This window comes from Hyperolius riggenbachi, chromosome 5 (genome assembly GCF_040937935.1).
Source record: "Hyperolius riggenbachi isolate aHypRig1 chromosome 5, aHypRig1.pri, whole genome shotgun sequence".
Taxonomy (NCBI): Eukaryota; Metazoa; Chordata; class Amphibia; order Anura; family Hyperoliidae; genus Hyperolius; species Hyperolius riggenbachi.
The window spans coordinates 384,366,152-384,438,240 of record NC_090650.1 but is presented as its reverse complement, the minus strand read 5'-3'; the positions used below and the strand labels follow the sequence as shown (position 1 = coordinate 384,438,240).

At 42.7% G+C, this 72,089-nt stretch overlaps 1 protein-coding gene and 2 long non-coding RNA genes across 3 annotated transcripts; 2 read left to right on the top strand and 1 right to left on the bottom strand.

The window, feature by feature from the left end:
* Positions 1-36,455: 36,455 nt before the first annotated feature.
* On the top strand, positions 36,456-40,125 carry GDF6 (growth differentiation factor 6). Its single transcript, XM_068238392.1, has 2 exons — positions 36,456-36,495; positions 38,754-40,125. Exons 1-2 carry the CDS (start codon positions 36,456-36,458, stop codon positions 39,626-39,628), a joined length of 915 nt encoding a protein of 304 aa, XP_068094493.1. The 3' UTR covers positions 39,629-40,125.
* Positions 40,126-46,812: 6,687 nt separating this feature from the next.
* Positions 46,813-61,377, bottom strand: LOC137517831 (uncharacterized). Its single transcript, XR_011020683.1, has 3 exons — positions 61,314-61,377; positions 60,066-60,346; positions 46,813-46,894 (listed from the first exon to the last, which is right to left on the bottom strand). It is a non-coding gene; the product is annotated as an uncharacterized lncRNA (long non-coding RNA).
* On the top strand, positions 61,369-69,223 carry LOC137517832 (uncharacterized). The gene is made up of 2 exons (XR_011020684.1): positions 61,369-61,435; positions 69,004-69,223. It is a non-coding gene; the product is annotated as an uncharacterized lncRNA (long non-coding RNA).
* The last annotated feature ends 2,866 nt before the right edge of the window (positions 69,224-72,089 follow it).

Genomic DNA, 72,089 nt, shown 5'->3' with positions numbered 1-72,089 from the left:
CCAGGTTAAGGGAGAGTGGAGTAGGCTATGTAAATACATTCCAGGCTGGTGCCTGATGTACTTCTCCCTCCTGCTCTTCTCCCTTCTGGCTGCTCCATGTTGAGCTGATATCGGAGTTCAGAAGCCATCAAGGCCCCATGGTGATCATCTTAACATTCCCCTATAACAAACAACGTTACTACCTGGTGAGGCTGGAGGTTCATAGGGTGAGAGGGGTGACATCATTAGTTTCCACACCGGGTGACACCAAACCTAGTGACACCTCTGGCCGAGATTGCAAAGAAGGGCAATTTGAGTTTCCTTTCAATTTTGATGTTATTAAACCATGTAAATTTACAATTACCTGGGATTTTCCAAGGCAAGCAGGAAGCTCAAATTCTTCTTTTTTTGCAATAATGGAAACGATACACTGGAGCTATCGTTAGGCCCTGTACACAGCTTCCGATTCTGATGGTCGTTTTTGTGGCCGAATGTGGCTTTTCTGCAGAGGTGAAAGGGGGATGGGAGACAGGAAGCTCATGTCACACCTGTGGACACTCATCATAGATCGCTGTGAATAGTGAATCAGCCATTATCGCTTTCTCAACTAAATCATATGCTTGACTTCTGTCACTACTAAGACAATAGAGGCTTCAGTGAGAGTGGCATGGCTCCATTCATTACACTCTGCTACTTGTGAACGCATTGCACAAAAGCCCTGCTGGCCTGGCCAGAGTTCCTGCACTCGGCACCTGCAAAGCCATTAAGCTGGCCATTGGGCTGTCATTACCGGTTACAAAAGGGGGTCAGTGAGACATTTACCGCTCTCATGCCAGATCAGAAACTGCCAAGCTCCTTGTGGCTCTCAACCTAAAGAATTTTAAATACTTTAGTTGCAAAAACGTAACTACCCAACTGTGGGCTGACTCGATAGATTGTTGTGAAGCTAAAAGTCCCAGAACATCTTCCTTTCACGCAGCAGGGGTGAAGAGGCGCCCAGATAGAATAAAAGTATGTTAAAAACCAATAAAATGTAAATAAATGAGGTGGCTTACCTCAATAACAACAGTCATATGCGACAAACAAGGTTTATTATGCACAGGCAGCTCATTTCGTGGGTGCAAGCCCGCTTCCTCAGGCCAATAAAAAGTGCCTAAGTAGTAGCTAATAGTATTGAGCGCCTCATTTATTTATATTTTATTGGTTTTTAACATAATTTTATTTTATCTAGGTGCCTTTTTACCCCTGCTGTGTGTTTTATAGAGATGGCCTGAACTGTTCGACGGTGAGCAGTATTCTGCGAACACCGGCTGTTTGCATTTGCGGCTAAAAGCAAACATTTGTCGTGTTCCATTCGTCCCTATACATCATCATTGAGCTAAACTTTGACCCCTTACCTCACAGTCAGCAGACACATGGCAGCCAATCATCTAGCACCCCTTCCTGGACCCCCCTATCAAAAAGCTGTTGTGGTGCCCATATTGGATTAATTATCTGCTGGCTGCTGACTGTAAGTGAGAGCAGGGACAGACTTGCTGCAGTTAGGTAGGGAAAGCATTAGTTAGGCCTGTGTTCTTGTTCCTCACTTGCTCTGAAAGCACCCCAAACAGCCCTATTGAGGGCTAGCACATCAGTCTCCTGTGTATTTTGTGTGTGTGGCACTCCACAGCCAACTGACACCCAGGGCTGTGTGCACACTACAGCTGTTGCTACATTAAGTTACAGCCATGGAACCACTGCAGTACATTATTATTTCACTGTATTCTGATAGTACTATTGCATTTCTCTGTTTGTGATACTCCACGGCACACCTGCTCTGGGTGCATAATGTGATTTCTGCCCTTTAGGGATTAAAACTTTGCGTCAACTCTGTAATTTTTGGTGAGACTTTTGGCATGAATCCCCCTCCGGCATGCCCCTGTCCAGGTTTTAGACCTCTTGAAACAACTTTTTCATCACTTTTGAGGCCAAAAACAATCTTTGTAGGTTTTAAAATTCATCTGCCCATTGAAGTCTATGGAGATGCGCCAGATTCGCCTGTTTGCGAACATTTTTCAGAAGTTCGTGTTCGCCGTTCGCAAACAGAAAATTCTATGTTTGCGACATCTCTAGTGTTTCATACCCCCACCCCTGTCGAGAGTGGAGGGGCTACCTCTGATTACTTATGGTTGATGCTATTGCGATACTCAGTTGGTTTGAGCGACTACATCCAGTCCTGCTGGGACACCCAGAGTGGAGTCGGGTTTATTGTCTCCACCTGCCCCTAGTGGTGGGTTACCCCCATTGCAGCCCACCTTTATGAGTAGATTTTTTCATGCTCAATACCGTATTTGAGCTACAAACGTGCTACACTATTTGGGCTCCCGTTGTCTCTGTTATTTTTTCTCTCGTGGGTGTCTGGACACCCCACTCCCCAAACAGACCATTTCAAGACAGGCGTCTGTTGCACAACAGCAGGCACGTTATATTGTGTATTGATTGTGTTTTATTCCTCTTCAGTAGTGCTAAGAATTCATCAAATATGCACATCTCTACTCAACAGGAAATGGAAAGGACTATGGGCAATCTAAGCCACAAACTGCTGACATGTTATGGGCCACTGATGAATTCACTTACCTGCTAGTTAATTGTTAGGCTTGAGCTTCATAGGCATGCTATTGCTAGATGCTTCTCTAGCAAGAATCTAGTGTTTGTTTGGCAGCCCTGATGCATTGACAAAAGATTCAGACTGCCAGATCACTTCATCTGAGTGCAAAGCCGAAGCCATTGTTCTCTTCTTCACCCCTCCCACTCCCTTCCCACTCCCACTCCCTTGTGCACCGTGCCATCACCCTACCAATCCCTCCATAGGAACAGAACACATTGCTAGCCTACAGGCTAGTGAAACATCTGCACAGCACTCCCAGTACCTGCCAGTATCCCAAGGCTTTGGATTTGCCAACGTCCACTGCACGCTTGTTGTGTTTTCTGTTCATCTCTATTCTGGAACCATATACAACCCTCGTAAAAAACATGTCACATGCAAATCACAAGGCCATTCCTTGCTTGCAACATCTGATGGTCCAACTGGTTTTACATCAGCAAAAGCATTGCTAGAGATGGAGAGGTTTTTCTGTTCCTATTGGGTAAAGCACCAGCAGCATTTTTGCTATTGTCTAACCCTCCATTGCTAGCAAGGACATTGCTGCTAATGTAACAGCATTCAATCTCTTCTATCATCTCACCAGTAGGAAATTATCTCCAAGGCGGTTGTCCGCTTGTAGCTTCTCTCTCCTCCACTTCTCGTCGTCACAAAAATTGTGCACCTCATTCCTTCAGAGGATCTTCCAACCCTAGTTCATGCCTTCAACACATCACGGCTGGACTATTTCCATTTCTCATGGGAAAGGGGGCATCCGCTACAGATTGGGACTCACAGTTCCTCTTTGAACTTGGACTTTGTCATTACTGGGGGGGGGGGGGGGGTAGGGAGGAGCTCACTGTGAGAGAGAGTTTAGAGGGAGGGAGAAAAGGCTGCAGGCTGCTTACAGTGTCACCTGCCCACGGATTACAGCTTGCAGCCAGATCTTTTCAAGTTTATACTGCATAAACCAAACTTTTTTGCAATCCTATACAATAAACCCCCTGTGTCCCTGCGTCCTCTCCTGTCCTTGTGTCTGTGCCTTTGTGCTACTGCGCATGTGTAGCACGCGGGCGACCATTGGGACAGGAGGGGGACGGGGCCAGGAGCCCGGCGTGTGCGTGTGCATGAGCGCTGACATGCGGCGGGAGGGGGGTTGTGAGCAGGGCCGGGCCGAGGCATAGGCTGGAGAGGCTCCAGCCTCAGGGCGCAGTGCAGGAGGGGGCGCACAATTCATTCAGTTGTCATTCCTAATTGTGTATGAAGCAGAAAGAAATAAGAAAAGGGGATACATGGCAGTGACTGCAAGCCAGATAACTAGATATTAAGGTGTTGGGGAGGTTGTGGGCCCTGTGGCTCTCTTAGTCTAATAGCAATCAGTGTGTGACGGCTGGGTTAGGAGGGATGGAGGGGCGCAGCAATCAGTGTGTGACGGCTGGGTTGGGAGGGATGGAGGGGCGCAGCAATCAGTGTGTGACAGCTGGGGTGGGAGGGATGGAGGGGCGCAGCAATCAGTGTGTGACGGCTGGGGTGGGAGGGATGGAGGGGCGCACTTTGGTGTCTCAGCCTTGGCTGCTGGAGGACCTTGTCCCGGTTCTGGTTGTGAGGGACGCCTAGAGCCCGATATTGTAACGGGCTTATGTTAGATACACACAATGCATTTTTTGGGTCGATTTTCCGTTCAAATGATTTTCGATTCGTTTTTCCACTTAATTTCCCACTTCATTCTCTTATCTTTTCTTATCAATTTCCATTCACTTCTATGAGAAATCAAGCCATAAAATGATTGAGAGTAATGTCGGACATGGCGAAAATTATCTATCGAACGCAAAAGCGTATCATGTGTAACTAGCATAAGGCCTACTAGTATCACTATAAATGCACATTTTTTTTTAGTAATTGTACGTGTATAGTGTATCGTAGTATACACATGTTTTCTTAGAAAATGTACATGAACTAGGCCTTTATGCACTTTGAGTCCTATGGGAGAAAAGCGCTATAGAAATGTTATTGTATTGTATTGTATTATGCAGGACATGGCAGCCTGATTTTGGAAACAATAAGGCTAGGTTCACACTAGGATACTTTGCTGTGTACCTTGTAAAAACAACACAATGGATGATAAAGTTGCATCACTCTCAAGCCATTATCCTCAGACTGAACAGCCACCCCTGCTCGGACACACATGCTCATCTCAGCCCAATAGCTTGTACTGCAATAAACACTCAGCCAAGGCAGCTATTACTATTTATGAGCACATCAGAAAACTGTGAATGGTCAGATTGTGGGTGGCGCAGTGACTTAGCATTTCATTGCTTCCAACACTGGAGGCCTAGCTTTGAATCTTGGCCAGAGCACTATCCACATATGTTTCTGTGATCTCACCATGTTTGCCGAGGTTTCCTCTAGGCAATCCAATTTCCTCCCATGTCATGTAAACATATTGCTCAGTGAAGACCATGCACACATTTTTGTCACTCAAAATGATGGTTTGTTATAGTTTTTGGTCACAGTTTATTTTACAAACATATATATTCACTTTAATCTGTAATTCACTTAAAGATGACACATTTTGAGGGTACTTGCCCTCTTCCTCAGGTCATTGTAAGTATATGTAGGTATACTATGCAGTCCAGTGGCGTAGCTAAGGAGCGGTGGGCCCCGATGCAAGTTTTACAATGGGGCCCCCCAAGCACTCTATACATAACAATTGATACGGAGCACCAAAACCTGCCAATGGCAACTACAGTGTCAGAGGTGCAAGAAGGGGATGGGGAACAGTGTGCTAATGATTACTATTATTCAAAGTATCTATAGAAGTGATTATTATGAGCACAGGACCAAAAGAGAGCTAATACTGAAGTTGAGGGAGGGCCATCCTGGGCCCCTCTGGCCCAAGGGCCCCGATGCGGTCGCTACCTCTGCAACCCCTATTGCTACGCCCCTGCTATGCACAGCTAGGAGCACATATTAAGTATTAGGCATTCTTAGCCGTGCTTGTGATACCTCCAGACACTTGCATTTACCTGAGGAAGCAGAAGCGTATCGGCGAAATGCATTGTCTTAAGTGTTTCAGTAAGCTACCTCTTTTTTTCTTTTAATTTAATTAGCTAGATGTGCCCCTGACTGAAGGGAGATCTAGTCAGTGGACTGCAGAGAGCAGGGTGAGTTACCTCTCATTTACACTCTCATCAGGACTCTGAATAGGGAAGGAGGAAGGAAGGCGTTCAGGGCAGAGAGTGAGCTGCCTTTAAATCATCAGGCGCCTTTAGGCACATGCCTACATTGCCTTATGGTACATCCGGCCCTGTCTACATACATGTATGTCATTATACAGGGGCCAGGAAAATCAATTTCTAGAAAATATTCCCCTGAGCAGGATGAGCTCTGCATTTACAAATATTGTACATAAACGTAAGAATATTTACTGAAAATAGTATTTAGAATATTTACTGAAAATAGTATTTAGAATATATTGGCAGCTTTTCCATCTGCTTAGATTCTAAGTGAATATTTTCAAGTCTCCAATTTCTATCCTATAAACCATGCAGTAATATTTGATTGCATGTGAGCTCTATTTGCTTTGATTTTATGTATAGTCGTTATTTCATCACAATGACATCATAAGCATTTATGTAAAGCTGAGAAACTCTGCAATCACTTTGTCACTTGGACGTTTGTCAAAATATATTCGTGTTTAAAATATAGCAGAATAGCTATCTTTCATGACTCTGATTTCTGCACAGATGTATAAAAACCTCAGATCCCCTGAACATTATTTTGCCACATTTTAAAGGAAAAACACTTTAATTTAAATAATTGTTTTAAACCTTTGTTTTTATTTTTATTTTTTTTTACAATTTAATTAAAAAAATATCATTGTTTCAATTTACAGACAGCTATCAATTTACAAAAAGGTGTATTAAGCTCAAATTGTACTTTTTGATAAACTCGCAACAATAATCCTTTTGGAGTACATACTGTCTAGGACCTCCCATCGTCTTGCATAAGTAACTTGCAGCAGAGTGCAGTAGTCCTTTGGATTAGTGGACTGATTCTCAGTGATTTGCAGCAACAACTCTGCATCACATAACTTAATCCTAAAATAATTCAAATTGTTTCTATTTTGCTAGTATTCTAACAGTTTGCTGTATTTTCACTGAAACTTGTAGTTCCATGATTTAACAGAAGTTAATGGTTTTGCTGTTTTTGTTTTAAAGTGTATTTTACATGCATATAGATGGGCTAAATGTTTTCCATCTGGACTGAGTTAAAGAAAATTAGACTTGTCCTAACAATGACTAAACAAGCTCAGCTCGCCAGCAGCAGTGCGGCCGGGCTGAGCTATAGGGAGGCAGCAGCCAGTGAGCCACAGAGGGACACACACAACTGCTCTCTAATATGTGCAGCCCGGCTGCAGACTCACTCTCATTTTACTTTTCTGCTTTGAAAGATTAATGTTTTCATTTCTCAGATTTTTTTTCTGTCTCTCTTTCTCCCCTTGGGAGTCTTTTAATAGATATTGATTTTATGTGGTTAAATATATTTATATAAAATTCCCAGTCAAGTGTGTTTGTTTATTAGAGTTTCCTGTGGCAAAAATAGGTCAAAGCTATAAAACTGTGGATTTTGTTTTTTTATAATTTCCCATAGAAAGTTGAAGCTCGGCTTGCTTGTTCTATAGACCTGTGTTGTATACATGCAAATTGTATGAGCCCTTAGGGAGCCAATATTTCAATCATAAACCCAACCTAGTAAATGCTAAAACAGCCCTTAATAATATTGTTAACCTTTTTTTTTTCTTTTGAAACTAATTAATGGGTGAATGTTTCCTTTTATGTACGGATCATCTTTTTGTTTGTACAACTTAATATAACTTATAAATATTATAAAATGTATATATAATATATATGAAATCCAGAACTAGATTAGTAAACAGTATTATTAAACTCACCATATTAATCACAAATAAAAAAATAAACACGCAAAAAATAAATTGAAGAAGAACAGAAAAAAAGTTGCAAAATGGAAAAAATTAAAAAAATGATGGCAAGAGAAGGAAAACAGCAGCACAAATTGAAGTCATATTAGAAATGAAGCAATAATTATGATTAAAAACAAACAAAAACAACAGCTTAAAATAACCATAACACCACAAACGGAAATAATATTAGAAATTAAGCAATAAATAGGATAAAACAAACAGCTAAAAATAACCACACCATCACAAATGGAAGTAATATATCAGAAAATATTAATAAATAAGCAATACATTGTGTTAAATAGCGACAACACTAGTAGTGCCGATATTATTATGAGTCTTATTATTGTGTGTTGTTGTTGCTGTTGCTACCATAGTGGATGATCACATTTAAAGAGACACTGAAGCGAAAAAAAATATATGATATAATGAATTGGTTGTGTACTATGAATAATTACTAGAAGATTAGCAGCATAGAAAATATTCTCATATTTTTATTTTAAGGTATATGGTGTTTTTTTTCTAACATTGCATCATTCTATAATATGTGCAGATTACACAACACTCAGCATTCAAAATGATTCTTTCAGAGCAGTCTGTGAAGTAATAACCTCTCCTCTAGCAGAGAAAAAGACATTTGTTTACTTACAGTTGAGATAATAAAAGTCAGATAACAGCCCTCTCCATGACTTTGAAAGTCGTAGAGCTTAATGGCTTTTTTGCATAGAGATAACAACTGGAGTTTCTTAGCTCTTCCTGTACTGGAAACAATTAGACTGATGTATCTGATCTTAATGATTTATTTCTTAGCTGCACTACACATACAAATCATAATATCATATATTTTTTTTCGCTTCAGTGTCTCTTTAATTGGAACTGTCACAACAGGCACATTTTTACTTTGGTTTACTCTATTTTTTTTTTAAAGAAATACATCTTTGTGCATGATCATCATATAGTTAGGTAAGAGAAGCCAACTACATGACAAATCATCTTATATTAATAATACTTCTCAATATAGACAAATAATGGTGGAAATAATGATATTCATTTTACAATAATTTTAAGTGGCAGAGGTGTTGTGGGGGGGAAGGGGTGTCTGAGTTATAAATTGTACTAAATATTAATAGTAACAATAATAGCTAGCACTTCATGATGACTTCACAAGGCTCAACATGAATGCCACTTGCCTTGCTATGAGAGTAAAAGTCATAGAATAATAACAGTTTCACAGAGGGATTGGTGAGCTTTGTATGAATAGTGCCTTTCAACTGTCCTCTGATATAAAAATCATAATTAATAATAATGAACAAATGGGAAAAAGGGATTTAAGCTAACAGGAAGTGCATGGGATTGGTCTGATTCCAAGATGCATATTATTTGTATTAAATCTACATGCAAGCTGGAATTGCTAACATCTCAGTGGCCATCATCAGTGGTTAGCTTTTATGGAAATATCAGTCTTGGGTGACCTGATCCTTTAAGCCAAAGCAATAACCCCGGACTGCATTTTCACCTTTTACTGACACTTAGCAATGTCAACATGTGTGAACGTAATCCCTGATTGCCATGACACATCCAGAGCACATAAAATGAGGCTTTCCTATTCACAGCACTGTGGACAGACAGCTGCTGCTGCTGGATTGTGATAAAAGCAGGGACAGCACACACTTCTCCCGGGGGAGGGGTGGGGGCCTTCTAGTAAAAAACGTTTACAGCCCGCAGTATACAAATACGTTGATCCTACCTATAGCCATTGCTTTTCAGCAGTGAGAGAGTCCACATTGGGGATTATTAGCACACGTCTTTAACCAGCCTGCAGTGAATACAGTAAACTCTGAACTCCCCATTCATCTTGAAAGAATGCAGCTGGGTCTACAGGACGTCAGCTGAGATTAATGAATGAGCAGAGGACCTGCGGTCTGACCACTCTTGTAGCAGCAGCAAGCAGCACTACCCTCCGGCAACCAGGAGGTTAAGCAAAGCTTGTACGCCCTTGTCTGCAACAAATGTCACTGCTGAATGGAAGTGATTTCTGGTGAGACACAAAGAGCTGCTGAAGTACCTTCCACAGGCAGCACACTGTGATTGTATAGGCTGGAGATAGTCTATAGGAGCCTGGATTCCTCTAGGAGATGGAGCACTTCTGATTTACCTCAAGGAAGAGGCAGGGTCAGTTCATACACTGGTCTCTGGGGACTTACTAAAGTTACATTATTATTATTATTATTATATCTCTGAAAAGGCAAAGTTGAATCATCCAGCACTCATGGAAGACTTTAAATAGCTATTCATTTCATTACAGTATCATTAGCATCACTATTTATTATTACTGTATATTCTGGCGTATAAGACTACTTTGTAACTCTTGAAAATCTTCTGAAAAGTCAGGGGTCGTCTGATACGCTGGGTGTCATTAATGCCGGGTGATACGCCCTATCCTGGTACCGCCTCTCAGATCTCGCTGCTGAGGACTGTAGTGAAGCAGAGCAGGCACACATGTGTGAGATTGAAGAGGCAGAGAAGGAGGTAAATAGGATACAAGGGTGGGCCAGAAGGGTGAAAGAGACGTGTTTTATGGGCACAGCGCGATCTATTCTTCCATATCGCTCTGATAAACAGGTAGACAAGGAGAGTTGACCAATCCACTTAGGGAGAGTTGACCATGACCAATCCAACCAGTCAATCAATCAATCAATCAATCGCCTATAACGGTTATATAATGGATACACATACAGTACAGCACCAGTATCTGTTCCTATATAGCACCAGTATCTGAATTTTTTTTAATTTTTTTTATTTGGTGTGCATTGGAAGAGGGGTAGTCTGATACGGCGAGTATATCCCAAATTCTGTATTTTAACTGAAAAAGTTGGAAGGTCGTTTTATACACCCAGTCATCTTATACGCCGGAATATACAGTAGCTACAGTCTACCCAGCAAGCTTATGGTGAACCAGAACTTCCCGGAGTGTGTAAGGGGCTACAAAGGACCAAAAAGCCTCCTTACTGAAATGTTAAGCAAAACAAAAGTTTGCCTTCTTAAAACAGAAGGTACTTGCAATGACTGGTTGGAGTAAGCACATGATGTCTCCCACGATGCATCATTGCTTCATGCGTATGATTTGCATATAGAGCAGTGATGCATCGTGGGAGACATCATGTGCTCACTCCAACCTGAGTCATCACAAATACCTTCTGTTTTAAGAAGGCACATTTGTGTTTGCACATTATTATTTATATGAGTGAGGAGACAATGGGCCCAATCCAATTCCCTTTTTCTCCTGAGTTTTCTACTAGGAGTTAATTTTTTGTCTTTTGTTTCAAAATTTTTTGGGTTCTCTGCAGTTGAAAAAGTACCAAAAAGTTGGTGAAAAAGTATTGTCACAATTATTCAGAACAATATCTGGCTTGTTGTTGACTTTTATTTATCATGGGAAATCTAGGAGAAAAAAGTGAATTGGCTCAGGCCGAATGAGCATTCCTGCAGTGGTGGCTGAAGTCTTTTTAATATTGTTTATTATTATTATCTACATTTTTTTGCATTAGAAGGCAGATGAGAGACATTGTCCCTTATTCAATTAATTGTTTAGCCCAAGTTCTCTCCTCGGTGATATTTCCACAGTTATCAATAAAAGGCCTTTTAAACTATGAGCAAGCAAGAAAGAATTCTGAATAATTGTGATTGTACTTGTACTGGTACTGCTCAGAATTATTTACATCTCATCGATCACCCCTAAACAATAATAATAAAATCACTCTTCATGTTTTTGCTGTTTAACAATATATTTTTTAATTCATACTTTGTGATATATTATTTCTAATGGTTATTTTTAGCGGTTGTATTTTAACAACATAACTTAATTTCTAATGTTATTTCCTTTTGTATCGCTGTTTCCTTTCTCTTGCTATCACCTTTTATCTGATTTTTTTCCTCCCTAGCTTTTTATTTTTGATTTTAATTTCTTTTTTGCCTTTTTTTTCTCATTTAAGTTTCTATTTGTGACAGTTTATGGTACTGTGTTTAATATAAGTGTTCACTAACCTAGTTCTGAATTTCATATACATTGTATAGTTTACATTTGAAGTTATATGAAATTGTGCAAGCAAATCAAATGTAAATCATGGTGATGGAAGAAAGATGATCCACACATGAAAGGAAATTTCCCCCCATTAATTAGTTTAAAAAGAAAAAAAGGTTAACAATATTATTAAGGGCTGTTTTAGCATTTACTAGGTTGGGTTTATGATTGAAATATTGGCTCCCTAAGGACTTGTACAAGTTGAATGTATACAACACAGGTCTATGGAACAAGCAAGCCGAGCTTCAACTTTCTATGGGAAATCATAAAAAAAACAAACTCCCCAGTTTTATAGCTTTGACCTATTTTTGCCACAGGAAACTCTAATAAACAGACACACTTGACTGGGAATTTTATATAAATATATTTGACCACATAAAAATCGACATCTATTAAAAGACTCCCAAGGGGAGAAATAGAGAGAGGGGAGAAAAATCCTTTTGAGAAATGAAAACATTAATCTTTCAAAACAGAAAAGTAGAATGAGAGTGAATCTGCAGCCGGGCTGCACATATTAGAGAGCAGTTGTGTGTGTCCCTCTGTGGCTGACTGGCTGCTGCCTCCCTATAGCTCAGCCCGGCCGCACTGCTGCTGGGGAGCTGAGCTTGTTTAGTCATTGTTAGGACAAGTCTAATTTTCTTTAACTCAGTCCAGATGCAAAACATTTAGCCCATCTATCTGCATGCATGTAAAATACACTTTAAAACAAAAACAGCAAAACCATTAACTGGGAAGAGAACTTCAAGTGCCATTTGAAGAAAACGTTATAAGTCTCTTTAAAAATTAAAAAGGTAGAGATGCAACATATACTGCATCGTAGAACTACAAATTTCAACAACAAAACGAAAAAGAATCTGTTACTATACTAGCAAGATTTTTTAAATTACTTTTAGATTAAGATATTTGGGGAAGTTAGACATTTAAATGGAAATCTAATTTTTGTTGAGAAGCATATTTTTTTCAGTTCAGAAATATACATTGTCAATGTCTATTTATTGCTTTTATATTCATATAAAACATGCCTGCAAATTGAATTGGAAAATTAATTTTTAGCAACATAAAATACTTGTGCAGAACTGACAGAGCTTTAGAACCATGGTTTAAATAAAAGTGGCATTCCTTTTTATTGCAGTTAAATAATGTTCAAGAGATATGAGGTTTTGTACATCTGAGCAGAACAACGAGTCATGGAAGGCAGCTAGAAATACAGATTACCAATAAATGGGAATAAAATGTGCCAGTACAGATCCACCCCAGAATACCTAACACCAGACATGTACAAAACAGACTATTGGGTTTTTTTAAGGAACAACATAAGTCTTTATTCTTCATCCATATCAAGTCTCCTTGATGGCAGTCATGTGGAATGGATGCTCTCCTTTCTATTACACTCGGTCACTGAGAAGAGCACATCTCTGTGCTACACTTCCTATTTACAGCATCACCAATTGCGGTCCCCTTATTTCAGTTACACCTGATATTTACACATTTGTGTGCCTCGGAGGAAGCGGCTTTTGGCTGTGAAACACGTCAGGCATTTTGGTTCTGTGATTGGATCTTTTGTAACCCATCCACACTTACATGACTGCAATAGAGGGGAATTGATATTGATGAAAAATAAAGACTGATGTTGTTCCTTTAAAAACCCCAATAGTTTTTCTTTTATATATATGTCTAGAGTTACAGATTTCCCAGCAAGCTCATGGTTAACCAGAACTCCTAGGAGTGCGTAGGGGGGCTAAAATGGACCAAAAAGCCTTCTTACTGCAATGCTATGTAAAACAGGATTTTGCCTTCTTAAAACACAAGGTATTTGCGATTATTCAGGTTAGAGGGAACATATGAAGTGTCCCACAATGCATCACTGCTGAATATGCAAATCGCTAGCTAGTTCAATCAATTCCACAGTATTAGGGAAAAAGTAATATCAAATTACAAACAGTCAAGTGACAATCTGATTACAGAGCCTCACAGCCTCAGATAAGTATTGGGTTAAGCCATCATTATGATATAATAAGGACTGTACAATATAATTTGAAGCAAGAGGAGTTTACATAGGTTTAAATACTATTGCAAGGGTTAGATGATAATGATTGGAGAGTTGAAAATGTCTTAAATAAAATCTAAGTAGATGGAAAAGCTACCAACATGTTATAACTGCTATTTTCAGTAAACATTCTCAAATATATGAGCAATGTTTGTAAATACAGAGACCCTCAGGGGAATAGTCTCCAAAATGGATTTCATGGCTGTTTCCGCCTCCTACGTATGCCACCAGGCTTATGTGCCAGGTAAGGAAGATTAGAGCGAAGCAGGTGATTTGGGCATGCGGCCCGGCAGGCGTCTAATTAATGTCAATGTCAAGCATTGGAAATCGGGCGCCAGGTGCTGAGTTGGATGCCCAATGGTAACCCATTGACTACACAAGTAGCTGATTTGAAACTATATAGGTTTGTATTAGAGTAGCCGATTGGCTACATATAGCAGGAGGGGGAGGTTTGGTTTAGGCATGAGGAGGGGGGATTAATGTTAGGCTTTAATGGGGACTCCTTTAGGCACTAGGAGGGGGATTGCCAACATTTTTACTATTGACAACTCCTGTGTTCCCAACTCATGCAGTGCTATATGCACTCGATTACAGGAGGTACGTATTTAGTCTAGACACACACAAGACACAGAATATTCATGTCACGCTTTTCTCCTGGCAGACTCAAAGAGCCAGAGCTGCAGCAACTAGGCTGCATTCTATAGGCAGTAGCAGTGTTCGGGAATCTTGCCCAAGGTCTCCTACTGAATAGGTGCCGGCTTACTGAACTGGAAGAGCCGAGATTCGAACCATGTTCTCCCCGGCCAGCCACCACAGGCATACATTTAAAAAAGTTGTGAGCTAATTTAGGCGTGACGTTAAATAACAATAATAACAATATTACTAACAATAACGGTAAATAACAAGTGTAACATTAAATAACAATAACAAAAAACGGTAAATAACAATTTAATTGCCGTACTGTATTACATTATTGGTAAATTTACCGATAATGTACAACCTAACTATAACATATCCTGTCCCTACTTTCACACAGCACCCTCCCCTAGTGGTGCCTAACCCTAAGACCCCCCTGGTGGTGCCTAATCCTAACCCCACCCCTGTGGTGCCTAACCCTAAGAACCCCCTAGTGATGCCTAACCCTAAGACCCCCCCTGGTGGTGCCTAATCCTAACCCCACCCCCGTGGTGCCTAACCCTAAGACCCCCCTGGTGGTGCCTAATCCTAACCCCACCCCCGTGGTGCCTAATCCTAAAACCCCCCTGGTGGTGCCTAATCCTAACCCCACCCCCTAGTGGTGCCTAACCTTAACACCCCACAATCTCCGTTAAAAATAAAATGATGAATTTCAATTTAGTTGCAGCTGCCCGTTAAATAGTGTAACGGCTATTGATATAACGATAAATAACACTTGCGCCCATTTATGGCAGCAACTTTTTTAACTGCTCCTACCACAGTCTACCTGTTTTTCATACACATGCTATAGCATTCTTCTTGAAGATCTTATGTGTCTCTCCTAACTCCCGCTCCTATTATGCAGGTAAAGCTGAGCCAAGCTGACATGTTTCCATAGGGACCTCTGGCAAGAATTCTGCAGATAAGCTTGAGGTTATTGCATTGTTATGCATTTATAGAGTGCTGACAGATAGCAGTGAACAGTTCATTTCACTAACTGTCCCTCAGTAGGGCTCACAATGAAATGTCTTTACCATAGGGCCAATTTGGGGAGAACCCTACCGATACCCATACACACCTTAGACTTTGATTATTCAAGTCTTGATTGTTCTGAGTGACTTCCCAGTGAGTACAGGTGTCCACTGTTGTCTGCAGATTGGCAATGACATATGGTGCAGTTCCTGCTTGTCCTCCACCCATCCTTCACCATAGGGCTGAACAGGCTGCTTGGCAGACAGACCAGGAACATAAAATGAAAGGGACTGAGAGCCCAATATAGTGTAGTAAATCTAGCAGTCGTGAGTGATTTTTCTACACAATATAGGGCGGTGGAAAAAATCTTTAGAAAAAATTGGCCTATACTCATGAGCGATGTACAGCTCAAACGAGTACTTCCAGACAGCCCAAGGTTCATTTACCGGAGGGCGCCGAACTTGAGAGACCAGCTGGTTCCCAGCTGTGTGGATCCCCCGGCCCAGAGGGAAGGAGCCAATATGAGATATAGGGGATTCTTCCCTTGCAGAGATTGTAAAGCATGTAAAATGGGTGTCACAATAAAAACAAATAAATTTACGGCAAAGGACGACCTTAAAGAATATCAAATTGAGCAATGTATAACATGCAGAAGTAATCATGTGGTGTACTTGTTGTGGTGCACGTGCGGATATAGATATGTGGGTCGCACCACACGTACACTACAAGAAAGGGTGGGTGAACATATGTATAAAATCACAAAGGGGCACGAGAACCATAGTGTGTCGAGGCACTTCAAGGAAAAGCATGGATGTAATCCCAAATTCCTTAGAGCATGCGCAATAGAAAAGATCCAACCGAACTGGAGAGGATGCCACAAATTGCGCAGTCTGTGCCAAACAGAAACGAAATGGATATATACCCTTAGAACCATGCATCCAGCAGGACTAAATATTGAATTGGACATTAACTGTTTTCTAACAAATGATTAGCAACCCCCACCGACGGTGGTAGGAGAGTATACGAATTAAGTTGGATGATATGGTTGCCCTTATACATAACAAAGAGAAAAAATGTAAGACTTTTTTTATGATAGTAAAATTAACATACTGACATGTAGTGGTGGTATTCCCAGTATGGAGAACCAATGGACAACGCTTGATGGGCGGGTATTTAACTGTGGGACCATGACCCATATGTAGTATAAAAGACCTTTCCTATAAGAATTACCTGCGCATAATAGGGTTGGTAAAAAATCATATCCAAGCAATACCCAACTCCTGAATGTAATGAAGTGTGAATATGGATGACAGATATAAGCCAATATTGATATGGTGTAACATTGCATATAAGTAAGACAGTAGCGGAATATGTTAGTGGTAGGTTAGCAAATATGTAAGTGGAGTGGCAACGTCCCTGCAGGTAAAAGTAAACTGTAAAGCGATCGCGGCTCTTGATATAGATTGTGGCCTGAACGGGGAATGTAAATTGGGGAGGCCACGCTGACTGGCACGGAACTGATTGGTGCCCAGCGTTGCCATGGGGAATGGGTAAACAAACTACGTACTGTTTGGGGGGCGGGAGTAATAAGATATGGGTGACTTCTGATTAGCCGGCATGGTGACCTTACAGCATGTGACCATGGCTGACCTCGGAAGTATTTCCTCGTAGGTGTGGGCGGAAGTGAGCAGAGAAGGGCAGCGGCAGGACGCTGCCGCCAAGCGCTCCCTGCGTATATATACATGTCCTCTAACGCATGCTCAGTTAGCCCCTGATGAGTCGCCTAGTGTGACGAAACCGGTAGGGCGTGGCTTGAGAGCAGCGAGGAGGACGCTAGCACGACGAGAGACGAGCGGTGCCGCAATCCAGGATGAAGGGATCGGTAACACCTATATGATATGCTTATGGAAAAGTGTGATGATGTACGCGCATTACTGTTTTAATAGACATTAAAGTAATTGGTTTTACACACTGGCGGTATTGTTACTGTTTGAGGTACTGCGTAAGGACCACAGATTGAATGGGATAACAAGTGGCGATGAGGCATATTGGAGACTGCTGACAAAAGGAGGCTATTGGATAAGTGTATACCCAGCTGCACGACGGTGAGCAGGGAGGACATAAGTCCTTGGAGGGGAGTGTCTGGGTGTAATTGGTGACGGCTCCCAAAATTCCCCAAACCTCACTGTGTCAGTAAGCTTGAGCATATATGTTTACACCAGAGGGGTGTCAGTGGCCAAAACAGTCTATACTATTATCCGCCATATGTGTTCTTTATGTCGTTTTTTCTGAGGTGTTCATGCTCAAATGGTGACCGCAACGGTGAAGTAGCCTGAGGACGTATGAATGAGCGCAGCTAAGATTGGACTACTTTTTTGAAAATAGGACTGGTAACTGTGCTTAGCGCGCACCACCTTGAACTGGCAATTTTATGTGTTTTTAGCGCTGTCTTACCTTGAATACGTAGTAAATCTAAAAACAACTGGGTAATGATAAATGTGAGATATATATACTCACAAACGTGGGTTACCATTCAGGCAAACACTGTATAGGCAGGTGAGGAGATTAGACCTGTCCTCACTCAGGAATATGTCGTCGCTCTCTGTAGATAGGAAAGAAAGGGGTAAGTCACCCCTCCACCGAGGGTGGACACAGTAGCGTAGAGAATGAACAGAGGCACCAGCAGAGTAAAAAATGGATAAAAGTCTTTAAAATTAGGTGGGAGGCAGTGGTGGACTTACCTCCGAAAAGCAGACACGAAAGACTGTCTGAATTTATACAAACACATTTATTAACCTCCTGAGCGGTCTGGACGAGCTCAGCTCGTCCATCACCGCCGGAGGCTGCCGCTCAGGCCCTGCTGGGCCGATTTTTATCAAATAAAGTGCAGCACACGCAGCCGGCACTTTGCCAGCCGCGTGTGCTGCCTGATCGCCGCCGCTCTGCGGCGATTCGCCGCGAGCAGCGGCGAAAGAGGGCCCCCCTAGCCGCCTGAGCCCTGCGCAGCCGGAACAAAAAGTTCCGGCCAGCGCTAAGGGCTGGATCGGAGGCGGCTGACGTCAGGACGTCGGCTGACGTCGATGATGTCACTCCGCTCGTCGCTATGGCGACGATATAAGCAAAACAAGGAAGGCCGCTCATTGCGGCCTTCCTTGTTTATTCTGGGCGCCGGAGGCGATCGGAAGATCGCCTCCGGAGCGCCCTCTAGTGGGCTTTCATGCAGCCAACTTTCAGTTGGCTGCATGAAATAGTTTTTTTTTTATTTAAAAAAAACCCTCCCGCAGCCACCCTGGCGATTTAATCAGAACGCCAGGGTGGTTAAAGGTACCCCAATGGATGCAACGTGTTTCGCAGGCACAGCCCGCTTCATTAGGCAATTAAGTGGGAACTTGATTAAGAAGTTTACTATATCAGAAAATGCAGGTTCAATACTGATAGTATGCTCCTCTGTACACATTTCTGTGCAGCTTGGATGATACTATAGCATTGCAGCCATGCACAAGCAAGTTACAGATGATAGGCAGTTCCCTACATGTGGCTGCGAGCCCGCCCACCGACCACAGCTCATGGGTCTCTGACTGACATGTGACGTATGCGTCTGCACACATGACATACGCACCCAAAAAAAGGGTTACTATAACAGAAGTTCAATTATATCTGTGTTTACTATACCAGGAATTGCTCCCATAAACTAATAATGTTGCTTAGACGGGATCTGGACATTTAGTTAACTATATACAAAGTTTTACTATATTAGCGTTTACTGTAACAAGATTATACTGTACTATGCTTTTGTGACATATAAATCTACATGATGCGCTTGCCAAGATTCAAAGCTAGGACTTCAGTGCAGGTCGGAAGCAATAAAGTGCTAACCACTTAGTCACTGTGCTACCCACAATCTGACCATTCACAGTTTTCTGATGTGCTTATAAATGCTATGCTAATAGCTGCCTTGGCTGAGTGTTCATTACACAACAAGCTGATGGGAGCTTTTCTCACTCATGACACTACCAAACTTCTTGTGCATGCCCTGATTATTTCACAACTAGACTACTGCCACTGAAAAAGGCCTAGTTAATGTAGACTACATTCTAGCACTTTACTACCCAGTTACAGTACATCCATATCATAGCAGATCCACTGGTAAAGCTCAACGACGCGAATGTACATTTTTAATGATCACATCACTAGTGCTAAAATGCACCTGTGCTCATTACTGTGCTTTGCACAGCAATATTACTGCTGTTATGTGCATCAAGTCCAATGTCCTTCCTAGCAATGGAGCATTATGTCAAGTCAGTAGCTAAAATGCTGCAGATGCCTTGATCAATAGAAACAGAGTGGCAATCCACTTCATTGCTACCAATTCTGCTGTTTTCGATATAAAACCAGTTGGACCATGACTTACTGCCAAGATGTTTGGCAGAAGTTACTTTGTCACTTGCTGATAGCTCAAGAATACAGAGGAGAACAGAAAATTAACCAAGTATCCACCAGAGATGTCCATAGGCAAATCCAAGGCAGTCAGTTAACTAGCAGCTATGCCAATTTGTCAACGGCCAATAAAATGATTAGCAGGTTGTAGCTTGGGTTTGCCCATGGCCATTGCTGCTTTCTGTTGAGTAGAAGTTTACATATTTGATTCATTTTCATTTTAACACTTTAAAAGAAGAATAGAACACAATGGCAAGGATTTAAGTATGTCTTAAAATCTTTATGCCAGAACATGGAAGAAAAGTTTTATGGCACATGCAAAGATAACAACCTGCAGTGAAGAAAGGAGAAGGTCAAGGGGCTTTCTAGTTGTCCATGAGCAGCAGGTGCTTTACAGCCTTCTGTTGTGCATGAGACATCTGTCTGGTTATGGCCTGTTTGTCTTCTGCTGTGAAAGGAAGATCTGCCTTCACTTGTAGTTGGATAACAGTGTAGCGTCTTGTGTAGGCAACTTTTGAAACTAAAAACTAAAATTCTTGTAGGTCGAGAGCCGCGAGGAGCTCTCCAGCTTCTGATCTGGCATGAGAGTGGTAAATGTCTCACTGAACCCTTGGTAAATGGTAATGACAGCCCAATTGCCAGCTTAACAGCTTTGCAGGTGCCAAGTGCCACAGGAACTCTGGCCAGGCCAGGAGGCTGTTATGCAATGTGTTCACAAGTAGCAGAGTGTTATGAAAGGAGCTATGCCACTCTCACTGAAGCCTCCATTGTCTCGGTAATGACAGTAGTCAAGCATATGATTCATTTGAGCAAGTGGAAATGGCCAATTCACAATTCAATCTTCACAGCCGTCTATGATGACAATGTCCAGCTTGCAGATGTACGACCATTAGCCTCTGTGCTGCACCTGTTGGAGTAAAAGCCTTGTAATAGCCTGGTTACTCACAGCTACGTGAGCTTGTTAGGACAGAAATATGAGAACTGGCTGGAGTTTAAAGTGCACCCCCCCCTTTTCACTGAATATTTTTTATACAGTGTAAACGATAATTAATTCTAATTTTAAAGATGCAAGACACAAGGTTCTCATCCATTGTTTCATAGTGATTCACTGAGCTGGAAAAAGATATTGATGACTGTAAATGAGGGCTACATTTTGCTAATGGTGCAAGGATCAGGAAAAGCGCTGTGCATAGGGGGCAATATATGGGAAGGCTATAGGCTTTATAGGGCTGCACATGGAATAAAGGGGCTGCTGCAAGTGGTACAGGGGGTGCTGGTGTACAGAGAAGAGGGATTTTTGCTGTATATAGAGGAGGGATTTTGGTGTACATGGGAGAGGAATGCTGGTATCCTTGGAAGAAGCATAATAGTGTACATGAAAGAGGAATGATGGTGTACATGGAAAAGAGAATCTGGTGTTTATGGAAGAGGTAAGTTGGTATACTTGGAAGAAGGATAATAGTTCAGATGGAAGAGGAATGGTGGTGTATATGGAAAAGATAATCTGATGTACATGGAAGAGGGATACTGGTGGTACATGGAAGAGGGACAATGGTGTACATTGAAGAGGGATGTTGGTATACATGGAAGAGCGATGTTGATGTACATGGAAGAGGGGAGGTTGGTGTCCATGGAAGAGGGACAATGGTGTTGGCGCTTTGAGTCCGCAAGGAGAAAAGCGCAATATAAATGTTATTTGTCTTGTCTTGTCTTGTCTTGTGTACATGGAAGAAGGGTGTTGGTGTCCATGGAAGAGGGACAATGGTGTACATGGAAGAAGGATGTTGGTGTCCATGAAAGAGGGACAATGGTGTACATGAAAGAGGGACAAATGTGCCCATGGAAGAGGGACAATGTTGTACATGGAAGAGGGACAATGTTGTACATGGAAGAGGGACAATGGTATACATGGAAGAGGGATGTTGGTGTACATAGAAGAGGGACAATGGTTTACATGGAAGAGGGACAATAGTATACATGGAAGAAGGATGTTGGTGTCCATGGAAGAGGGACAATGGTGTACATGGAAGAAGGATATTGGTGTCCATGGAAGAGGGACAATGGTGTACATTGAAGAAGGATGTTGGTGTCCATGGAAGAGGGACAATGGTGTACATGGAAGAAGGATGTTGGTGTCCATGGAAGAGGGACAATGGTGTACATGGAAGAGGGACAAATGTGCCCATGGAAGAGGGACAATGTTGTACATGGAAGAGGGACAATGTTGTACATGGAAGAGGGACAATGGTATTCATGGAAGAGGGATGTTGGTGTACATGGAAGAGGGACAGTGGTGTACATGGAAGAGGGACAATGGTATACATGGAAGAGGCATGTTGGTGTACATGGAAGAGGGACAATGGTGTCCATGGAAGAGAGACAATGGTGTCCATAGAAGAGAGACAATGTTGTACATGGAAGAGGGACAATGGTGTACATGGAAGAGGGATGTTGGTGTCCATGGAAGAGGGACAGTGGTGTCCATGGAAGAGGGACAAATGTGCCCATGGAAAAGGGACAATGTGGTACATGGAAGAGGGACAATGGTGTACATGGAAGAGGGATGTTGGTGTCCATGGAAGAGGGACAGTGGTGTCCATGGAAGAGAGACAATGGTGTCCATAAAAGAGGGACAATGTTGTACATGGAAGAGGGACAATGGTGTACATGGAAGAGGGATGTTGGTGTCCATGGAAGAGGGACAGTGGTGTACATGGAAGAAGGATGTTGGTGTCCATGGAAGAGGGATGCTGGTATCCTTGGAAGAAGGATAATAGTGTGGGAGAGGAATGTTGGTGTACATGGAAGATAGAATCTGGATGTTGGTGCACATGAAAGAGAGATGTTGGTGTACATGGAAGAAGGATAATGGTGCACGTGGAGGAGGGATGTTGGTGTATATAGAAAAGGGATGTTTGTATCTATGACAAGATTAAGGCAGCATTCACATTCCTCAATACATATTCTACCTGTGATTTTCTGTGGTTTTCGAAACATCCGATTATGTGTTTTTTTGTTTTGTCCTTTGATTTTTTACCACTGGAAAAAAATTGCAAAGTGCCTGAAAAATAAGAGAAGGTGGGACAACTGCAATGCCATTGAAATACATTAGATGTGCAATAAATGTGAAAACGCAAACCTGTGTGTCGCATGCAGAATCTAATAAGTGTGAATAGCCCCTAACTCTCTGACCCTGTGAATGTCTAGTACTCTGAGGGCCCATTCACACTTGAAAGGGGCAAAACGGTAATGCTTAGCGCTACCGTTTTGTGGGGGGTGATTTTTCTGCGATTAGCACTGTAAGACCACTGTACACTCTCGCGATTCCCGATGATTGCGATCAGTGCTTTTATACGCATCGTATGGCGATCGCTCCAGAATCGCGAGGAAATGCTGCAGGCAACACGTTTTGCGAGTGCCGTTAATTGCGAAACGCCCGCGATAGACGGCAGTCGCGGCAGTGAAATCACTGCCATATGGTTACAATTGTGCTAGCGCTTTAAAAGAACGCTAGCGCTTTGGGGATTAGCAGGAATTACTCGCTAATCGCCGTAGTGTGGATGGGCCCTGAAAACCTCTTATGCCACACCTCCCATTTTTTCAAATAAGTGTCAAGTAAACTTTTGTATTAGCATCAATTCTTTCATCATTGAAATTTGCTTGCATTATTTTACATAGAAGGAACTAGTGTTAAAGGACACTTGAAGTGAGAGGTATACGGAGGCTGCCATATTTATGTCCTTTTAAACGATGCACATTGCATGTCTGCCCTGCTGATCATCTTCCTTTAATACTTATAGCCATAGACCCTGAACAAGCATGCAGATCTAGTGATGAGCGTAATGCCAAAATGAGGATTACGCAAAAATTGGCGTAATTTGCAAAATTATTACAATTACAGACGTAATCAAAAATTCGTAATTTTCATTATGCGAAATTTCATAAAACCGATCATTTTTCATAATTACGATCGTTTCCGTAATGGAAACAAATTGGTATTTCGTGTTTAACGTGGAAATTCGTCTGTTCTCCAAATTGTGTTCCACATTAGCAGATATTGCTGCATTATCAGATATTGCAAGGCCCAAAACCTAGTGTCTCAGCATGCATGACCGCTAAGTGCACCTTGACAAAGAGCACCTGTCTTAGAAGTGGCTGCAGGTAGAGCCTCCTGATTCATTTAAAGCGACAGCACGTGCAGGGGCCTTTGCGTTATCAGTAATTGCAATCAAGTTACTGACTTGATGAGTCAGTAATTACATAAATTAGCATGATTACTATTAGAATTAAAATTACGTCCATTTTCATAATTAAAATGACTATCTCTATACAAAACACGAAACTACGAAATTTCGTGTTAGACGTGAATTTGCATCGAAACGCAAAATTACGTGATTAAAATTACGCTTGCGGCAAGATTTGCATCCGTAATTACAGAAACACGAAATTACGCACATTTTGGCTCAACACAATGCAGATCAGACGTTTGACTCCAATTTGATTGTATTTGCCATATGCTTGTTTCAGGTATGTGATTTAGACACTATGGATGCTAGGAAGATCAACAGGATGCCATGGTTTAAAAGAAAATAAATAGGACATACTCCATATCTCTCTAACTTCAGGTGTCCATGAACATACAGGGCTGTCCAACTCCAGTCCTCAGAGGGCCATATCCATGCCAGTGTTTAGGAAGGACTAAGAAATAGAGGAATGTGTTCTACTTGATGAACCACATCTTCCAGATTCAGTCCCATCAATTAATTTGAGCTCTGCCAAAAATGTGTGAGGACCTCGGCCCTCCAGGACTGGAGTTGGACAGCCCTGATCCATACAATAATTAAACACTTAGTCCAAAGGACAGGCCCTACAGGTACATAAAATAGCAAGCGTATTACTTGCACATAGGGAGGGAGCCGAATGCCAGGCTCCCTGTATGTCTAAACAGCGACAGGTTTCAAGTGACGCGGCATACACGTCAATTCCGGTTATCTCATAACGTCACTTCCGGTAGTTCAGTGAGCAACCACACGCTGGATATCCACCAATTCACTTGTCTGTATATGAGTTGGCATGGCAACCGTGACCATCTTGGAAATCTTAATGATTCTACAAAAGGTAAATTAAGTAGATATATATATGAATATAAATATATATATATATATATATATATATATATATATATATATATATATATATGAAAATTCACATGCGCATAGATTTGGAATATAAAGGGAATAGACCGATACCCATACAGACGCCTATACACATTAGGTCCCCAATGTTTAATATTGATTGTATGCAATCCACATGCGCTCATACAGGCGCACACACATTCTATTAGCAATAATTAGTATTGATTATGTGCAGAGTTATACACAATATTCGGTATTTTATCATTACATATCCACACAGATTAGCAATTAGGTGAGCAGCCAAATAGATATAGGGGCCATATCACAAAAAAAACATGCCAGATTAAAATTCTCATTCAGACCATTGGGGGCAATTGTGTCTAAACGAAAAATCCACTGTGACTCGATTTGTGTTAATCTTTTATCCAGGTTTCCCCCTCTCAGATGCTTCTTCCATTCTTGAATACCCCAAAAAGACAGATCAAATCTAGACTGTGGTTGTATCTGATTCATATGCCTAGAAATTGCAGTATTGTTTTTATGCTTAATGTCTCCAATGTGTTCCAACAATCGTTCCTTCTATGGTCTTGTGGTTTTCCCCACGTACCATAGATTGCACTTACATGCGGCAGCATATATTACTGCTCTCGTATCGCATGTAATAAAGGCTTGGATCTTAAATCACCTACTATTTCTAGGACATATGAATTATTTTGTTGTCGGCATATATTTGCAGGCCTTACAACTGCCATAGTGAAATGAGCCATTTGGTTTAGATGGTAGCCAATTCTAAATCTGTAAAGGATTTTTTGAGAAGGTGCTATGAACTAGGAGATCTCTAAGATTGGCCGATCTCCAGTATGTAACTGATGGATTTCAAGGTAAAATGTTGGTTAAGTCTTTATCCTTTTGGAGTATTGGCCAATAGTGTTTGAAAACCTCAAAGATTGCATGCAATTGTTCTTTATATGTGCCTATCAATCGTGGTGGTGTCCGATTTTTATTGCTGCTAGAATTTGTGTGTTTGGTTGTTTTCTTGTTCTCATTCAAAGTGTCTTGTCTGGAGGTATTTTTTGCTCGGGAGTATGCTTTGCATATCACTTCGTTTGGAAAACCTCGCTGTCGAAATCTGCTAGTCAGTCAGAACCTCACACTCTTTTTCAAAACTCTGTTCATTTTAGCAGTTCCGTCGTGCCCTCAGGAACTGCCCAATAGGGATGCTAAGTAAAGAATTTGTCGAGGTGGGATTACGGAAGATCTCGGTTTCTAATCTGCCGTTCTCACCAATTCTGATCATCAGATCTAAAAAATTAATGTGGGTATCCCTGATTTCCGACGTATATCTCATACCTATGTCATTTCTATTCAGGATCAACATAAAGTCCTTAAATAATGACCGTGGGCCTTCCCACAAGATGATGATGTCATCAATAAAACGCCCCCAATAGGCGATGTACGAGGTATAGAACTCCAGGTCTTCATTGAAGACTATGGTGTCCTCCCACCAGCCCAGGAAAAGATTTACATATGAGGGGGCACAAGCCATCCCCATCGCACTTCCCCTGAGCTGGTGGTACAGTTTCCCCCCAAAGAGAAAGACATTGTGTGTCAATACAAATCGCAATAATTTCAACAAGGTGATATTGTGTTGTTCCAAGTGCCTTCCTCTAGTATTCACGAAATGTTCCACTGCTTTAATCCCCAATTCATGTTGGATACTACTGTGCAAAGATTCCACATCAATACTAGCCAGTAGGGTATCTGGTGATACCTCAATGTCCTGTAAACGTACAAGTACATCTTTTGTATCTTTCAAAAATGCAGGTAAAGATTCTACCAAGGGACGTAAAAATGTATCAGTGTACTGGCTCACTTCATCCGTCAGATTGTCACATCCTGATACTATGGGCCTCCCTGTTTAGTCATACAGGGAGCCTGGCATTCGGCCACTCTACTCTATAGTGATGAACTATGATGTGCACCCTGGAACTAGCATAAGGCTTTGGTATGCATACGCCCTGTTGGGGCATACCCACTTAACCTTCCAGTATTTAACCACACGCCTGATACGGCGTTTCAGCTCTGACTGGGGCTTTTTGCTGGGGGAAAAACTGTGGGTGGGGGGTTGCACTTTGTATATAATTACTGTATATATGTATAGCACTCTTTGAAAAAGCCATAGGGGGAAACATGTTAGAGCATCATATTGCAGCACTTTTGTAAATAGCACTCCGCATCTTTCTTGTATACCTCCAGTTGTGTATATACTGTACTGAACAGGATGTACTGTACCTATTGACTGCTCTGAATTCAGACTAATTAGCCATTGTAGGAGTTTGTCTGGATACATCCTGTACAGTCCAGTAAGGTTTCATAGAGACCGCAGTGTGGAATAGCTACACCACACCTGTGTACGATTTTACAGTGTGTGCGGGATAAGCGAAGACCTCCACACATAGGGCCTGATTCACAAAGCGGTGCAAAGTGTTTGCACGCCTGTGAAAAGCCCCTTACCACGCCTAAACTCAGTTTGATAAAATGAAGCTCGTGTGAAATTACCACGCGCAAAGTTTTGCGCGCGCAATTACGCGGCGCACGGTGCAGTGCGCGCGATGCGCCCATTAAACCCTATGAGCGCTGCGCGCGGAATTACGCGATTGCGCGCGTAAAACTTTACGCGCGGGACTTTGTGCGCGATAAAGAGCACAAATCGGTGCTAACTCAGCGGTGCAAAGCTTATCACGCCTAAAGTCTTTTAGGCGTGATAACTGAGTTATCACCGCTTTGTGAATCAGGCCCATAGTATGGTCCTTGCTCATCGAATTTAGTACCTTGCTGAGGAGTTACTTATTTATGTGCCTCCTGTTTGTTGATACATTATCTTATTTATGTGCAAGTAATACACGTGCTATTTTATGTACCTGTAGGGCCTGTCCTTTGGACTAAGTGTTTGTTTGTTATTTCCCTGGTACAACCTTCTCGGTTAGTGTTTGTCCATACGATAATTAGGAAGAGTTTGTTAAAGCAAATCTAAAGCAAAAAAAAACCTTATGATATCATGAGTTTTATGTGTAGTACAGACAATGAATAGAACATCAGTAGCAAATAAATATTCTCATATTTTTATTTTCAGGTATATAGCTTTATCATTATTATTTTATAACAATGCAACATTCTGTCGCAGTTAACGTTTTAAACCACACTCTGTCTTTTAAGCTAAAAAATAAAGCAGACATAATGATCCTTTGAACTTTCCTGTAGTAAAACCTTATCTCTCAAGCTGTCTCTCAAGGTTTGTTTGCTATATAAGTGCTTCAGGTAACAGGACTGTATTCCACCCAGTAGGTCAAAGAGCTCAGAGAAGCTCTTTTGCATAGATAACAACTGAAGTTTTTTTTTTTAACTCTTCCTGTACTGGAAAACAATATGCAATTCTTTTCTTGGCTGCTAATTTTCTGTTTCTTAGCTTCACTACACATATAATTCATTATCTCATAAGTTTATTTTCGCTTCAGGTTTGCTTTAAGCGAGGATTATGTGCGATGTTCAGTATGTAAGATGTGGTTCCAGCACTCTTTAGTTAATCTTTCTCTATAAACTCCTTTTACCACTTGTAGAGAATTCTGATTATTTTTATTCTTCCTATTGCAGGTTTCATATTACCTGTATTATTAAAGACATTGTGCAACAGATGAAATAATAATAATAATAATAATAATAATAATAATAGCAATCTTGTTGTTACAATTTCAACAGGCTTTAGAAAAATTATAATAGTTAGATTATTATTCGTTAGTTAAATTATTGTTACATTATTATTTCACCCATTCTCTATAATGCGAGGTTCACATTAGCATTTTTTTCCGAAACGTAACCGGAACGTATACTGTTACAAACAAAACGGATGTGAAAGGATCCAATGTTAACCTATGGATCCATTCCCATGCGTCCGTTGGTACGTATACGTTCCGTAAGTTCTGGTCCCCGGACCTAAAAATTGCGGCAGGCCCTAATTTTCCGGACCGTTCTGCTTAGCGGTAAGGATCCGGACAAAAATGCTGCAGCATTGGGGCAATGGAAAACGGAACGTTTCTTCACACTAGTGCACGGGGGATGGGGGCATGGGCCGACGCAAATCTAGCGACGGGAGTTCTGAGGGGAGGGTGCAGCAGCCGGGCTGGTGGGTGATCCGTTTTCACTTGGCAATACATACCAAATCTTCCGTAGCAGCCGGCGGTAGAGGCTTCCGACTTCTTCCGCGTCATGTGAGTACATGACGCGTCATGTGACTAGTCACATGATGCTCTGTGTAGTCACAGCGGAAAAAGAGGAAGCCTCTACCCCCGACTGCTACGGAAGATTAGGTATGTATTGCCGAGTGAAAACGGATCCGATCAATCATTGATCAGATCCGTTTTCACTATGTGAACCGGGCCACGGACTGAGCCATCCGGTTCCAGTGAAGCGGAGACCGGATCAACTCACCGGATCCTTTTGGCTCAGAACACAGATGTGAACCGGGTCTAACATTGGATCCTTTCACATCCGTTGCGTTTGTACAGTATACGTTCCGGTCATGTTCTGGAAAAAAACGTTAATGTGAACCGGGCCTTAGTGGTTTTATAAACTCATTGTGCTTGTATTTACATTTACACTACTCTCATTTTTCTCACTTGCAGACTTACATTTATGGCCTAAACCTAATATGATTATCGCTAGACTTAATTCTTTAAATATTTTGTCTGTTTCTGTCTGATTTTGTCATAATTTATGTTTTGATATGAAAGCCATTGACTTGTGATAGGCAGAATGCAGGCATTTTAGGATAAAAGACAATAATGTATATTTTAAAATTAATTTAATGAAATGTGACCTGACCACAAGCAGTCTGTGTCCCCCAGGTAAAGCCTTCATGAGTTGTGATTCCCTGTCTGGGGTTCCACGTAATTGCTGCTCTGGGAGGAAGCGGGTATTTTGTGTAGTCACGTGATCAGCAGGGCGCCCCCTTAGTGGAGGCTGCCAAGGCAGTGAGGTCAGTGGAGGCTGCAGGAACCTCTTTATTCCCGTAGAGCAGCAGATCAGGTACTGGGCTCCGGGCCAACTCATCAGTGTTCAAATCTTAACTCAAATTATTCCTAAACCGCACTTTCAGGAATGATTTGCCAGGAAAGGAAGCTGTTGGAAACCACATGTGAAGAAGTACAGCAGAAATACTTACATTACTAGAGCCTGTGAACCATTCATATCATTTCAGCACTAGACTAAGAAAATACACAAAGCTTATTCCATCAGGAATGTGATCCATTCTTGTTCTGCTCCAGACACCCTGCAGGACAAGCACAGGACCTGCTGTAGCACATATCCTGCACCATACTGGGGGGTGACTTACTACATGGATCATTCCAGACACCCTGCAGGACGAGCACAGGACCTGCTGTAGCACATATCCTGCACCATACTGGGGGGTGACTTACTACATGGATCATTCCAGACACCCAGCAGGACAAGCACAGGACCTGCTGCAGCATATATCCTGCACCATACTGGGGGGTGACTTACTACATGGATCATTCCAGACACCCTGCAGGACAAGCACAGGACCTGCTGTAGCACATATCCTGCTCCATACTGGGGGGTGACTTACTACATGGATCATTCCAGACACCCTGCAGGACAAGCACAGGACCTGCTGTAGCACATATCCTGCACCATACTGGGGGGTGACTTACTACATGGATCATTCCAGACACCCTGCAGGACAAGCACAGGACCTGCTGTAAAACATATCCTGCACCATACTGCGCGATGACTTACTACATGGATCATTCCAGATACCCTGCAGGACGAGCATAAGACCTGCTGCCTGCAGCACATATCTAGCGCCATACTGTGGGGTGACTTACTACATGGATCACTCCAGACACCCTGCAGGACGAGCACAGGACCTGCTGCAGCACATATCCAGCGCCATACTGTGGGGTGACTTACTACATGGATCACTCCAGACACCCTGCAGGACGAGCACAGGACCTGCTGCAGCACAAACCCAGCTCCATACTGGGGACTGACTTATTACATGGACCATTCCAGACACCCTGCAGGACGAGCACAGGACCTGCTGCAGCACATATCCCGCACTATACTGGGGGCGGACTTACTACATGGATCATGGCATCATGGTGCGTCGGCTACTGTTCCATAGTAGTAATGTGAGCCAAACTGCGCACTACCAGACAACTCACTCACTACGTCTGCTTTAGAAGTGACTGGAGACGAGGTACCATGAATTAGAATGTGTGCGTTGGCGTGAGACTTCAACTTCGAAAATCTGTTTCTGCATGCACATCATAAAGGATTCAGTGGGAACTTAGCCTAAGGTGGCCACACACCGTACAATTATTTTAATTTCTTTTCAATTCAAGATTTACAAACAATTTCTCTGATGGGTTGTTATTTTTTTTAAAACCTGACCAAAGTACCACACGTGTGTGTTCAATTTTTCCCCAATTATAAAAAAAATGATAGAACTCTCTGAACAAATTTCTTGCGTCTCTACATTACAAAATTGTCGATCTACCACACACACCATACAATCTTGCAAAAAAATTGATCAGAAATTTCCACCACTCTCGATTGAGAAAAATCGAAAAAAATGGAAATCTGATCAGAATTTTCACTTGAATTAAAAGAAAAAGCTTCAACTCTTTCTGTAGAAACTATCATTTTTATCGAATTGTTGTAAAATCGGATCATTCTATTGTACCGTGTATGGCCACCTTAACCACATGAGGATTAGAGGTTTAGACCCCCCTAGTGACTAGGGCATTTATTACAATTCAGCACTTCACAACTTTAACGGTTTATTGCTCAGTCATTCTTCTGGTGGTATTTGATTGCTGCTGCGATTTTTAGTTTTTCTTTTTAATTAATTAAAAATAAAACATTTTTTGTAAAAAAAATAATTTGTTTTTACCACCCCCCCCCTTTCCCCCTACACTACAATACATACACCACACTATGCATATATAGACATATGCCTATGGTAGGGATTAAATTGTGAGCCCCTCCGAGGGACAGTAAAGTGACAAGACCATACTCAGCGCTATGCAGCGCATGCGTAAGATGTCAGCGCTATATAAATACATAAATCAATAATTACTTAAATAAACAGCCTGCCAGCTCCGATTGCTGGATGGCAGGCAGATCGTTGGGCCCCGCTGTGTTTACTGACGGAACCTTGCGCTTGTGCGAGCTCCCGTCATATCGCACTCCTCGTGAGATGGCGCTATATGGCGTCGCGGAGGAACAACAGAGCCATTCTGCCTCTGCCATACTGTGTTAGGCGGTCGGCAAGAGGTTAAGGCTCTGCTGGTGATGCCGAGACACTGTACCACTTTATAGGTCCATAGCATGGTACGCTACCATCAGGAGCAAATTCATGCTGTCCTTTGTGATAAATGGTGGTAAAAGTGGTCAGTGATTGGCTAATCATAATTGAAAGTGTACGCCAGGCTGGAGGGGAATGGGATACACACATCCAATTTTGATTGGCCAATTTTACCACTTCCATTTTGTAGGAGAGCTTTCCTACGCAATCTGCTCATAGTATTCAAATCTGTTGACCCTTATACTACATGGAAGTGTTAAATTTGGTCAGTCATTGTCCAAATAAAATTAGATGTGTGTACTAGGCTTTATACAATGTAAATGTGTATTTAGGAGGTGTTATCTGCCCTTGTTATTGTTTTTTTGCCCTCTCCTTTTAAATGTGAATGAGGGTCTAGGTCAGTGCTGGGCAAACTATAGCCTGCGGGCCGCATTACACCCATGTACACTGTACATCCGGCCCGCTGATAGGTGGCCGGATTCCCCTCCGTCCCCCCCTCCCTGCAGAGACGTGGGCGCGGGTAGCAAGCAGGGAACTTAAATCTCACCAGCTGCGATTCCAGTGTCTTCTCCATGGCATTGGCAACTGGGCATCACATGACTCACATGACTCGCAGTCAGGACGTTGCCAGCGTATTACATGCTGGCTGCCATTGTGTAATACTCTGGCACATCCTGACGACGAGTCATGTGTTGCCCAGTTGCCATGGAGATGATGCTGGAATTGGAGCTGGTGAGTTTTAAGTTCCCTGCTTGCAGCCTGCGACTCTACAGGGAGGGAGGGGGGTAAAGGAGGGGGAAATTTAAAGCAGGAGGATTAGCCATACTATGCCAGGGAAACAAAACACATATATAAGTAGATAAATACTTGACCTACTTACATAACACATGTAGTATACTGTCCACGTTTTGATTTCAGTGAATGTTATATAGTAAATGACGAGAATTCTGTTCCTGGTGGGGGCCATGTCTTTTGCCCACAGTTAAGGCTAACTCGTGATGTCATTTCTGCCCTTTACTTTTTTCCTTGTCTCCTCCAATCGCTGAGTCGCCTCAGCCTTGCTTGTAAACACAAGTGATTAGGGGATTAGGTTTCAGATAAGAAGCTGGCAGGGAAATAAAGGGAAGAGGAGGAATAGATTATAGATAAAAAGAACCCCCAGCATGCAATTCTTTGGCACGACTACTAAAGGGCCAGTGTTCCTTAAGTATGTGATAACTCCAAATCATAACAGCAGAAAAAGTTTTGAAAGTTTTGAATGCAGGATTAGCATCTTTATCACTTAATACACTCAGACCAGTTGCTGTTGAAATTCGATTTTTATGGTGACGATACCGCTTTAAGGAATGTGTTGTCTGCAGCATGTGGCCCAGGCTGCAAAAAGTTTGCCCACCCCTGGTCTAGGTTCTCGTGTGAATGGGGGTTATAACAGGAGGTGCTTGCAAGCATTCACATGAGCAAGAAGTCACTCCCATAATGCATCACTTCAGAACAATGAGTGAATATGCAAATGTTTGTTTTATGCACTAGAAATGCATTGCTATGATTGGTTCCAGAGGAAGGGGGGGGGGGGGCTAAGGAAATAAGAATCGGGATCAAGACAAAAACATGTTGTTTTCTATGAATGGAGATGCACTTGATAATCATTAGATTGTGCATTGCAGAAATGACTATTATCTAGCTGTTTGTGGCTAGAGATGAACCTGAGGTCTAAACTTTAAGTTAAAATCCCATAAATTTCCATAAAGAGGCATTCATTTCTGATCCATGCTAGAGACTGTCAGTGCTGGAGGCTGTTTCAGACATAGACTCATCAATTACACTAAAGCCGAGAGAAACATCAGGGGGAAAAAGTCAAAAGTACTAATTTTATGTTTAGGGTGATCATTTGTTGCCTTTCTACAAGGCTGGAAAACACAGGCATGCAAGTGTTCTACAGCGCTGCCCATAATTATTCATATCCCTGGAAAATTTTAACTTAAAGGGATACTGTAAGGCGGTTGGGGGAAAATGAGTTGAAGTTACCCGGGGCTTCTAATGGTCCCCCACAGGCATCCTGTGCCCGTGCAGCCACTCACCGATGCTCCGGCCCCGCCTCCGGTTCACTTCTGGAATTTCAGACTTTAAAGTCTGCGTTGCCGTGTCCTCACTTCCCCTGATGTCACCAGGAGCGCACGGTGCAGGCACAGACCATACTGGGCCTGCGCAGAATGCTCCTGGTGCCATCAGCGGTGGTTTCTTCTTCAGATGTTCATATGGAAGGTATGCATGCATGTACTGTCTGTATGTACAATGCTGTATATACATTATACAAACAAACAAAAAATGACAGATAAAGCTGCTTGAGCATACACATGCACGTAGCAATAGTGCTGTTGTAGAAGTTATGCACAAATTAAAGAAAATTGGAAGTGAAAATAAATGTATGAGATTGTGAATTGTATGTGTAGTACAGCTAAGAAATAGAACATTAGTTGCAAAGGAAAGTGTCTCATCTTGTTTCCAGTACAGGAAGAGTTAAATAAAAGTCAGTTTTTCTATGCAGAGCTTTTCTGAGCTCTTTGACCCAACTTGGGTCGGAGACAATGCTATTTTCTGAAGCATTTATACATCAAAGAAACAGTAAAAGACAGCTTCATATAAGGTTTTACTGCAGGGGAGTTCACAGGGTTATTAACTCTGCTCTGTTTCATAGTTTAAAATACAGAGAGTTGTTTGTAATTGCAAATATGACAGAATGATGCAATGTTATAAAAAAATATGAGTATATTTTCTTTGCTAATTATGTTCTATTAATTTTCCATACTACACATATTATTCATTATATGATAAGTTTTACTTTGTTTCACTTCAGTGTCACTTTAAGAGAGTATTCATTGTACCTGTAGTTTACACATTTATTTCATACAGGTGTTTGGAGGAAACCTATCCAAACATGGGCAGAACATGCATGACTCTAGACCAGAGATGGATTGAGATGTGATGGGGACCAAGGCAAGGTAGTAGATTTGGGGGCCCTTGTGGTCTTTTTTGGTGAGCTGAAATGGAGAGAGGTGGAAGGAGGTGGCAGAGGGGCCCCGTGACTCCCACTGGGCCCCAAGCACCTGCCTTGGTTGCCTGGTCGATGATCCTCCTTTGCTCTAGACAGATAGTGCTCTCGACAGGCATTGAACCTGAGAGTGCAGCAAGACACCAGGGCTAACCACTCAGCCAACACACTGTGAACAGTACACTATTAAATATGAATATTTTATTGTGTCTGGTATACATGCAGGTTTCCTGCAATGAAAGGAGGAGACACTGTCAGGTTTACATATTTTTTCTCCACAGTAAGATGGAGTAGAAGAATTGTAAAGAGATGCATTTATTTATAAGCATTGAATTACTTTTTGTAGCTCTTATTGTGTTGTTGTCAGAGGTGGACTTACCCATAAGTCTGCGGTCCTCTATGCATTCCAAACGTCTTGCACGCGTCCTATTGGACGCGTTGCATGTCTCATTACGCGCACTTCCTCTTAAACCGGAAAGAGGAAGTGCACATAGTGAGTCTTGCAACGTGTCCAATAGGCCGCATGCGAGAAGTGATACGCATAGAACCCGGTGGAATTTTGGGTAAGGAACCCCCTCTCTCCCAGCCGCACACGCAAGGCAATCAAGCCTCATTTTAATCACGGATTTGAGTAGCTCACTACTCGTGAGTTCATCACTACTCGTGAGCTCATCACTACTCTAGGGTCCATACAGCAGCACCACAGTCAGGGCTGAATTATCCTCTAGGTGTATTTCTCTCTGTAAGGCCCACCTTCCCATGTAGCTATTTATTCTTCCTCCTTCGGCTATGTGGCTGTCTCTCACCAACAGCCCTGTACCTATCGACCGTATTTGTATCCAACCATGATCTATTAGGACCATGGCCACTCACATGGGGTCCCTTCATTTATTCTGCACTGGGGCCCACTGTTGGCTTTGTCCGCCACTTGTGGTTGTTAATTGCTCTTCAGTAGACTTCCATTAATCTGCCGCAGACTGGGATTGGCTGATGCTGAATCAGTTACTTTTCTGGTTGCTTGATAGTTAGGCCCCTTTATTCCGCTGTTACATCACATCACACCAACAATCAGTGCATCTCGATGCAGAAGCGATGATAGCCTTAGGCTATCACATTAATGAGGGTGTGACGGGTACCGATGCAGTAATGCAGCTCTTTTTCAGCTTCAGAACATAAGTAGCTGGACAACCGACCAGATCAATATAGCACTGCCACTGACCAGGTGCTTTATTTGCTGAAAAAAAACTGCATATTTTTAAGGATACCAGAGCCGAATAAAGCTAGAGAAGCAGAGGGAACAGGGATATACTGTCACCTGTCCTGATGCTCGTCACTTCCCTTGTTCTCCTCTCTGCCCCCATATCTTACCTAAAAGCCCCCCAGCAGCTTCTTCCGGGTCTCCGAAGTCAGGCTTTACTGCGCAGGTGCTGGCTGGGCTACGCGCATCCTGCGGCACGTGCCCATGGCCGGGAGCACTCAGTGCATGTGTATGACGTCACTACGTCCTGCGCATGACATCATATGCATGTGCAGTGCGCTCCCAGCCGTAGGATGCACACTTTATTCAGTTCTGGTATCCTTTAAGTGCACTACTTTGATTTTTTTCATATTTGTATGGGAGGTTTAAACCCACTTGAACTGTCCCTCTGAGGGGCTCACAATCTAAACCCTACCATAGTCATATGTCCATCATAGTGTAGGGCCAATTTAGGGGGAAGCCAATTAACTTATCTTTTGGGATGTGTGAAAGAGCAATCACTGAAAAATTGCCAACATTTCTTACTGAAAAAAGTTTTGCGATCCAGGTGTGAACTAGGCAATAAACTTACTATTCATTTATTCATTAGAGGAACGTTCCACTTTGGCTTTAAGATTGCTATAGACATAGATCAGTGCTACACAAGTCTTTTTACAATATAATGTCATTCAAAGTTATAACTTCAGGTAAGAATTTGCAAAACAGACAGTAAGTTTTGACTGCTCTTTTTAAAGTTATCTAAAAATTGTAAATGCCACATATATTTCCAGTAATTACTAGCAAATAGAAATATAAAGGCTTTTTTTCATCTTTTCATTTTTTTATTTGAAGAAAATATGACATTTAAAGAGAACAGTTTTCACTGTGGGCATTACTATGGAGGACTGTGTCCAGCACATCCAGCATACAGAAACAGTCCTCACTTGCTGTAATCCTGTGACTGAAAGGTCATCAGAATGATAGAAAGCAGAAATATAGCATCAAATAGTGTGTACATAACTCATCAGCTGCTCCTGTGTCTCTGTCTCACACAGTTCTAAAGTAAACAGAGACTGTATCCAGGAAGAGCTCAATCTGAATGGTAGGTGTAAGCATGCAAGAACAGGAATAAAGTCCAGGTGCTTCTCTTCAGATACTTTCTCTGTAGCTGAAAAATCTCTCAGCTGTTCTCATGTGATCTGTGAGAAAGCAGTGTGTGTGTGTGGTGTGTGTGTGTGTGTGTGTGTGTGTGTGTGTGTGTGTGTGTGTGTGTGTGTGTGTGTGTGTGTGTGTGTGTGTGTGTGTGTGTGTGTGTGTGTGTGTGTGTGTGTGTGTGTGAGTGAGTGAGTGAGTGAGTGAGTGAGTGAGTGCGTGCGTGCGTGTGGGCAGGGCAGAAACAAACAGTAAATTATTCATCTGTGAATAGTGACAGAGAAGTGGTACCTATCTACATGATACACCTCTGGCCCAGACTCCGACTTTGTCAAAGAGCTGATACACAAGGTTTTCCTTTCACACAAGCTGTGATCAGAGACGTCTGAAAAGCTTTCTGTTGTTACTGGCTAGTGGCTAATAGATCTATATGTATGTGAGGTTTACAGAATGACAGTTTCATTGATAGTTCCTCATTAAGAAAGCTATACATAAAAGAGAGGTACTACTGAACATGGATGTGACACACAGGGCGGCATAAGGAATGGGGGGCCCTGTTGATCATGGATAGGGAACAACAAGAAAGTTGGCCTAAGGGATGAAAAGGTATAAATCTAGCCCTCGTTACATTTGCAATACTCAATTGACCAGCAGCAAACAATGACACTCTTATCTCTCATGGAATGACTGTATGTGCACATAAAAAACATCAGTTTGAGATAATGGTTGTCAATGATTATTGCAGTTTATAGAGCAGAACTGAAAGCACTAGGGTTTTTTTCTAAAAAAACCTTGGAGTTCCCTGTGAAAGCATTTATTATATCCAGATACACAAGCTTTTGTAGTGTAAGCACAGTTTTTTTTAAATAATAACAGAGCTGAACGGTATAACGATGACATGAAGGGATTTGAGGAAGTTTCTTGTCGTTCTGTTAGATAGACAGGAGATGTTTTAGACCGTTAAGTAAAACTGACAGCATTTTTCCACTTTTATCTTGCAGAATTCCTCTCCCACTCTCCTTTTAGAAGACAGAGGTATTTGTTTGATGTATCAACTTTGTCAGACAAAGAAGAATTGGTGGGAGCTGAGCTGAGGATCTTTAGGAAAACTCCCATGGAGCTGGCCAAAGCCCCTTTAGGGCAATACCACCTGCAGATAATGCCCTGCTCTTCCCAAATACCATTGTATTCTATCACGCTGGACCTGCGGGACACTACTGGGCCAGGATGGGAAGTGTTTGATGTGTGGAAAAGCCTGGACATCGTAGGCAAAATCAGAAAGCAGCTCTGCTTGGAGTTAAGAGCCACCTCAGTTACCTCTGGGCTTGAGGTGAACCTAAAAAGTTTAGGCTTGGCTAGAAAACCCAGATCTCAGCAGGAGAAGGCACTGCTAGTGGTGTTCACCAAATCCAAGAAGAAGAACTTGTACAATGAGCTGAAGGAACAAGTTCATTCCTCCAAAGGACTAGAAAAAGAAGCCAGATTTCAGTTTAAAACCAAGAGAAAAAGAAGGACAACTTTTAATAGTCGACATGGAAAACGGCATGGAAGGAAATCCCGACTCAGATGTAGCAAAAAGCCACTTCACGTGAACTTTAAGGAGTTAGGTTGGGACGACTGGATTATAGCCCCCTTGGAATATGAAGCTTATCACTGTGAGGGGGTTTGTGATTTTCCTTTAAGGTCTCATTTAGAGCCCACCAACCACGCAATCATTCAGACCTTAATGAACTCTATGGACCCAGGATCTACACCTCCTAGCTGTTGTGTCCCTACCAAATTGACTCCTATCAGTATTCTGTACATTGATGCTGGTAATAACGTGGTCTACAAACAGTATGAGGATATGGTAGTAGAGTCCTGTGGCTGCAGGTAGTGGCTGCTAGTTTGGAGGTTCTCAGTCTTATCGGAATTGATAGGATGGAAAACATAAGTGAACTAAGGGACAAGAACGGGCTGGTCCAGGACGGAGTTGAGTAAAACTTCATGGGAGAAGTGGTAACACGTGTCTGGAGTTCCCCTTATCCTAGCAGGAGATACTGTACGCTGCAAGATAAGCACTGATTGGTGATTGCATGGTGTAGGACTGTGCTATTCACAGAAACTTTACATAAAAAGCTATATGTTTCTACACAGGGTGAACAAAGAAAACATGGTCACCTTTATTTAAGTCATATTTTTATAGATTCTTCAGAAGGAAGGCAGTATGAGCTGATCCTCTGTACTGAACTGAAGGCAACTTCTGACAGTATCAAGCTTGCAGAAAGAAGAGAACTCAGCTAGAGCATTAATTGTCATTTGTTTGATTACAGTTCAGAGTGAGTTCTGTGCATCAATAGTCTCGGGTTCCTTGTAAGAGGGCTGGAAGAGGTGGGAGGGAAGGGAGTCTAGCGGTGGCAGTTCGTTACCTCTAGTCCTCTCTTTTAATTCCAATGGAACCAGCGGCATCCAGATCTCGTGGTGGGAGTCACGTCTGGATAGAGAAGGATTATGTTGCTGCTTTTTTTTCTGTTTATTTTTGAAGTGTACACAAGTTGCAGTGACAGGCACCTGTTCAAACTTAGTCCATTAAAGATTACAGGAGAGCAATAGTCTGTCCTTTTCATGGGCTGGCATGCGGAGAGTAATGGGAGAAGCCAGCAAGTGTAGAGGCCCCCATAAAAAAACGTTCCTTCCTTATCACAAGCATCTGAAGAATGATCCTTGTCATTTCATGGATGGAGCTCATCATTAGGTACAATAACAAACCACTTAGAGATGGAAGACCTAAGTTAGGCAACACATAGAGAATGGAGTTGGATTATGGTGTGACGACAAGGTCATGGATACTATGAGATATTTCACAATGAGCATGAAGAACAGTCATAAGAATAGGCTGCCTGTGTCCAGCAGGCCACACATATGTTCATATACTGCACTGTCCATTCACTGATGTGACTAACATTCAGGGCCTGTCAAAGCCACAAGGGGGCCATGGGGCAAAGGTAACTTGTGGACCCCCTGCTCCCCCATCAAAGTCAGCTTCCAGGATCCCCGCACTGCCGAACCCCTCAGATGGCCACCCTCTGACTGGTGGTGCTCGTAATTGGTCAATTACGATTACACAAAATATCATGTAATTTTTTGCAATTACGTCAAGCACAGCATACTGCGTGTGTGAATTGTAATTATGCCTGTAATTGCGCAATTACCCGTAATTCTTGTTCGGTGTGAAAAGAAAAATTGCATCGATCAGCCAGTATACTGCACATGCACAGCTGTTAGTTAAATATTTAATGCGAAAAATATGTTCATATGTGAAAAAATTTGCATTGATCAACCAGTATATTGCACGTGTAGCTATTATTTAAATACTCAATTCAAAAAATACGTTTGTATGCAAAAAATGGTTGTGTCCAAAATTACGCGTAAACTATGCTAACAAGCGTAATTACGGTTAGAAATTACATGCAAATTATGCAAATTATTATACAGCACATGCAGGGGCCATGGCGAGCAGTCAGAGGGAGGCCACCTGGGGGGTCCGGCGGTGCCATTGCCCCCTTTGCCTCAATGACAGCGCTGGCCCTGCTAACATTAAAGGACTACTATTGCAAAAAATTGTGAAATTTGAAAGGCATACTTATAAATGTACATTTCTCCCACAGTAAAATGCACTATTAATGACTTTTTTCCCCCTTTGTCGCTGTCACCTACAGTAAGTGGTGAAAATTTGGCACATCTGACATTTTTTGGAACTACTCCATCGGTTCATGAGGGATTCTCAGTTATTCCTTTATGTACAAAAGCACTTACAGAATTGCTCAATTGTCAAAATAGTGTGCCATTGAGCAGTGAAGCTGGCTGACATCTTTGTATAGATCCTTTCCAGGGAGTGCACTTGTGAAAAATAAAGTTAATGCTGAGAATCCTCCATGAAGAGATGGACTAGTCCAAAACCTGTCAGAGTTTTACTGCAACATAGGAAAAAAAAATATAGTGCATTTTGCTATGGGAGAAATGTACATTTATATGTATGCTTTTACATTTTAACATTTTTCATGACAGTGGGCCCTTAAACTATAGCTGAACCCAAAATGTTTAGTTTTGGATAGAATAAGTAAGAGAGAGTTAGGGTAATTTTCGGAATACAGTCATGGCTGAGGAGTTTTTTTATCTTCACTTCTTTTCCAGGAAATAGAAGTTGTGTCGAGAGAAAGTGAAGGACAATTTTTTTTCTGGTAAAGACACTTAAAGTGAACCTGAGGTGAAAATAAACTGATGAGATAAACAATTGTATTTATCCTCCTACTCCTAAAAATAACTTTTTTTTTTTTTCGATATCCCATGGTTTTATTTTATATTTAAACATTTACAAAGTACAATGGGCTTGATTCACACCTATGTTTACCTGGGTACTTCTACGCAGTATAGGTGACTAAGCATAAGAATGCATTCTTCTGTGAACTAAAACCCCGGCTTTTAATTTAGCTGTAGGGATAACAGTTGTGCCTGGATGAGTGAATCTGTGAATGCATTTGTTTGAACATTTGCATGTGAGAGTGCGAAGGGTTAATTGATTTTTGTTGATTCACAAAGTGGTGCTAACAGTTAGCACGCTTGTGAAAAGCCCTTTATCACGTCTAAAACCTCTTTGCGCACGCTAATTAGCGGTCACGCGCAAAGACCCGTGCGCAAAACTTCGCATTGGGTGTGATGAAAACAGTGCACCCTATGCGCCTATGAGGTCGCATTGGATCCGCCCTAAACGTCGCATGGGTGCGACGTTTAAAAGCACTTGTAATGCGAGCTTATAGGCGGATAAGGTGCGCTGTTTTCATCGCACCTGATCTGACGCTTCGCGCACACCGGCCTTTGCATGCGGGACTTTGCCCGCGATCTGATTCAGCTTGGTGCGTGTTAACTACTTAGCACTCTAGTTAGCACGCCTAAAGCCTTAAGGCGTGCTAACTAGGTTAGCACCGAATAGTGAATTAAGCCCAATGAATGTTATGTTGTCTCTGCTCAGTGGCAGCATATTAAGTGTCCATAAATGAAAATACACGAACTATTGACCCTTTTCTATCTCTCCTCTGCTCTCAGAAGTGGTATTCTGCCAGAAAAACTTTTATGGCTGTAATTTGCTTATCAGTGATGTTTACTGTATATTATTGTATAATAAACAGTGATGTTTATTGTATATTCCGGACAAGCTACCAACAAAACAGAAGCTGTCACTTCCATGCCTAGAAAATAAACTCTTTCAGGCAGCAAAATAAAATAAGTAAAACAGCCTGGTTATTAACATGTTTAGCACTGTACATACACGTTTATCTCATCATATCACATGTCGCCTCGGGTACACTTTAAGCTGGTATGCACGTATTAATTTTTCCGGCCAATTCAATTACTTTAATTGAATCAGCCGGGCCTATTGGAAAATCTGTGTGAGCAGGCGGAGGTGGAATGGCAGTGGATTAGTGGCTATATCAGGTGGCGCGATGCTACCGCTTCTATCAATGCTCGATAATTGAGATCAAGTGTGCAGCATGGAAGGAATCAATCACTAACTAACTGCTCCGTCAGGTTGTTATCAACCCAAGTAACTCTTTAGAAGTAGTACGTACAAGCACTTTCTGTGGCAAGGCAGAGGACGTTTAGAACTTCTGTCGGGTTTTTATTGCTGTTTGCCTCTGTGCTGAGAACATTTCCCCTCACTTTCTCAGTAGGTGATTGCAGGTTACCTCTCCAAGAAATGTTTTCAGCTTAGACACATCGGCATGGTGTCATTAAAGAAGAGCATTTTCTATATATTCCAAGAAACTTAGGTAAATAGAGGCGCCATTCAAGATAAAATACACTAAAATCCAGTTGAGAGTAGGTAGCGGTGGACTTACCTCTGAGACACAGGTAGCCACTAGAGGTACTGAACCTACACCTACTGCACCACAGACTCTAATTTGCCAGAAGAAGCAAGACATTCCCGTGAAACGCGTTGCAGTTGGAGTATTTTGTGTCTTAATTAAAGTTTTTTTTCAGAAATGTTTTTGACTACCTGTGTCATACACTCGGAGGTAAGTTTACCACTACCTCCTTTTTAACTGTATTTTAGTGTATTTTAGTGTATTTTATACTAAGTTGGTGCCTCTTTTTATCTAAGTTTCTTTGAATTGTCCACCCTTGGTATACCCCCTTTTTCTCCCTAGTTCTACAGAGAGCAACTTTTTAACCCTAGTGGGGTCAGGTTTGTTCTTCTCACCCGCCTATACAGGGGTTGCCTTTGAAATATTCCACATTTGTGAGTATTACTCCTCCTAAACTATATGACCATATATTTACGGGGACAGGCAAAAATGGCGCACAGCGCCAATAGTGTCAGAATGGCGCTGCACTTCAAACGATATTTATCGTTTTATATGTTTTTTTTTGCAGGGATCGGGCTGGAGGAGAGGCAGCGGCCGGGCAGCGGGGGTCGGGCTGGAGGAGAGGTAGCGGGCTGGCAGCGGGGGTCGGGCTGGAGGAGAGGCAGCGGGCAGTGGGCTGGCAGCGGGGGTCGGGCTGGAGAGGCAGCGGGGTGGAGGGAGTAGGATTAGGTAGCATGTGTATACATTACATTGTCCCGGCCCGGCGTTCGCTCCTCACTTCACAGCTTGCACGAGTCCTGCATCCAGCCAATCACCATGCGGAAACTGAAGCCGCATGGTGATTGGCTGGATGCAGGACTCGTGCAAGCTGTGAAGTGAGGAGCGAACGCCGGGCCGGGACAATGTAATGTATACACATGCTACCTAATCCTACTCCCTCCACCCCGCTGCCTCTCCAGCCCAACCCCCGCTGCCAGCCCACTGCCCGCTGCCTCTCCTCCAGCCCGACCCCCGCTGCCAGCCCGCTACCTCTCCTCCAGCCCGACCCCCGCTGCCAGCCTACTGCCCGCTGCCTCTCCTCCAGCCCGACCCCCGCCTCACCTCCTCCAATTTTTCAATGGCGCACTGTTCTGTTTTATAAAACGCTATTTACCGTTTTAATGTATTTACATTAAAACGGTAAATAGCGTTTTATGATCGGCAGAACGGTGCGCCATTTTTTACTCTGCGCCATTTTTGACTGGATGCTATATTTACACTGCTTTGTTTTGTTATCCAATGTAGACATAGACAGTGATTTGAGCTCAACAAATGTAGTAACCTTCCATCACCACTCAATCTAAAAATGTTAAGGCTTAAGTACCTATGAAGTAAAAAAAAAAAAAACATTTTGTGGATTACACACTTAGTGGGCTAGGTTACCTGCTGCTGCTGACCCTGTTTGTGGTGCTCTTTGTCGAATAAGCTGAAAAAAGTGCAAATCTGAACTGGGCATGCGCAAGTTCTGATCCACACATGCCCAGTAAAAGGAAGTGCTCTTGTATGAAATAAAGAACACTTGCATGAGTGCTTTCTTTCAGTAGGCATGCACAGTTCAGGACTCGCACATGCCCAGTTCAGAATAACTTGTTCACCACTTGGTGCACTTCTGCAAAGCTGTTGAGGGAAAAAAACATGGAATGGTAAATGGGAGGGATCCTGAATACAATGAGCACCACAAACAAGGTCCCAAATACTATTTATGTGTGTGTGTTCAATATGTTTTCTTTTTAATATAACTCCCTTTGCCTTTTCCATAGGGCAGTGCATGTAAATCCCTCTTCCCTCTCCATAATACATTACATGTAACTCCTTTTACCTTCTCCATAGGACAGTACAGGTAACTCCCTCTTGCGCCTCATAAATAATACAGTACATTTAAATCAGCCTGCATGCATCAGTTGTTACTGGCTTGGAAGAGACACTCATGGATGATTGTCCCAGTCGCTAAACCGCTTGCATCTGTCCCCAGCTTAAAGGGAACCAGAGAGGAACGGGGGGAGAAAAAAGGAAAAGATTTCATACATACCTGGGGCTTCTTCCAGCCCCATAAGCCTGAATCGCTCCCATGCCGCCGTCCTCAGCTTCCTAGATCCGCCGGTACCAGGCCCGTCACTTCCGGCGGACGCGGCCAATTGTCCGCATCACAGGGGCTCCCTCCATACACGTACGCATGCGGCTGCGCAGTAAGCAGCCACATGCGTATCTGTATGGGGAGAGCACCCTGTGATGCGGACAAATGGCCGTGTCCGCCGGCCGACTCGCGGCAATGACGGGACCCGGTGGCGGTGGATCCAGGCAGTGGAGGACGGCGGCGTGGGAGCGATCCGTGCGTATGGGGCCGGAGGAAGCCCCAGGTATGTATGTGTCATCCTCTCTGGTTCCCTTTAAAGAGGAACTCCAGTGAAAATACTGTAATAAAAAAGTGCTCCATTTTTACCATAATTATGTATATATTATTTAGTCAGTGTTTGCTCATTGTAAAATCTTTCCTCTCCCTGATTTACATTCTGACATTTATCATATGGGGACATTTTTACTGCTGGTGACATTTTTTCTGCTGGCAGGTGATGCTGCTGCTGCTTGCTTTTTTGGCTGTTGGAAACAGCTGTAAACAGCTATTTCCCACAATGCAACAAGGTTCACAGGCAGGAAACTGCCAGGACTTTGGTCCTCAGAGTTTCTTGTGGGAGGGGTTTCACCACAATATCAGCCACACAGAACCCCCTGATGATCCGTTTGTGAAAAGGAATAGATTTCTCATGTAAAAGGGGGTATCAGCTACTGATTAGGATGAAGGTCAATTCTTGGTCACGGTTTCTCTTTAAGTCTGGTTTCTCTTGGTTGTCTCACTTTGGGCACAGTTATTGCACTTTACACCACCTTGTTAAATAAGCACGTTTGTGTAACACAATAACAGGTCTTTCCTTGGACAGTAAAATTGTGCTACTTGTCTTCCTAACATTCCAGGAAGATTATTAGACTATAAGGGCCTCAGGCAAAAGAAAAAAGAAGAGGGGGGAAAAAAACAAAACAAAAGATCTGTGCAAAATGCTAATTACCAGTTTGGTGGAATCAAAATTTCAGTCTGAAAGATCTTCAAAGCAATATATGACTTGTATGAGACAGGGCTTGTCCACGTCTGTATTTTGCATGGCTTTTAAGCCATTATAGCCTTTTAATGTAGGTGCGACTAGACTGAGCATAGTTCATAAAAGTGTATGATAAAGGGATAACGCTATCCATAGCTGACACTAAACCTGTAGTGCAAAAAAGCAAACTAAGGGTAAGGATACATTATGCAAAACAGAAAAACACTGTTATAGTCTGAAAATGTGCTAAAGAAAGTATGACTGTAAAACACTTATTCCCACAAGGTCACTGCTCAATTCCTATTGGTGCATAATAAAACATAACTTCTAAAATAAGCTCATTCACAGGCAGCTTATAACCAATAAAAACTTTGTTAGCTTAAATTAACCCTATAGTGAGTTACTGAAGAGAAGACATATCTGATTGTATTACAGCACAGAGAACCCGAGGTGGGTTTGAAGAATATTATCTGCATACAGAGGCTGAATCTGCCTATACAGCCCAGCCTCTGTTGCTATCCCAAACCCCCCCTAAGGTCCCCTTGCACTCTGCAATCCCTCATAAATCACAGCCACGCTGCTGACAAACAGCTTGTCAGAGCTGGTTGTGTTTATCTCTATAGTCTCAGTCTGCTGCTCTCCCCGCCTCCTGCAGAACTCCAGTCCCCGCCTGCATCCCTTCCCTCCCTGCTGATTGGAGGGAAGGGATGGGGGCAGGGACCGGAGCTATGCAGGAGGCGGGGGAGCAGCTGAGACTGACACTACAGATGTAAACACAGCCTCACAGCATGACTGTGATTTATGAGGGATTGCAGAGTGCAGGGGGACCTTAGTGGGGTTTGGGATAGCAACAGAGGCTGGGCTGTATAGACAGATCCAGCCTCTGTATGCAGATAACATTCTTTAAACACACCTCGGGTTCTCTTTAACCCTCTGGGCGATACAATTGCATCGCCCAGGAGGGGGTGCAGCACTTTTTTTTAAATGTTTTCTTTTTTAAATCATGTAGCGAGCCCTGGGCTCGCTACATGATAGCCGCTGCGCAGCGGCATCCCCCCACCCACTCCGATCGCCTTCGGCGATCAGAGTAAGCAGGAAATCCCGTTCAGAACGGGATTTCCTGCTGGACTTCCCCGGTTGCCATGGCGACGAAACGGGATGATGTCACCGACGTCATGACGTCAGAGGGAGTCACGATCCACCCCTCAGCGCTGCCTGGCACTGATTGGCCAGGCTGCGCAACGGGTCTGGGGGGGGGCTGCGCGGCACGGCGGGTAGCGACGGATCGGCGACGAGCGGCGGCGATCGAAAGTTACACGCAGCTAGCAAAGTGTGGCTGATATTGTGGAGAAACCCCTCCCACAGTGTGATGTCAGGACCTAGGCTCTGACATCACATTGTGGGAGCCTCCTTTTTTTGTGGTATGCAATGGCTGTTTCCAACTGACAATCAATATCTCCCTCTGTGCATATGTATATCTATTAAAATATAACCTTTTAGCCTATCACATTGTTAGGGGGTGTGGTTACAGATAATGGCAGTTGGTGCTGTCTGTTTTTTTTTCATGTCTGCCAGTAGTAAAGATGATAACCTACAGGCTGATTGTGGATCAAACATTATGAACTAGCTACATGGCAAATATCAATAATTTCTTAATCTCTCTTCTATTTTTAACTTCTCACTTGACATTCACATATTGATTTTTTTTTTTTCCTTTTCGCTGTAACTGGTTTCAATCAGTTTTTGGCACTTAAAATTGTCCCCATCTCAGAACAAGAAGTAGGATACGATGACGAATGTCAGCATGTCCCATGTCCCTATCTCATACAGAAAGACAGGAGATTGGGTGAGTGGCAGTCTGAACCACACCCCTTTCTGATAGAAACATGCAGAAAGGAGGTGAACAGCATCTTGTGCGACACCCCCATTCCACTAAGAGAAGCAGATGGGTGAATGGCAGTCTGAACCACACCCCCACCCAGAGAGAGAAGCAGATAGTGGGTGAGTGGCAGCCTGTGCCCCACCCTCATCTCACAGAGAGAAGCAGATAGTGGGTGAGTGGCAGCCTGTGCCCCACCCTCATCTCACAGAGAGAAGCAGATAGTGGGTGAGTGGCAGCCTGTGCCCCACCCTCATGAAGCAGAGAGAAGCAGATAGTGGGTGAGTGGCAGCCTGTGCCCCACCCTCATGAAGTAGATAGTGGGTGAGTGGTAGCCTGTGCCACTCCCCCATCCCACAGGGATAAACAGAAGGAAAAAAACATGAACCTGGCCTTTTTCCAGTCCACCAGTGTGGCTAGAGAATTTCACAAGTTTTTTACTAGAAGGAGAAATTCTTTTAAAGTGGTGACTACAGTTTGTCTGCTAGATGGGGCTGAATGTGTGGAGCCGATTTTTTAGAATCCTGGCTGGTGGCTTTAATATTTGTACAGGCTCTTGAAACATACACAGTGTCCAGTGGGAAATATACATTATGTTTGTGTTTGCCATGCACAGTGTTTGTTTTTGCAGCTTGTGCTGGTTCTTGTTGGCAGCAGATAGATGAGCATTTTGTAGTCACTGTTGCATTCCATAGACACAGCTGGACCTGATTAAGTAAAGGTTGTGACTTTGCTCACAGCTACAGTAAAACCCAGAGCAATGCAAACCCATAAAACGCACTTGTGTAGCCCACTTAGGGGTGCATGCATGGAATTCAGGATGATCCATGTGTGGGAGATCCAGCTACTGGCTGCACAGCCCATACTTCTCTCATGGCTTTGTAATTCAATTCAGAAAAATCATTTTTTAAACATTGCCGTTGCAGAGTCATTTTAAAGGAGAACTCCCATATGCATTGAATAAAACTACCCATATGCGATATCATTTATCGCAGATGATTATTCAATGTTATTTTCTCTTATAACCTACTTTAAAGGGAACCCGAGATGAGAGCGATATGGAGGCTGCCATATTTATTTCCTTTTAAACATTACAAGTTTCCTGGCAGTCCTCCCGATCCTGTGCCTCCAATACTTTTAGCCATAGACTCTGAACAAGCATATGCAAATCAGCTACTCTGACTCAGCGGACAATCATTACTGGATTAGCCATATGCTTGTTCCAGGGTTTTGACTCAGACACTACATACCTCAGAAGATCAACAGGGCTGCCAGGCAACTAATAGGGACATTTTTTACAAGGAAATAAATATGACAGCCCCCATACCCCTCTTACCTTGGTTTCCCTTTAAGAAATTTTTGAAAAAAAAAGAGCATTTCAGATTCTGTGTGTTGTTGCCTGTGATTAAGTAAGATTTAGGAAGACATCTTTCCAGGAATAAGCCAACCCTTTCAATGACTTAAAGGATACCTGACCTGAAGCACAGCTACCTAAGGTAAGCACAGAGGTAGGTTCATTCAGGATCCACATACTTTTGTGTGTTCCCCGTTCCTCTCCTCGTCCTTCCTGGTCTCTCTAATCACTCCTTGAAAATGTTAATTTTTGGCACAGGTTAATTTTTCAGGCAGGAAGAGGCCGGCTTGTAGCAATGTTCCCTCCTATCACCCTTCCATTTTCAGGGTGTGGAAAATGAGTAAATGGGAGGGTGATAGGAGGGAACATCACTACAAGCCAGGCTCTTCCTGTCTCAAAATTTGTTTTCAAAACATTTTTGTTTTGATTAAACACTTGTGCTAAACAGTTTGCACCGTTTTGTGAATCAAGCCCTAGGTGTTTACTGTCATGTTCCCACTGATTTATAAGGTAAAATACAAGAGGGTGCTTCATCTCTGGTTCTCTTTAAGTACTCTCAGAGTTTAGTCAACAAGTCACCCTGTACAGGGTCTTAATAATGCTTAAAAGAAAAAAGCCAGTACAAAATTCCAAACAACTGAAAGTAAGACTACACAGAACAATAACTGTAACAGTAACAACACCAATAGGAATCATCTTCAAAGAAGAAAAGGAAAAAGTAAGTAATAATGAGGCAATACATAACACAGTGCATCTTAGTCTATCACTGTATTGCCGTGACACTGTGTTATAATGTCATAATATAGCCCCACCCTAATTCTGCTATCTGTAGGCCAATCCAGTTCAGAATTTCTCATAGTCCCAGTTGTCACTCAGTCTGGGCAATCTATTAACCTTAACATATCACTGAACATAGTTATTACTCCACAGCTCCCAGTTTCTCAGAAATCTATCCATCGAGCTATTTAGGTTGACTATCATGTGTTCATATTTGAAATTAGTGTTGACGATTTGCAAGATCTCTGCAAGCTCAGGGGTTTTTGGATCCCTCCAAGGTCTTGCTATAGCTATATCAGTAGCCAGGAATATATTAGAAATCAAAGATCTCAAGGGTAATATTATAGAGTTTGTGGAACATGCTTCTTTTGGCTGAACAATTCCTCTAACACCTATCTGTATGGTCATTAGAATAAATAAAGCCAATCTATAAGAAGTGTAGTACCATCGTAGTAATAATTGACTTAATCCAAAAGTCAATGTTTTTAAGGAGTGATTACAGAGACCAGGTGTAACTAGGAGAGGAACGGACAAGGCAGCTTTGCCTCAGGTTAGTTATCCTTTAACACTCTGTGTCCATACAGCAGGACTACATTAGAGGTACCTCACAAGAGCCAAAACTGTTCTCACCTGTGACTGGACCGCTAACTGCCATTAGTGTAAATAACAGGAACCTAGTGAGAACACCTAGGAGCCAATCAAATGGTGCCACCAGGATACAAAAGAAAAGTGTAATTTGTGTGCGCTGATCTCTTTTTTCATATTTTAACTTCTACTCCCACATTTTAACTTCCTTTGTACCCAATGTGTACTTACAAGGACATCTAAACTTACCTGGTGCCTCCCCTAGCCCCCCCCCCCCCCCCGTAGCCCGAGAGGTCCCTTGGTGTCCTCTTGGTCTCCTCCGTTCTCCCTCTGGAGGCTGTGGTAGAGCGCGACCTGACCAGGAGTCACGCGCAACTGCTCATGCATGGCCATGTGCAAGCCCAGCTCGATCATGCGCCCGTCGCTGTGAGTGTTCTGTGCATGTGCGATTCTCAAAAGAATGAACCGCGCTTGCGCAAAACGCTCAAGGCGACAGGCACATGATTGGGTCACACATGCACAGTTGTGCACAACTTCTGGCAAAGCCACATGCGACCAAAACCACCAGCGGGGGAGAATGGAGAGGACACAGAGGGACCTCGTGGGCTATGGGGGGCTGGAGAAAGCCCCAGGTTTTGATTCCGGTTTTATTGACTGTTCAGGGACCCTTTAAACAAGATGAAAGAAGATTGGTTCAATGTTTCATAAAACTGAGAATATTTTCTCTTGCCTCCCACTATGTTCCAGAAGTGGCAGCATACCATCAAGTACCAGCGCTTTATACTGGATGCATCACTGTGTACTTTTTTTAGACTCATTGCTGTGTGTTGTCTGTAAGTTCTTAAAACATAACTTCCCAAAGCATAAAATAAAAGTACTTCTCTATTTATAACAGTTATTGGAATAAGCACCTGAATACCATGTTCCTTTACTTCGAATCATCTTCGAAAGATTGCTATAATTGCCTGAGTCACTAAAACTCTTTAGGACAAAGAATCTGGCAGTTAATGAAATATCTAAGAAATTCATTTTCTGTCATTCGGTTGCAAACATTACCAGTGCTTACTCGGTTAAGTTGAAGGTTTAGCGCAATAGTGGTCATGCCATTATAGTCACATGCAAGAAGAACCAAATTGCAAACAATATTCGTATCGTCTGCAATTACTGCTATTTCAGGATCCCTTCAACAGCACTCCTCACAAAAGTGTGAAATGACTCAGCGAGCTAATAGCAGATATTAATAAATTCAGACCAGGTTTGCTGTGTATCTTAGATTCTTCATTGTTACCCAGCCTTGGAGAGCCTTAGTAAAGTTAGCCAGTGACACATACTAGTAGAATCTAATCAAAGAGATTCCGTCCACACACTGTACATACATTTTTAACCTATAAGGGCCATCAATCACCCGCTGCTCTTCCCCTGCCCCCGATTGACTGAGATTTTCCTTCCTGACCAATGGATAGTATCAATCAATTGTTGGTAAAAAAAATATTGATATTTTTATTGATTAGATATGTTGCAGCACAGAGTTCTGGTTGATTTGAATCTCACGGGAATCGAACTTCAAAACTGATATGTGTATGGGTACCTTAAAGCAAATCTGAAGCAACCATGAAAAGAAAGGTTAGATACTCACCTACTTAGAAGGAAGGCTCTGGATCCCATAGAGCCTTCCAGGTCTTCTCTCCTTGCCCTTGGTCAACGGATGTCCCCATGGGAAAGTCCATGCCTTAAAGACTCCTTGAAAGGCTTTGGAAGCACTCAGCCCACTTAGTGCCTCTGAAGAAGGGTTCATCCATACTGCACATGTGCAAATGTGCTGTATGGACCCACTCATCTTCGGAAGTACTTGGGAACATTAGTATTTTCGAAGCCTTTATGTGGACTCCTGAAGGTGAAGGCATAATTAACCAGTAGGTTGAATAATATTCACGGGGCGATAACAGTGGAACGAGGGCACAGTGAGTGGACCAGGAAGGCTCTTTGGCAGGCATGTCAAACCGGTCCTTCGAGGGCCGAGGTCCTCACACAAGGGGCCATATGCAATTCTCTTTTTTACTTGAGTTTTCTCCTAGGAGATAATTTTTCATCTTTAATTTTAAATAACTTCCCAGTACATTTCAACAAAGAAAGTACCAAAAAGTAAGTGAATAAGTACTATCAAAATTATTTTGAGCCTTTTCTTGCTTTCTGGTGGCTTAAAGAGACACTGAAGCGAAAAAAAAAATATGATATTATGATTTGTATGTGTAGTACAGCTAAAAAATAAAACATTAAGATCAGATACATCAGTCTAATTGTTTCCAGTACAGGAAGAGTTAAGAAACTCCAGTCGTTATCTCTATGCAAAAAAGCCATTAATCTCTACGACTTTTTTTTTTGTCGTGGAGAGGGCTGTCTTCTGACTTTTATTATCTCAACTGTTTTCTTTTTATCTGCCAGAGGAGAGGTCATTAGTTCACAGACTGCTCTGAAAGAATTATTTTGAATGCTGAGTGTTGTGTAATCTGCACATATTAGAGAATGATGCAATGTTAGAAAAAACACTATATACCTGAAAATAAAAATATGAGAATATTTTCTTTGCTGCTAATCTTCTAGTAATTATTCGTAGTACACAACCAATTCATTATATCATATATTTTTTTTCGCTTCAGTGTCTCTTTAAAAGGCATTTTATTGACAAGTCTAAAAATACCACCTGGGAGAAAACTATGGAGAAAAAGTGAATTGCATATGGGCCAAGGTGTGGTCCATCAGGTGGAACACATTCCTCTCTTTCTCAGTCCATTCTAAACACCGACATGGATCTGGCCCTCCAGGCCTGGTGTTCGACACCTGTCCTCTATGCCTGGGATCCAGAGACACGCCTCTACAAAGGTGAGTATCTAACTCTTTTTTTTGCAGGTAGTCTTAATTTTTACTTTTAAGTCTCATGGAGTCTTAAAGACTTAATGATCAGAGGGTGTTTTTAAACTTCTCACCATGCTAAAGTGCTTTTTTAGCCAAACTGTCTCCTGTTGGACCAGTTAGTGGTGCTGTGTAAGCACCATCCATTGCCACCCTCAGCCACCTGCCAAACAAGTCACACAGGCAAGTGAAATACGCAACCACCTTCCAACCTCGTATATGAACATAGCCTTGCATTGGTTTATAGTTTAAGAGAACCTGTCTTAGATGCTAATCTAAAGTTTATGGCTACTATTCCATTCAGCATAAATATGATTTGACTTTGCTTCTGCTCCACCCTTCAAAAACTGCACTTCTGAGTATAGATTACATTGAATCATACCTTCTACATAAACTAAATAATTCATACCCAGTACTAAAATTAGATAATGGTATACATAGTAAATCTAAAGGATATGAATGAAGAAAGCAATAATGTAAAATGCACATTTCTCTTAATGCACTGTTGTTCATGGCAATGTTGTAAATATTTCTTTATTTGAAAAGAAAAAAAGTAAATTGTTTAAAGGGAAGGTCCAAGCAAAAAAAAATGAGTTTCACTTACCTGGGACTTCTACCAGCCCCATGCAGCCATCCTGTGCCCTCGTAGTCACTCACTGCTGCTCCAGTCCCCCGCTGGCAGCTTGCCGACCTCGGAGGTCGGTGGGCCGAATTGTGTACATTTTTACACATTTCCGCTAGTGCAGAAACATTAACACATACATTTTTACGCGTTAGTGGTGCAACGCGTACATTTTTGTTCCTGCACTAGCTGGAATGCGTAAAAATGTATGCAATGTGGCCCTGACCTCCGAGGTCGGCAAGCTGCCAGCGGGGGACTGGAGCAGCAGTGAGTGACTACGAGTGCACAGGATGGCTACATGGGGCTGGTAGAAGCCCCAGGTAAGTGAAACTCGTTTTTTTTTTTGCTTGGACCTTCCCTTTAAGCCAAGTGGAAAAGAACAACTGCATTCAATTAAAAAAAAATAATTGAAAAATATCCCCTCCAAGAGGTCATGTGATCCAAAACAGGAACCGTGGCAAGTAGAGGGTTAATGTAAAATAATAAATATAGATACAGATGACATTAATATGCACTCAAAAAGTTAACATTTGTAATATTTTTTTTTGTAAGTTTATTATTGAATTGTACAGGGTTGAAGCTTAATCAGTTGTTTGAAAGTTTTTGTGTTGCATTTTTTTTTTGTTAAATATTAATATGTCTTCTGTGCCACTTTTGGATTGAAGTGTAATTTTCTACCTCAGTATAAAACTATTTGCAAATGGAAGGGATATCCGAGTCAAATTAATATACAGAAAAACATTTTACCATATATTTTACTGGATGCTATTCAAAATATTACCACATTATTAAACTTTTCTTTGATACAATATGACTTTGTGGTGTTCTTTTTTTTGGGGGGGAGGGGGGGTGCCATTAAAGCAAACCTGACACGAAAAATATACTTGTGACATAATAAATTGTATGTGTAGTGCAGCTAAGAACTAGAACATTAGTTGCAAAGAAAATAGTCTCATATTGTTTTCCAGTATAGGAAGAGTTAAAAAACATTGTCTCTCACTTCTGACTTGAAATATTGGGATCGGGTGCAGTCCTCCTGGATGGGTAGGCAACCTGGAATTTCCAATGGGGTGGTCAAACACTCATCTTAAGCTGTGGAAATGTAAGTGTTCCATTAAGGGCTAGGGACTTCTGTACAATGGGGAAATGGCTCTCTTTGGAAGCTCTAAGAGCTAAAACTGGCAAATCTAGATTGCATTGGTGGGGGTCTATTCAGTGTAGACATTTATTTAACTCACTTGGCATGCTCCCCTTAAAACTACGGAATTTATCTGAATTTGAACAGGTGTGCCAATCCACTGAGCCCTTAAACTTTATCCTTTAGAGAAAACTTTATCCTTAATGTATTCCACGCTCACAACTCAAGATGTAGATAACTTGTCATATTTTAAAGAATGGGAAACGGAGCTGAGCATCACATTGACGGATGCCCATAGATCTAAAATTTGTATATACACTCATAAGACATCTTCTGCCTCACGCATTCAGGAACTCAATTACAAAATCCTAGCAAGATGGTATTATACTCCGGCTAGACTTGCTAAAATATTCCCAGATAGGGATCCTTTATGCTGGAGATGTAAAATAGGTACGGGATCTTTACTTCATACCCTGTGGAGCTGTTCATCTCTCCCCCAGTTGTGGAGCACAGTAGAACATTGGATAAAGGAAATGACCAATAGAACCCTGACGTTTGATCCTCAGACATACTTGCTCAACCTAAACAATTGGAGTATGAGGGCTTCTGAAGGCTCAGTGGTGCCCCACATACTAAATGCCACAAAAATTATAATTTTGAGAAAATGGGGTTCCACAGATCTCCCCACAATTCAAGAATTAGTTTGACACACTGGTAAAAAGAGTGGCACTCATAAACCAGGGGAATGGGTGCCCAAGCCTCAATGGATCCTCGCACCTAAGGGTCCCAACAGGATACAAAAGCGATGATGGAGGCTGGCACGTCCAAAAATAGAAAAGTTCTTTTATTGAGAAAACATTAAAAGCAGTGGTAATACAGCAACAGCCCGCTGTTTCAGGTGTCAGCCCTTTTTCAAGTTGAAACAGCTTGAAAAAGGGCTGACACCTGAAACAGCGGGCTGTCGCCGTATTACCACTGCTTTTAATGTTTTCTCAATAAAAGAGCTTTTCTATTTTTGGACGTGCCAGCCTCCATCATCGCTTTTTTAATTCAAGAATTAGTGAAAGAACTGTATATAATATATGATATGGAACGTATAGTTTATACTTTACAGGGTAGAGAGGAGAAATTTTCCAAAGTATGGAACATTTGGTTGGTATTTCGATATTCAGAAGAATTCACACGAATGCTGGGCTAAATTTAAAGGGAACCTTAAGTCTTAGAAAAAAAATGACTTTTACTCACCCGAGGCTCCCCTCAGCCTCCTGCAGCTGAACGGTGCCTTCGCCGGGTCCCTCTGATACACCTGGACTCGCCGGCGGCCACTTCCGGTTTGGCCGTCACCGGGCGACAGGCTGGGAACGCGGCAGATTAACCGCGTCCCCGGCCGCAATAGCATTATAGAGGGCGCTATTGCGGCCGGGGACGTGGATAATCAGCCGCGTTCCCAGCCTGTCGGCCGGTGTCGGCCAAACCGGAAGTGGCCACCGGCGAGTCCAGGCGCATCGGAGGGACACGGCGAGGGCACCGTTCAGCTGCAGGAGGCTGAGGGGAGCCTCGGGTGAGTAAAAGTCATTTTTTTCCTAAGACTTAAGTATCCCTTTAACCCTAATGTACCCTTGATTCTCCTTGGTGTTGATTTGACACTAGTAAGAAAAGATATCACAATAGGCTTGTTTGTTTTTTGTTAATCTAGAAACCATGAGCTTAGCTATTTTATTGTTATATTGTTCACCTTTATTTGGGAGCAGAAACCATATCCACTATAGATAAAAATCCTCTGAGCATCCGTTTTAGCAAACAGGATTGGTAAAAATATATAGTGATAATAGGTGGATACCGACCATTGTAGATATAAAATAAACACATTGTTTCACTTACCTGGGGCTTCCCCAAGCCCCCAGCAGCTGTCCTGTCCCACGCCGAATCTCCATGAGTCTCCGTTCTCCCGCCGCCGCTCGGTCCTGTACCTCGACTTGTAAGTCGATGCCAGCGCGGCTCTGGCCAAGCGTATCCTTTCTTCGTATTCCCCTCTGCAATAGCGGGGAACATGAAGAAAGGGTACGCGTGGCCAGAGCCGGGCAGGCGCAGTGGTCCGGCGGCAAAACCGAAAGTAGCTGGCAGCGGGGGAACGGAGGCTCGTTGAGGAGCGGCGCGGGACAGGACTGCTGCTGGGGGCTTGGGGAAGCCCCAGGTAAGTGAAACAATGTGTTTATTTTATATCTACAGTTCTGCTTTAAGTTGATGGTAATCTTTTTTTTTTTTTGCAATGTTCACATTTCTGTTGAATCTCTGATCGTGTGTTTATATGCACACCTAGGAAATGCAATTGATGTTAAACTAATCTTGCATATCGCATGAGTTAATAGTCTTTGTGAACCAGTGTCATTGCACTTCCTATTGTATGTTTTATTAATGCTCCAATAAAAGTATTTGAAAAAACAAACAAAAAACTCAAGTTGTTATCTATGCAAAAGAGCTTCCCTGAGCTATTCGACCCAAATTGGATTGAATGCAGTTGTTTTCTGAAGCACTTGAACAGCCAAGAAACAGTAAGAGCCTGAGCCAACTGATGCAGTTGTGTCTGCTTTTCCGTTACACATCAATGTTACAAATGCTGAAAAGTGGACAGAAGTGAACACAACTGCGATAGTGGGCTCAGTCCCTGAAAGACAGCTTGAGATAAGGTTTTACTGCATGAAAGTTCAAAGGGTCATTATTTCTGTTTTGTTTTATAGTTTAAAAAACAGAGTGTGCTTTTAAAACTGCAATTGTGACAGGATGATGCAACATTATAAAAAAAAGCTATATAACTGAAAATAAAAATATGAGAGTCTTTTCTTTGCTACTAATGTTCTATTCATTATCCGTACTACAGATACAATTCATTATCTTATAAAGTTCTATTTCGCTTCACGTTTGCTTTAATTTGTTTTCATATACTTGATTAAAGGAACGGTGTTCATGTTCTTTCATTGTGGTGAATTTGTGAATTACGGGAGTGACGTCTACTTCACACGAAGATAAATATTTGCAAATTGTTTTACCAAGTCAACATTGTATTCAGCATAGCTTTTCTGGTATAGTGGCCTATTGGTTTATTTTTAGCCTTTACTTTAATCCTGAAAGTTCTGGTTCTCTTTAACATCATTAGCAATGGCGCAACAAAAGGGTATGCAGAAATGGTGATCGCACATGGGACCCAAGGTCTGCTGGCCAGGGGCGTGGCTACAACCCACTAGGTCCACCAGCAAAAATCTCATTAGGACACCTTCTTAGCTTTCCCCCAGCGAGTATGGCCAGTAAAACACTACCCCTAGATCCTCTGCAACGCCAGTGTAGCCAGAAAAGCAGGGCTGCTCAAAGCCGGATCCGGGAGACATCCGGATAATTCTATCCGGATATCTCCCAGTTACCTGTGCGGAGTGGGCGGGGGGGGTCAATCTTACCTGTCTGACGTCTTTCCTCGGCGCCTCCCATGATGCGGTCCAAGCGGCGGTCACGTGATTACAAACACTGCCTCCTTCCGTGTTGAAGGAGGAAGTGTTTGTAATCACGTGACGCACGTGGAGCGCATCGTGGGAGGTGCCGAGGGACGGACGAAGAAGACATCAGACAGGTAAGACTGACCACTCCGCACAGGTTTACTGGGAGATATCCGGATAGCAACTATCTGGACATCTCCCGGATCGGATTTGAGAAGCCCTACAGAAAAGTACCTCCCCCATGAACCACAACCACCTCCTCCCCACAGCGGAGCATAATATTCACCTGTTTCAGATGCTGTATATATGTCTTGACCTCCTAAAGCTTCCAGCATGTCACATAACATGCTTTGAAAGCCGGAGGCATGTAGGCAGCATAGAGCATGTGGGTGCAGGAACTACCTCATGTTGGATATGATCAGAGGGACCCTGCATAGGAACGGTGGGCTTGTGGATGGATCAGGAAGCCTCTGGTGTATATAGAGACTTAATTCTACTTAGGTAAGGCATTTTTTTGGAGAGGAGGAAGAGGGTGGGGATTACAGGTTCACCTTAAAGTTTGCCTATCAGTGGAAAACAGCATACTCACCTCTCCAGGAAGCCACCCTCTTGTCTTCTTCTTCTTTAATTTGCTGGTATCTTCTTGCCTCACATGGCTGTGACAATGATGAAGAATCGTCCAGCTGTGTTTTCCCAGATATCCATCACAAGCTGCCCCTTCTGGTGTTTAGCATGGTGACAATGTAAGCGAAGCTGCTTTGAGTGACAGGTCAGCTACCCTCGTACCTTTCTCACACTTCTAGTGCTGAGGCCCTGAAGATGTATGAGAGATTTGCTGAAGACTTCACTGCTGGGATAGAAAGTAGACACCTGTAACAGAAAAAGAAGAGAACTGAGGCCCTTTTAGAGCAATCGGGTCTTGGGGAGGTAGTTGAGTATGTTGCTTTCCCTCTAAACATTAATTTTACTTTAAGCCAGCCTGGAGTCCTGATTTAAAAGATACAAATGTGTACACTGCCGTACCACCAAGGCCACATTTCTGGAATGGCCACAAAGGTCTGGTTCTTGGGTACAAATGGATAGGAAGGCTGCAACTAGGGAGCGACATATGGAAAAGAGGAGCTCTACATGAAAAGATGTGCATAGACGTCACATATAGAAGAGGAGGCTGCACACGGAATGGGAGGGGCTGCTGCACATGGAAAGGGAGCCTCAAAAAAGTTGGCCTAGGAGCTAAAAACAAAACTTTTTTTTAAAGAGAACCCGAGGTGGGGTTCGGACAATTAAATCTGCATACAGAGGCTGGGTCTGCCTATACAGCCCAGCCTCTGTTGCTATCCAGATCCCCCCTAAGCCCCCCCTGCGCTCTGCGATCACCCATAAATCATAGCCGCGCTGTGCGGGCTGTGTTTACCTCTGTATTGTCAGTCTCGGCTCTCCCCCTGCCTCATGCATAGCTCCGGTCCCCGCCGCGTCCCTTCTCTCCAATCAGGGAAGGGACGTGGGAAGGGACCGGCGCTATGCAGGAGGCGGGGGAGCAGCAGACTGACAGTACAGAGGTAAACACAGCCCTCTGTGACACGCTGCGTGTCGGCAGCGCGGCTGTGATTTATGGGTGATTGCAGAGCGCAGAGGGGGCTTAGGGGGGATCTGGATAGCAACAGAGGCTGGGCTGTATAGGCAGACCCAGCCTCTGTTTGCGGATTTCATTGTCAGAGCCCCCCCTCGGCTTCTCTTTAAGAACATCACACAACTCTATGTTACATGCTTATGTGTAAGTAAGCCAGGTTGGCAGAGTTTGGTTGTCTCAGCAGTAGTGAAGCTTCACTTTACCCACCTCTTTTTACTGATAATCCCAACTGTTGTTTTTCGGAAACTGTAAATTCAGGCTGGATATTTTCAGTTACACAGCCACTGGCAAATACACATCCATGTTGGCAGATGGCGACAAGCATAAAGGTCAGCATACAGTGGTCAATTTTCTGGAGAATTCAACCAATTTCATAAAATCTACCAACAAGCCTATTAAGGTGGCCATGCATCAGGCGACTTAGCGGCTGATCGACCATCCAATTTGATTATTATAATCGAATTGGATGAAATCGGTGCCGCCCAGTGTATCCCCGACCGACAATGCGACCAATTTTCGGTACGGAAATTTTAGATATTCACCTCAGTAGTTGGAAGCCTCTGGATGGTCCAGAGGCCTCCAGCAGTGCTGCCATCAGGGTAGCACAAGCAGTACTCCCATATGGGGCCCAAGGACAGTCTAGAGCCTGAACAGTGGCGGTGCCACACGGGTCCCAGCTGTCAATCACTCCCATGGCATGATGGGTATAGTGGGTCCCAGCACTGGATCACTGGGCTATAGGAAGGTTCAGGAAGATTCTAGGCTAGGGCTTCCCTACCCTGTCCTCAAGTACCACAGTGCATGTTTTGCAGAAAGCCACAGACATTCAGGGCATATTCACAGTTGGTAGTTGCGTTTCAATGCGACCTTAAAGTTGCAACGTGTCTGCGTTTAGAGGTACTGCACTGCAAGCAGTGAGTTACCACAATGCAACATTTTAAATGTGGTGATAATGGCGCACTGTGGGCTTGATTCCTCTGTACCACGATGGTCGGAGCCATGCTTATGCGCTTTGAGTCCCATGGGAGAAAAGCGCTTTACAAATGTTATTTGTTGTTGTTGTTGATTCTGTAAAGCGTGATAACTCCTATCCCAGCAGTTACCACGCGATCGGCTGCACGCAGTGCTTATCATGTGAACACCGGTAGTTCACGTGATAAACAAAGGTTATCGCGCGATCACGTGCACGTTTCACGTGAAAAGGTCACGTGATCGCGTGATATTCTTTGCGCAGCCGATTGTGTGATAACTGCTGTGATAGCGGTTATCACACTTTACAGAATCAAGCCTTGTGAATGGCCCATAGGATTATCATTGCAGTGCGGTAAGACATTATAATGCAGCTCCGCAACGTGGCACTGTGAATGTGACCTCACAGGTGAGGTAATTAGTGTCTCAGTGGAGCCCATTAACTACCTCTGTAACATGCACTGTTGGTAGTACTTGAGGACAGGGTTGGGAAGCCCTGTGTCTAGACCATCCAGAGGCCTTTCCCTACCCAGGTAAGATTCTACCTTTTTATAATTCACTTCAGATTTCATTTAACTAGAGTTTGCACAGAGTTTGTATGATCTCCCCATGTCTGTTTGGGTTTCCTCCGGGCACTCTGGTTTCCTCCCATATCCCAAAAACAGACAGACAGGTTAATTGGCTCCCCCAAAAATTGACATACATTTGTTTTTGTCACCTGGTCCTTTTGGCGCAGGGTGAGTCGAATGACGGCTCACCCTGTTGCTACTGAAATTCTGGGTGGCGTTATTTACTATTCCCCATCCAAGTCATAGCAGCTCAGAAGGAGAAGTAATTCAGGGTCCAGCAATCACCGAAACCCCGAATTACCCATGTGTGGGCCCTGGACTATAGCATTACTGCTATAGCCATGCCAAACTCCGGCGCAACGTGGCACGCGTGCGCCCAGAAGCCCTGCATCACATAAATTGGCTCTAGATTATGATGGACACATGACTATAGAAGGGATTAGAGCATATTTAGTAGCAGTGCATCGTGGGTAACCACAGATAAAGCTGACGTATCGCAAGTACCTTCTGTTTTAACCACTTGAGGACCGCAGTGTTAAACCCCCCCCTAAAAACCAGGCCATTTTTTTTTGTGAAATTGGCCACTGCAGCTTTAAGGCCTCACTGCAGAGCCGCACAACAGAGCACAAAAGTGACTCCCCCCCTCTTTTCTCTTCACCAACAGAGAGCTCTGTTGGTGAGGTCTGATCACTCCCCCAATGTTTGCTTTTTTAAAATAAATATTTATATTTTTTATTTTTAATCAAAATTGTGTATTTTTTTTATTTGCACAGTGGCCCGCCCTCCCTCCGCCGGCCAGCCTATCACTGTGATCGGGCAGTCATAGGCTTCAGCCTATGACAGCGGATCACCTCTGAGCCACACACGGCTGTCCCCAGTACAGCGCTGCCGTGGATCGCAGCGCTGTACAAGCTAATTAGACAGGGAAACCGTCGTTTAACAGTATCCTAGCAGCAATCGCGCATCAGGGCGTGTGATATTCATCAAAAGAAGCCCCAAGGACTTTACGCCGATCAGCGTTAGGCAGTCCTGGGGCTGCCGCCACGTCCACACCCATCGGGCGTGGCGCGGTAGGTAAGTAGTTAAGAAGGCAAATCACACTAAGCACTGTAAGCCCCAGTGAGGGGCAATTAGTAACAAGACTATATACACTGTAATAGCGCTGTGGAAGATATCGGTGCTATATAAATACTAAATAATAATACGACTTTTCTAAATACATTGGGTGCTAAAAAATTATTACATAAAAAGACGAAAAAAGATAGATCATGAAGAAAAACATTTTGGCCTCGATTCTGGTAGGGTTTTGAAACAAACTACCTCATGTACAGTAATTTACCTCATGAGGTAATGACATTTAGCAATTTTGGTATGTTTTAGTCATGTTGTACCTCATGCGGTAAATTATGAGGTAATTTACATAAATTTTACCGAAAATAGCTATTCTCATGGAAATTAGGGGGCATGTTAGTACATAATTTTACAGATCAGTTTAAGAGCTGCCTGTACCTGGAGGCAAAGTCAGTTTGTGTGTATTTTGCAGTTTTTAGTGGAGTTCCTATTCAGACTGTGTAGTAGAAAAGAATAGTAGAAATAAAACTCCAAACATTTACTGGATTTCTTTTTTTATAAGAAATGCCTATAAATATACTGTTCATAGGTTGCTACATAATAAAATACACCTTTTCCGCTCAAAAAAAAAAAAACATCTTCCAAAGACTATCCTAACTTATGGAAGACAATTAAAGACTTAAAGACTTCTGTTATTTATTTACTGCATGCTTACCGATGAAATACCGCACGTTTTACCGCACTTAATGCATTTACCGCACTTTTTGCCACATGTTTTACCGCATGTTCGGAAATGCAGTAAAATCTTTCAGAATTGCTAAAAAAAAAAAGAGGAAAATACCGCATGAGGTATTTTACCTTCCAAAAAATATTTACCTCACATAGCTACCAGAATTGAGGCCAAATGTACTAAGGAAAAGGAATGTCAAGGAGGTAAGTAGAATGGTGTTTATTTCAGCTGCCTTTGTGTGAGGTAACATTGTTTCCTTTGGGGGCTGGTATCCCGGATGCAGTAAAGGTCGGTTCATTCTTCATCTACTAAAAACATACTTACTTTGGCTTCCATATTAAAAGTCATTAGTGAGGGAAGAAAAAGCAGCCACGGTATTTGTAAAACATGGTTGCCATTGTGACATGCTCAAAGGATCAATTTAGAATCTTTGCCTCTAGTGTGTATAAAGATAAATGACATCATTTTCAGCTTCACTGACACTAATTGACTCTATTCAAAGTATATAATCCCCAAGAACTGTTTTGTATCAGTGAAACCCGCTAGTACTAGGTACTGCTCTATTCAGCCTCTGCATACCTGCACTCTCACAGCTCCTCAACTCACCCAAACTGCAGGACTCTCTCTGTTATCGAGAGTGCTCTAATCATGTTCTTTATACACCACACAATTAACAACTTAAAATGTTTAGAGATATTTCCAAAAGGGTGATAAGCCGAGGTGCTTGAAGCTCTAGAGCGCATTCCTAGGACCACTCTAGTGAAATGTGGAGATCTGCCATATGCACGTCTGCAGATAAGCCCCACACAGCTGCACAGGTATTAAGTCAAGCTCTTGAAACTTCATCACACTGAGGGTCAGTCCCCTCCTGCAATGGACCCGTTCAGATTGGAGTTCAGCGTCCGCTCTGATTGATGTTCACATCCAGAGTGTATGAGTTTCCACCAACGGCATAACTACAATTCATGCCCCTCCCCCAGCAAAATTTTGATGGGCCCCCAATGTTCACACCTCTTCCCTCGCCCCCACTTCCCGGCCTTGGGGCCCATCTCACAAGGGCCATAAAACAAGTGTGGCCATCATGATCTTCAAACCCATAACAAGTGTAACCACAAAAACACCTGATATGAAGTATAGTCACCTGTATATCGGAGGTAAGGTTAGTAGTTGGGCCCCCCCACAGTTCTGGGGCCCCCTGCAATTGCAGGGGCTGTTCACCTATAGTTACGCCCCTAGTTTCCACCATAGGTTTCTATGGGAAACACATCTGTTATCCGGAGAAGTGGAAGCAGGCCTTAATTTTTACACAAGAGGTGGGGTAATATACAGTATTCATACATGCAGTGTATTTTTAGGTTATTTAGTAAGGAGTACAACTTGATCAGAGGTCGAAGGGGGAAATGGGCTAAGTTAGCTGCTTAGTAGTATGCTTGTCGGAAAAAAAGTGAGTTTTGAGGAAGCGTTTAAAGATTTCAAAGGTTGGGGAGTGACAGATTGGTGTTGTGGAAGGGCATTCCAGAGGAGGTGTAAAGCACATGAGAAGTCTTGTCTATGTGAATGTTTGCATCAATTTCCTCTAGGCACTCTGGTTTCTTCCCACATGTCAGAAACATACTGATGAGTTAAAGAGGCACCGCAATGACATACAGAAAAAAAGTACTAAATAATTCAGGATACCCATTTTTACGTTTATTAGCATTTCTTAAGAGTTTTCACCAAAGTCATTTTTGCATCGATAATGCTATTTTCTATTTCAAAAATATATTTGTGAAAATACATTGTATTTTCACAACAGGGTCAGTGAAAAAAAGTTTTCCAATGCAAAAATTTACAAAAAACGCACAAAAATGACTCCCTTTTATTGCCTATCTTGATGCTTAGGCACTACTCATTCAGCGGAACCGCTGAGACTCATGGTTATGGTTATAGTTATAGTTCAGTTTTGTCCTTTTTGTTTTATTCTTTCTTTCTATATGAGTAAACCAGTATACGCTAACGAAATCTCATTCATCACGTGTGTTATACACTATTTGCATAAACATTTCTGCCTATTCTTGCATCATATCTTTAATAATTGCACTACTGCTGTAGACTCAGGGCCGGCCCGCTCATGAGGCGGGGTGAAACATTTGCCTCAGGCGGCAGATCTGGGGGGGCGGCACCCGCCCGTCCATGGTCGCTGGGGCCGCCCGCCGAGCTGGAGGGGTAGCGGGCAGAAAGGGGGTATTGGGCCTAGCGGCGGGGAGGGGGGTCGGACCCCCCCCCTCCCTCGCCTGGGTCCCCCGATCTGCGCTCCTCCTCCAGCGTAAAGTACCAGCCAGCGTGCATATGAGAAGAGGCAACGGGCGGGGGAATCACTCACCTTCCGCGTTCCATCGCGTGCTCCACTGACGTCACTTCCGGCAACGCCGCCCACTGTATTGTAAGTGGACGGCCTTGCAGGAAGTGACGTCGGTGGAGCGCACGATGGAACGCGGAAGGTGAGTGATTCCCCCGCCCGTTGCCTCTTCTCATATGCAGGTTGGCTGGTACTTTACGCTGGAGAAGGAGCGCAGATCGGGGGACCCAGGCGAGGGAGGGGGGGGGTCCGACCCCCCTCCCCGCCGCTAGGCCCAATACCCCCTTTCTGCTAGCTACCCCTCCAGCTCGGCGGCACCACCACCCCCCACCCCCACCCACGGGGGGGGGGGGAGCGATTTTTTTTCTAATTTTGCCTCAGGCGGCAAAAAGTCTAGGGCCGGCCCTGTGTAGACTTCTAGCTTTTCTAGATGGATGTCTGTCATGCATACCAGTCATCTGTTTTATTTCGACCTTTGATTGCTATTATAATGTCTGTTTACTCAAAATAAAGAATTTGAAAAAAAGGGCTCCCTTTAATGTGAAAATCCCCCCAAAAACGTATTACAAAATGATTTTCAAAGGCGTTTTCACTCAAAAGTTGAATTTCACATTATTTTCGCAAAAGTTAATGAGAAAAGAATATTGGCATTTTCACTCATGATCAGATACTCTTCCTGTATCTAAATATTGCTGTATATTGGTATGTAACCCAGCCCTCCCAGTAATGTTTAGCCTAGGCTATGATCCAAGCGTTCTCCTCCCAGTGCACTCTGGGAGACCTGGGCCCGTATGCATTAACTTTTTCTCCTGTGTTTTCTCCTAGGAGGTAATTTTCATCATCTCTTTAAAATAACTTTTAAAGTGGATCCGAGATAAACTTTTACTCATTGCATAATTGTGTTCCTTTCATATAGTTTATAGGGCGATCCTCAAGCCAAATACTTTTTTTGTTTTGTTTTAATACTCTATTTCCCTATAAACTAAACAAGCCTCACCCAAAGCTTCAGAGTGCCTTGGCATTCTCAGACTCATGTAGCAAGGGCTTATGGGAGCTCAGTCTGGGAAGGAGAAGGAGGAGGTCACTAGCCAGAGATTTCAGAGGCAGAGGGGAGGAGGGAGGAGGAGAGGGGGCTGAATTTGTCACATTACACACAGGCAAGCTGATAGCATCTCCAGCCCTCAGCCTGTGACCAACAGAACATGGCTGCTGTCATTGTATCACAGGAATAAATAATCATAAACTATTGAAGCCGTTGGCAGCTAGATTTGCTGTGTAAACGATCTAAACTTTAGATAAGATATATAGACAAGTTACTTGTTATAGTTAGTTTTTTTATCTCGGATCCGCTTTAAGCATTTTACAATTGAAAAAGTACCTAAGAGTTGGTGTAAAAGTACTATCAAAATTATTTTGAGTATTTTCTTGCTTGCAGGTGGTTTAAGAAGGCATTTTATGACAAGGTATGAAAATATCACCTAGGTGAAAAGTGAATTGCATACGGGCCCCAGGTGTTGTTTCTGCTTTCAAACAAACATTCTGTAGTGATGCACCTGTCCAGTAGTACAGACGTTGCCACCTGTGATACACTTAAGAATGTAAAACAGGGCGAGGAACATTTTTACAAAGGGAAAATACTGACTAAATAATTTCTAAAGTAACATTGTAAAAAAATATGCAATTCTATTTATTAATTTACATTCAGTTAAGTTCCTCTTTAAATCGGACCTGAACTCAGAACTTCCTCTCCACTCTAAGGGCTCGTTTCCACTATCGCGAATCTGCATGCGTCCAATGCATGCGGATTCGCACATGTAATGCAAGTGGATGGGCCTGTTTCCACTGTAGCGTTGTTGAGGTGCGTTTTTTTCAGCGGTAAAAAAACGCACAAAAGAGCCAACGAATTCGCCTGCGAGTGGAATGCATGCGAATCGCCGCTAATGTATTTAATAGTAAAAACGCATGCGTTTGTTACATGCGTTTTTACCCGCGATTTCGCGTGCGATTTCGCACCTTTTTCAATTTTATTTTGCCCTGGCAGTGTCATGGTTAATTTCGCATGGCACCCTGCCATGCGAAATCGCGGGTAAAAACGCATGTGGAAACGGATCCGCATGCGTTTTTACAAGCGTCGGAATGCCGGCGAAATCGCGTTGCAACAGTGGAAACAAGCCCTAAAAGATAATAACCGTTACAGAAAAAAACATTTCTTTGTTACAGCTGACACAAATCCGGCAATAAATCTGCACTATCAAGAAGGAAGGAAAAGAGACCGCTGCACTCACATGTATGACCAAGAGGGAGCACGGAAATCGATAGCCAAAGTCCATGTGTGACAAAAGGAAGAAGTCCCGCTACACCAGTTGGTCGGGTGAAAGTAGAAATCCTTTATTGATATTTTCAATCCATCATCAGTGTTGCAATAAAAAGCTCACGCGTATCGGAGCATGGAATGGCTCCTTAATCATAGCATACTAACATGAGTGTATTCGCAGGCTATATAGTGCATTAGGCCACACCCCTAAAGGTGTGAACCCTGTGCTTAAAGATATACACAACATGATATTTAAAAGGTAATTAATAGCACCATAATGCATATATAAAAATCCTCATTTTAAAAACAATAGGTACAGCATGACATCACATCTCAAAAACCTATCAAAATCTCTACCCCATATATAAAATAGGCTACAATATCGCATACATGGTGGATAGTATTCATTAGTATTAATCATAGAAAGTGTTTAAATCAAGTCTGGAGTTTAATCCTGTAGGGGATCGTGTCCCCAATTTCCAAATCCAGAAAGCCTCCCGTTTCAGAAGCTTCCCATAGATATCACCTCCCCTCATTGGGTATGAAACCCTTTCTACACCATGGAATCTAAAGCCTGCCATATTGCCCGAATGAACATGAAAAAAGTGCCTAGAGACACTTGACGCATGGGTAATATATTCTGCATTTCTAAGACATCTCCCTGCGCCATGATAGTGCTCAGAAATTCTCTGGCGGAGAGGGCGGGTGGTACATCCCACATATTGAACCGCACACTCCACACAAGTAACCAGATACACGACATTGTGAGTGTGACAATTAATATATTGTCTAATATCATGGCTAGTGTGTCTGGAGAGTGAAACGGCCTCCCGAGTCTGATCATGAACATGGCAGAATCTACATGTACTGTATCCACATCTGTATGAACCCAGATATCTCAACCAAGTGGGTCTGGGTCTGTTGGTGCTCTGAAACAAGCTAGGGGAGAGCTTTGAACCCAAGGTAGGAGCACGACGTGAAGAGAAGCCACAGCCCTCCGCCAGTACCGCTTGTAGTTTAGGATCTGAGTGGAGAACAGGCAAGTATTTTTTAATGATTTTTACAATCTCAGAATATTCTAGACTATAAGAGGTTACAAAGTTAATACCTTTATTTAGTCGCCTGTTCTCCCTACCAGATCGGGAGGACAGAAGATCGGCCCTTGTCTTGCGTAGAGCCCGACTCCTGGCCTCCAAAATATGATTGTCCCGATATCCCCGAGCTTTAAGCTGCACTATGTTTACTTCCTGCTTTCATGGAAGCAGACATAGGGTTATCTTCCTGTGTTTACAAATTAGCTGCTCTGCTGAGGCAGCCAGTTGACACAGCTGAGAGATCAAATTAAAGTTGTGATTAGTCACAGACGAGGGGGGATTAGACAAGCTAAACTCTGTAAATACATACAGGGTGCATATCTCTATGTTTTCCTTCTGTCCTGTCCAATAGTCCAGGTCCAATTTAACTGGTACCCCCACCCCTAAACTGTCCTATGGTAGGGAATCTAAAGATTAGATTTTGAGCTGATCTGAGGGACAGTTAGTGACATGACAACGGACTCTGTAAAGCACAGCAATAATGTTGTGTTTCTGATACAAAAGGATCCAATAACTTGGCCACCCCCAGAGTTCAACTAAAAACCTTTGGAGCCAGAGCTTTCTGTCATGCTGCCCCTACCCTGTGGAATGCCTTGCCGAACATAATCAAGGCAGCTCCAACCCTAGACACCTTTAAATCAAAACTAAAATGCCACCTGTTTAGTTTGGCATTGATGATCACATAACTTTTCCCCTGTACACATCACTATGTACTGATCCGAGACAAGCTAATGCTCTTTGGGTCCTATGGGAAAAAAGCACTTTACAAATGTTATGTTGTTGTTGATGATACCAGATACACTTCCGGTGTCCAATATTTCAGCTAGGACAGAGCGCAAGGCTGCAGCAGACATCACACAATTGCCAATATCCCACTCCCAGCAGTCTTAGCCTAGCTGCCTATATAGTGCATACCTGGTCCGGAATGTATCCCTTTAAGCACATCATTTAGCATCCTGTATTTGTGTACACGTAGCCTGGATAGCTGAGTGCGTCTGTCCTAAATATTACTTAGGAGTGACTCTCGGTTAATGATTTTGCAACTCATTCATCATGTCGTGCCGCCAATGACTCATCTGCCGCCTTTTTTCCTGTATCTCTTTTTTTGTGTTTTATTCATTCCATTCATGCCATCTTTGATCCCTCAAAGGTGCAGCTAATGGTATTTGAGGTTTACAGATCCCTATGTCATTTTTAATTATAGGCTTGTAAACAGTGTCTTGCTCTTTCATCTGCTTTTTCATTTTTGCTTAGAAAAATATTATGCTAAGGTCATCCTGAGGTTTGGCAGGGAAGGAAGAGGCTGTGTTGCTGCAGACTGAGTAACTGGGCCCTAAAGTACTCGGGGGTGAGTACTGCGGACGCTCTCTCCGCCCTTCTGGAGGTAAAAAAATGATTTAGAAGTAGCCAAAAGACAAATGACCTAAATACACTATTTAAAATATACCTTTCACTAGGGAAAAAAAAGTTTGTTTTGTTTTTCAAACAAATCAACAGACTGAATACAGAGAGGTCAACCTTGGTATTGCTGAAAGTGCTTGGATTGCTGAAAGGGTGTCATGTGACCTGGCGTCATTACGTACCAGCATGGCATATGACGCCACCGTTGCCAGGGAGATTACCGCTGAAACGGATGAGTTACACCAGTGTTTCTCAACATTTTATTGGTATGTACCCCTTATAAAACCCTGTACTCACCCAGTACCCCCTGGCATAGTAAATATTATCACAAGTACCCCTTAACAAATACATATTTAATCGTAGTACATGATAATTGGTTCTAAACAATTTCCAACCATTTACTGTTGCTTTTAATTAGAAAAAAATACTAATTTGGTGTTTATATAGGATTTATAATTTTCTAAAACTCTAAATTTGTTACTCTTGATCAAGTATCT

Coding starts and splice junctions, on each gene's coding strand:
- GDF6 (XM_068238392.1), top strand. CDS start 36,456: ATGATAGCCTTAGGCTATCACATTAATGAGGGTGTGACGG. Junction 36,496..38,753: donor CATTAATGAGGGTGTGACGG/GTACCGATGCAG, acceptor TTTATCTTGCAG/AATTCCTCTCCCACTCTCCT.